This window comes from Enoplosus armatus, chromosome 8 (genome assembly GCF_043641665.1).
Source record: "Enoplosus armatus isolate fEnoArm2 chromosome 8, fEnoArm2.hap1, whole genome shotgun sequence".
NCBI classification, from domain to species: Eukaryota; Metazoa; Chordata; class Actinopteri; order Centrarchiformes; family Enoplosidae; genus Enoplosus; species Enoplosus armatus.
The window spans coordinates 7,379,189-7,443,727 of record NC_092187.1 but is presented as its reverse complement, the minus strand read 5'-3'; the positions used below and the strand labels follow the sequence as shown (position 1 = coordinate 7,443,727).

At 40.9% G+C, this 64,539-nt stretch overlaps 1 protein-coding gene across 3 annotated transcripts; it reads right to left on the bottom strand.

The window, feature by feature from the left end:
* Positions 1-9,531: 9,531 nt before the first annotated feature.
* LOC139289139 (paired box protein Pax-7-like) lies at positions 9,532-62,252 on the bottom strand. 3 transcript variants are annotated; one of them, XM_070910662.1, is made up of 9 exons: positions 62,168-62,252; positions 61,015-61,250; positions 60,592-60,736; positions 60,260-60,388; positions 38,026-38,225; positions 32,442-32,607; positions 30,453-30,652; positions 14,622-14,895; positions 9,532-9,647 (listed from the first exon to the last, which is right to left on the bottom strand). In XM_070910662.1, exons 1-9 carry the CDS (start codon positions 62,250-62,252, stop codon positions 9,532-9,534), a joined length of 1,551 nt encoding a protein of 516 aa, XP_070766763.1. The 3 variants fall into 3 exon arrangements, with proteins under 3 accessions (XP_070766763.1, XP_070766764.1, XP_070766765.1); XM_070910663.1 differs by having other exon boundaries at positions 14,628-14,895; XM_070910664.1 differs by having other exon boundaries at positions 14,628-14,895; positions 60,607-60,736.
* Between the last annotated feature and the right edge of the window lie 2,287 nt (positions 62,253-64,539).

Sequence of the window (64,539 nt, the reverse complement as noted above, 5' to 3'; positions counted from 1 at the left end):
TACGATCTGACCAGGAACAAAAGAACTGGTATATGTGAGCAGGTGACTGCAGGGCTGATGAGGGAAGTGAGAACAGCTGTGTGGATGATTGAGGACGTAGAATGGAAAAGTCTGAGGGCATCTGGTGGCCTGCTTGAGGATGGCAGGTATGGAGAGATGGAGGAAAGTACATGATCTGGGGAGAAGTTAGCAGGGGCTGAAGACAGGGACCGATAGAGAGAGTGTGGCTGCAGGAAGGGACTGAGAAGCAGCCTTTATGGTGCTAGAGTTGAGAATATTGCCTTTTCTCACAACCTTCTGAACTACTACTGTTAAAGAGTCTTTTAGTGACCTTGTCTCAACCACAGCTCACTACTAGATCTAGATGGGGGAAAGAAACACACAAGCTTGGCCATTACAGGATCCAACAGTTCCCCAGAGCTGAAGTTGCTACAGGTTCCAGCATAGGCACCACCTTCTGCTCTGCTCCTCCCTCGCAGCCCGCCCTGCCGTCAGTGCCCAGCTGCTGACCCGGGCCTGAGTGAAGCTCGTCTCAGCAGACACTTTCAGGCTGCTGCCTTTCAGGTTGTAAAACTCTTGTTGATGGAGACAACTCCAGCTCCTTCCACAGCTCAACATAGATCAGAAGGGTCATGGTCTTGTTCACCATTTTCATCATAATCACCATCATCATCACCTATGGCTTTCTCCTTTCTTCTTACAGATTTAATCCACCACCAAATATGAAACACGGAGAGCTTTGAAGACAGGACGGAGGCCATTAGAGCCAATGGCCTCCGTTGCTGTCAACAGTACACCATGGGAGACAAATGGCTTTCCCTTGATATTGGCTCAGAGGTCTTATTTGCAGTCTATAACTTTCTGTTAAATTGAATACATTCCATTTTTTAAATTCAATTTAATTTGGTTCTTTGGTTTCAGATTAAAAGATGAGGGCTCATAATCACAGCAGAGGAGCTGAAATATTTGAGATATTCGTAGGCTATGAAGTCACTACAAGTGAGCGTTAGGACCCGGTCAGACCAGTATTTATAACAGCCAAATTTTGATTCACTGAATCGTTGAGATTAGTGATTCACTCGCAGCTGAGATCACATAGTAGTAACATCTGTCCCATCACCACTGGTCCAACTCCTCCCAGTCATTCTGCTCACTGCCATCACATCGGTTTCCTGTCCTTTTTTTTTTTTTTAATCATGTGACTGCTTTTAACATCTTTTCTTCTCCTACAGATTCATAATTATGTATGAAAAGAAACTCCCTACTGTTAGAAGAGAATCATGGAAACGGTGACACTCAGATGATCATTCCTGAGATAAAGTGCTGTAATTTTTGTGGTTTGCAGAGATAACAGCGGGAGCTGCCAGGCTTTGTTTGTTTTTTTCTCCCTTTCTTTCTCCCCCTTGTCTGTTAAAGACAGTTTATCGCTCACTTTTTCTTTCTTTGCTTTTCACATCCCGTCCCCAGAAGGTGAATTCAAGCTTTCGACAACACAACGAGATATTTCAAATATGTATTTAATGATCATTATATATAGTTTCACGGCTTATGTGCTGTATTAAGGCAATGTAAGAATGCTGTTGTTTGAATAGAAATATAATATGATACGATGTGATATTATCTCTGATAAAATGCTCTCTGAGCATTTCTGTATGCCAGTACTTCATGCCTGTTAGGAGATCTCTTAAAAGGTTGCAGTTACAGTGTTTAATATATTAAATGGTTAATAGTGTGCCATCACCACATAATGGCCATTTACTGCTCTGAAATGGTAGCAATATTTATAGCAATTACAACAGTCAATAAGAAATGTTTATAAGCGATTTATCTGCATGTTTTTTTTTGCTTTGTGGAGCCTGTTGGGCATCAGCGAGTCATGTTGCCATTTAAAGCCCAGGTTTTCAGAGCGGCTGTCAGCTCAGACATGTTGACTCAGACAAACTGAAGGCTTTTTCCACAATGAGGCTGATTGAGGGCCTAATGTCGGAGCAGAGAGGTTAGTAAGACACCCGGCTTCCTCCCAGCTTAATTTCAAAGTGCTACTGGAGTGAGGAGATTAGAACGAGTGGGGTGCTGGGAGTGAGGGGGCAGGGTGTGGGAGCGGGGCGCCGAACAACAGAGGTTGCTACAGAGCTCAGTAATCGTACATTCAGGGGACTGCTGCGATAAGACATAAAAGACACCAGACTTAAGGAAAACCCTGACACTAAATGAAAGACGAGGAAGGTGATAGCAGCAGAAGCAGCAGTCGGTGGGGGGGTTGGCAGAAAGAGACTAAGTCTCACTCTCTTTTGTTGTCGGGGAAAATGAAATCTGCAAGGTAAATAAAAGATGGAACAGTGGGAACAGCGGCGGCCAACAGTAACAGTTGAGGAGGAGGGAGGGAGGGATCTAACAATTTATTTCCCATTTATTCTTCTGTCTGTTTCACACTGCTTAAGCACACTACTTACAAGCTGATATTATTAGCCAATCATAACAATCTGTCTCCTGTAAGCTGATTGTAGAAGGTGCAATCCCCTCACTGTGGTGATCAGACAGCTGGGGCCCAGGTACATAATGTATCCTGGAATAATTATGGGATTTAGGGAGATGTTAGGCTTTGTAAGTGCTTTCATTGTGAAAGTGTTGAGTGTTTGACACAGCGGTACTCCCAGTGCACAATACCCCTGGGCCTGCTGCGGTGGGGGGGTGAACTTCTACAGATATGTCCTTTAATCACTGCATTCCTTTCTGCTCTCAGTCGGAGTGATAACGTTCATGTTGACCGCAAACAACCATTACTGTGAAAGTCTTGCTGCTCCTGTGATCTTGCCGTTGAGGTTAATTGCTTATTAAATGTAATTATTTCCAAATATTTAACACTATTTGAATCTCTTCTATTTTACCTGAACAGGCTCAATATTTTTTTTTTGGTTAAATGTCTTTAAAGCTGATTCTATTTCATTAAAAAAAATATAATATTCTCTAATTCTGTTCATAGCACATCACATGGTTTTCTGGGCTGCTTCCAATTCAAATTGCTCCATGAAGAAGTGACTTTTTAGACCTTCTCCTCTCTCTCCACAAAAGTATAAAAGAGGATGCAGGTAATGCAGCTGCGTTGGGGCCTGCACACATGGCCGCCCTTTCGTCTCGGCACTATTACATCAAAACATCTTGTGCAGTATACACTTATACAAGCAAATAGTTTATTGACTCATACCTCTATTCTAAATTAAGTTTAAATAAGGTAAGTGAGAGACAAGCAGTGGAGTACAAACACAAAAGCAGGTTTCAGAAGCGAAAATTGAAAGAAGCAGCCGAGAAGGCAAAGCTTCCAAAAATAGGCAGTATCTTTAAAAAGAAAGACGAGCCTGCCTACTACACCAGCAAACGCTTTGTGGTCGTAAAAGTGGTGTTTGCTTTTATATTGGTCAAGGTGCACTCTCACCAGTTATTATCTGTTTTCCTAGTAATAATTTCACTTAGCTGGTCGTTTTAAAGCTGTGTGCTTTCACTTTATCGCCACTGACATTATGTTCTGACTGTGATGGCCAGCCCGATTTGACCATCTTGCCGCTGGATAGGTTTACCTCCACTGTGCTTTAACTCCACCATAAATTTGTTGTGAAAAAATGAAATCTGTGTAAGAGTAATGTTCAAATACCACTGGACAAACATAATATATCATATCATTACATGGCATACATATCATGTTCTTAACTAATGCCACAAACATTTTACACGTTGGAGAACTCTATAAAAACTATAATTTAATGTGATATAATCCATGACACATAGTGGACTAACATTAATGGCTTACTTCAGCGGCCCTTTGCCTAACATCAATCATGTGTTTCGCTTATTTAGCTGAGCATCAAAGGAGGTGAGACACCTCATTCCTGCCTGCAGACCCGGGATGCCCACAGGAGAGGTCTTCAGTTGGACCCTTCTCGATTTGAGGGCTACCCATAATACTGTGCCCTGCAAATAATAGCTTGGGGCTGTAAAGACACATTTAACCAATACTAACATAAGGAGAACAAAAGAAAAAGTCTGTCTACATCCTCTTTAATGGACACAGTGTCCTTCTAAGGAATCATATGAAGGTGGGCCTCAGTTTGCTTCAAATGAGATACTTTTCGACACTATCCAACATATCTACAGTGATTGGCCAGGTGTCATCACTTCCATCACTTCTCATGTGGACAGCCAAGTGCAACACCATGAGTGACTCAGAAGAGCCGGTCTGTGTGCTCTGTTGTCCCACTTCACATGACACAACAAAGACACACAAAAGACACAGAGTTCATGGAGAAAAATCAGGGAGGCTCTTCACCTTCCTGCAGAGTCGGTTGATAGTTCTCTGTGGGTTCATAATGATGTCTTTGAAGGCTAGTATGCTGAACCAACAAGGCAGTGAAGGTGCATGACAGCAGTATTCATCACTGGTTTTGACCTGAAGTTTCACAGTAATCCGACTAGATTTTCAAAATAAAATCTGCATTCACCAACCAAGATTCTGGGCAACCATCATCAATGAAATCTGTTTTTATTTCAGCTGTCTTTTAAAGCTTTACCCTCTGCTCCTGTTAGAGACCCTGAGTGGCATATTGCACCCTCCTAAAAATAGCCTGTTGTGGTCAGGTCTGGGTCACAGGCCCTCAGGCAGCAGCCAACACTGCTCCACTGTGGGCTTTTACAGCCTTCTTCATTAACAGGACTCCATTCATTCTGCTTAGCTTTTACAAAGGATTGCTACTATCTTCAATCACTGGAGCTGTCACCAAAGCTTTCAAAGCCTGGAGAGTCATAGATTATCAAACGGGGTGGGGGGGTGGGGGTTAGATCATGATTAGGGTTTATGTCATCAATGCAATAGGAAAATAACTTTGTCAGTGGATTATCGTCATAACATTGGGTTAGGGTTAGGCAGATGACCGCCCGCCCAAAGCCCGGTTCTGCTGTTAAAAGGGAGTTTTTCCTTGTCACTGTCGCCAAGTGCTTGCTCATGGTGGGAACTGTTGGGTCTCTGGGAATAATATTATAAAGAGTATGGTGTAGACCTGCTCTATGTGAAAAGTACCCTGAGATAACTTCTGTCATGATTTGGTGTATGAGAATTGTATATGCTCACAAAAGTAAAGAATAAACAGCACATATTGAACACTTCACCAGATTTGTCTTTGCAGTTTGCTGCAGCTCAGGCCTCCACCACACCAACACTAGCAGTGTAATGTTCTCATCCACAGCCCTTCTCACTGGACCTGTGCGAGCATCCAGCTGGTGGGACCACCTCAAACCTGCACAGGCTGCCTCCTCTGCTTGTTAAAAGCAGTCCACGCATCATGACTGTGGCCACCTCTAGACTCAAGTGGCTTTTCTAGTTGAACTGTTGGGATTTTGCATTGTGCATAGCAATCAATTTAGCCTTCTTGTACAACTGCATTACCATGCAATGATAGCTGAAGTTTTACAGAAATAAAATGTCTTGTGATGGGTGCATGTGCAGTGCAAGTAACAGCCTGCATTGTTTTGAAGACAATGCCTGTGAGTACAGTCAAATGAGTTTCCATTATTACTGTTTAGTTAGTTATATTTGGGTACATTTACATGCACACAATGTTGTCACTATTACAATAAAAAAAAAGCAGTTGTAGAAGCACAGCTGAGGACTCTCTGTAATAATAGCTGAGGCTCCACCCACCTTGATGCTAGCATGATAGCAAGCAGGAAAAAACAAGAAAATAGATATGCACATAAATATAGTGTACATGAGGCAGCTGTGACTCAAGAGGGTCATCCACCAATCACAGGGTTTGAGGTTCGATCCCCGGCTCCTGCTGTCCACAAAAAATGGCCTTGAGATTGCATTTGCCCTTTTGCTGGCATTGCACAAAACAGGGGGCCACAATACAGATTACCTGTTTCAAGCAACTCAACCGTCCGCAAGTTGATTTCCATACTGGAAAAATATAAAACACCACGGTATGTTGTGGAAAATGTTTGGCAGTAAAGTAATGTATACATGATTTGTAGTAAATGATACAAAATAATACAAAAACACCTGTATGCCCCTTCTGTGTTCCAGTTATGTTGTGGTCTTTATGAGGAACAAGGGTATGGATAGAAAACAGCCATGAAGTCAGTTGTTTTTACATTTTTAGAGAATGAGTCAGAGTGAATGAGTTTTTTCATAGCCACTACTGTTTACATGACCTGGGCTTATTTAACACTCTGCATTTTAATATTTAAGTTTACATAAATAATCACAAACCATTTAACATTACCATGGACTTGAACAACGAACACAACAATAGAATTACTGAATACTATTTTTTCTGTTATTGGTAACTTCTGCCTGTTAGTGGCAGAGCCTGATGAAAAACTCTGGTCCTGAATAAACACATGCAAGGAAAAACCTGAATAAATGGTGCTGTATAATTTGATTATAAAATCATCAATCAAACATGCTGAACTGAATCATTTTTCATTTTACTGCCCACAAACAACAACAACAACAACTTCAGTGTGTGTTAATGAAGAGCAGGAAACCAGCACAACCTTGTGGTCTTGGTCCAGTTGTAGAGCTTTAATGAACAGACAGTTACGCCAGTGTTACAGTTGACACACCAAGAGGCTGAGGGGAGTAAATGCCAATACAAATTTCTCACTAGTCTAATACTTCATACAGGTAGAATAAATTATACCATGGCAACATACACACATGCCAAACAGAAAGCAGAACAAAACAAGCAGAGAAAGGACCAAGAGGTAAACAGGAGGGGAGGGGAGGGGGGTGAATGAACATATCTGTACATTTGATCCTTAATATTCTCCTTGGTTTGCTGTCAGTGAAAAAATATATATACACAAGGTAGAAGTTTAACACAGCCGTCATCCAAAGAGTTTCCATGGCTCTTGTGGAGGTGCAGAGATATTATAAGCCTCTGTATGAGACAGTGATGATCGCCCTCACCAACGGTATACATGGACACCAGCGTCCAGTGGGAATGGAAATGAACTCATCAAACTTTGCTCAGTTTCACGAGTTGCGGACTAAACACTGAGTCTGTCTGGAATGGCATAAAATACAGAACGAAGAGTGAAAGAAAGAAAAAGAAGAAAACTTTAATAATGCAGAAGCATATTTTGACTGTTCAAGTACTTTTTACGAGGGGAATGATGCGAAATGATTCTCTGGTTGGTCTCCATTTATCCTCCAGCCCATTAATCAGGATGTGGTTTCCTCTGAAGAAGAGAACACAAAGCTCTAATTGTTGGCCTCCTCGCAGCATTGTTGTACCTCTCCTGAGCAGTGCAGTGGTTCCTGTGGAGAGCATGGAGGAGTTTTCCCTTTGGTCAGTCCAGCTGATTAGAGCGATCACATCTCTGACTGCACTACACATCCTCAATGCAACCCTTTATGGAGCTGCTGCAGTTTGTAGTTTGTACTAGGATTTATTTTTAAACATATTTTAAGTGTTAAATAATTTGAATCAGTTTTGGCTATCCAACACATAAACTCTATATACCATAAATTATCTCCATTGAAAGCCAGGTAAAAAAAAGAAAAGACTCACTAAGAGTTTCTATTGTTAAGACAAATAATCTAATTATTTCCAGTCTTTTTTCATCGCAATGTACAATTAAACTGAATTTATCAAACCAAGAAGCATACATGGAGGAAGTGTTGAGTTTGTATCAACAGCAAAATTAAAACAGGGGAGGCCTTTTTTTCTAAAATATTATCATATACTTATGGGGGCATTGCAAATAAAGGCTTGGTGCTCTCTGCATGTTTCAACACATCAACAGTAGTGTTGTCATGGGCAGATTATAATAAAGACAATGACAGTAAACATTTTGCAGTTCTGCTCAATATGAACAGTCTGTTTGATATGTTGGAGATAAACATAATCCACACATTTCCCCAAGGAATGATAGTATGAAAGAGTTACTGTAGGAATTACATTTGTTAACTGAACAACACTGTTAACTGGTCCCATTGTAATTGCAGCTATGACCCATGTCTTATCTAAAGGGTAATTATGGACAGCTGGCGTGCCATAGTACTTTCCAGTGCTTAAATACAAGGAGTGGACATGAAATGAACTAGAATCAAAAGAAATGAAAATAAGGAAAAGAACTGTAATGATCGGTACCAAGCTGCCTGGAGAAATGTCCGGCTCCAACCGGGTGGGGAGTGATCGTCGCACTGAATGTCAGCTGCTCCGTCAGGAACTTGTTTGACCTCCAGCTAATGCTGAAGCTCTTCAGGAGGTCTTGTTGTTGATAAGAGGGAATGCAGTGTCAGAGCAGAGACATCTCTTCAGGAAGGGCTGAATTTGTCCATCAGTTTATCTCCCTCACACACACACACACACACACACACACACACACACACACACACACACACAAACACACAAACACAAACACAAACACACGCACACGTGGGTTCCTGAAGGCTGACACTCTTTTTGTTTTGAAGCTGCCAATATTTTGTGCTGATATTCAGTTTCTTTTAAGGTGACCTCTTTCACACACACAAAAAAAGAAGTATTTAGTTTTGTCCCAGCATTTCTTCTTAAGATGAAAAACAAACGCTCTAAAATAGTTTAAAACACTAAAACTCAGCCAGGAGCAAAGTGTCTAGTTGGGTTGCAAAGACAGCAGCTGAAACTCTTGTTTTTGCTAACCTCCACTGGTGTCAATTCTCACCGCCCGTCTGTGATGCTGTGTGTGTGGTCAGAAGTACAACAACACACTTGAATCTGAGGTAGCATTGGTGAGCCGTAATCAAATCATAAAACATATGTCAATGAATGAAACACAACAGCAGGGGACTTAGCAGAGTGACCTCCTTAAGGGAGCTTTTGACGTGCATTTAATGTCAATTCAATGATACAGTGAATGCAAACAGATGTGAAGTTAAAAACTTCACAAAAAAAATGTGCTTGGCATTCAGGATGACTTTAATACATAATTTTGCTGTTTGCTGACCCACAGAAGGAGCCGTTTTTCTATCCTTTACCTGTTTCAGTGTGGACAGAGACATTTGTGTCATCCTCACATGTAAACATGTAAACAGCATTTCGAGATTTCTGCTATAATGAGGACATTATCACTTCATAATAAACATCAGTCCCAGGTTTTGTGAAATATATTATATCAATAGCAAATCACATGTTATACTCTGGGTTCACATAGTAATTCTTTATGTCACCAGTTCATAGTTATCCAGTAATGTTAAATACAAAATTTGGTGTGATGTGAACAACAAATAAAACAACAATATTCCTTACAGTGCAAATCCTTGTTGAGGATTTGTTTGGTCCCGTGGGGAATGTTTAAAGCTTGGAGAAATAGTAACATCAAATAAAGTATAGAAAAGCTAAATATCAGCCCCACGTATAGTCAATCTATAACACACACATACACACACACACACACACACACACGTTCTGGGAGATTTGTATGGATGGTAGCAGGAGGTGTGAATTGTGCTGGTGACCAGGTGTCATGTTGTTTAAATATGTTAAGTGAGCGCTAGTAGGCCTGGCCAGTCTCGACCTGCAGCAGTCCCAGTACGGCCGAGTGGTCGGCCAGCTTCATCCTGCGCTGACTGGACAGGCTGACGTTCTTCGCCAGGTAATCCACAGCAGCTGGAGGGGACAGGAGACAGGAGGGAGAGTTCATGAGGATCAGCTGGAATCACCCTCAGCACTGTGACACCTTAAACATCTCAAAACATTCAAGCTTCCATTTTGCACACAACATGTTTTTCTGGCTGCTTCATTGCATTTTTTGTATCTTCTGGTTGGACATTTTGGGATCTTCACAAGAATTTACTAAAAAAACTTCTGTGAGTGTGAACATAGCAAACATGTTGGTATTGATGCGTCTCACAGTAGGATGCAAGGTGAACAAAACATCTGATAAAAACAATGATACAGTGAACAGTTTGTCCCCCTCATATACTGTATTTCCTCCAATTGGGCCAATTTGTCACTTTCAGATTTCAAAATGCCAAAAACTGAGCATTGTTTTAATTTTTGTGAATAAGAAGCATCCAAGTGTATTGTGTGTGATAAAAATGTAATGAAGCACGGAGTTAATCCTTGCATTGAAAATTAAATAAGGAGCTATATGACGATGCTGAAATGGAGCAATGACATCTCTGAGTTATTGGCCTGTAAACACTGTGGAAACACCCAGAACGGATCACAGTTTGTAAAGCAGGCTGTCTGTTATAAATGTGTCATCTCTGAGCTGAGAAAAACCCTAATGACATCACTATGGCATCATCAGGGTTATTTTCATATTATACAACACAGGCTGAGTGGAGCTCACGATGATTAATGAACAGCAAAATCAGTGGATTTGCCCTTTTAAAGGTTCACACCTTTGTTCTTGCAGTTTCCACTGATTTCCATCCACAGTTCTGATCAGAGTCATTGTGGAAAGACGCTTTAGTGTTGTAGCCTGACATGAATAGTCCTTTTTATGGATGTCAACAGGTAGCAAAACACACAGGTATACAATAACATGCTATTTTGCATTCAATGTGAATATGATGTTAAATGATTGAATCCTCCTTCATACCAACAGATAATGTGTTAAAGGATAAGACTGTCTGACTTCCCTATCGTGCCTGTGGCATTCGTTCATACTGAAGACATCAATCTTTGAAAGTGGGTCACTAAATATAGTTTCATTCCAAAAAAAGTCTCATTCATATCCTAAAACAGCTAGAAATGTTACTCAGCAGGAGGAAATAGTGCATTAGTTGAGTTCTACTGTGTCCATACCAGTAAGGACATATTCTAAAATTAACATTAATTAACTTTGCACACCGACCATCAACCCCGGCAACCTCCCCTGTGTGGTACATGAACGCAGCACTTCCTGGATGGTAAAAATGTAGCCAGTGAACATAATCCAGGCAGCATTTATGTTTCCTCCAAATCTGGCAAAAACAAAGAAGTAGTACACAAACGTGATGTGTAAGAGGCCACGTTGTTTGGTGAGTATTTGGGGCAACAATGGAGCTCTATGGCACAGAGGAAGAAGATGTATCAGCCTGTGATACACGCACAATACTTGATACATTCACTGTTGCTTTGAGTCTGAACACGAGATTTATTGACTAGAAGACAAACATAGAATATCACCAGACTTACAATTTAACATTTATTATATTGTTGCAGAATTGTTTGTTGTATGTCCAATCATGCTGACTGACAAGAGGAAACTATGTCTGACAGACAGACAAAAGGAGCCACCAGCCAGAAAGACAGAGAGGCAGGTAGTCTCTAAAATAACTGTGGCTCTGCGAAAGCTGGCATTAATGCTCAGCATATTTTTCTCTTGGAGTGGTGGATGTTGCCCCTCCCTGGTTCAGCTGGTGATAACTTCTCTTTTATAGGGCAGGAGAGAGGAGGGCTGACAGCGGATGTGATGTGACATGGTGTGTTTGGGTGTGCATGAGTGTGTGTTGTGGCTATCTGGGGGAGATAAGTCAGGCTTGTCAGTTAGGATGCTAGCGTGCACAGAAAGGAAGCTGTCACTCTGTGCTGATGAATGAGAGAAAGAAGAGCACCTATGGGTGGGCAGGTCTGTCTGCCAAGATGCCAGTCACCCAGACAGCTAGTGGGGGAGCATCGTATGTGTGTGTGTGCATGTGTGTGTGTGTGTTTGTGTTTCACAAGGGTTTAGTGAGGCCCTCTAAAGGAAGCTGTTTTTCCTGTCAACCAGGTTTATACCTTAAATCCCTGTTGAGCAGTCACACTGAGAGTCCTCTGCCTCCCAGATAGAGCCTATCTGATAACACACACACATGCGCACATGCACAAACGCAGGTACACACACACACACACACATACACACACACACACACACACACACACACACACACACACACACACACACGCCTCAGCTATTTTGACAGTATGTACTTTAATCTGTCAGGAGCTTCCTGCAATAGAACAAGAGAAGAGTCAAATGTCTGAAGTAAACTGTTAAATCTGTCTGCAGGGGGGAGAGGTGGGGGTGGAGGCCCACAGCCAAACCACAAACTTCAAATCATAGAGGATCACAAGGAAAATCACAGCAATGATTTTGGTGAGTACAACGTTATCATAACTGATGGAAATGATGGACAAAACTAAAAGCCCACTTTGGAATAAATAAACCTGAATGATGTGTGGCAGCATCCTAGGAATTACGTCCATGTTGGACGATTCTGCGCCATTCAAGTAACATGCTCTTTATGTGGCTACACAGTGGATGGGCCTGCAGCACGTCTGACCGCCTTGCAGCAGAGTGGAGTTCACATCCTGTCACAGACCTGCAATCAACATTTGCCTTTTTATTAACTGTAGCCACCATCTTTCCCTAACCATAACCATACTGTAGTTGCGATGCAAGTGAGCGTTTGAAAAACTGGACATTTGTTTTACAGAAGCATTCTTGTCTGGTGATCGTGTTGAGCAGCCAGTAGGCTAACATAAAATGGGCGTATACAGCATAGTTTCCCTAATAATCACATTTATATTGGAGGAATCTGCAACGCTTATATCAATCTTTCCCAAACCAATCCCTGTTCACGTTGTAATAAACCTGAATTATGCTTTTACCATATTTTGTAAACCACATACTTGGAAATGAAATCCGAGGTTAACGTTACAGTTTATAATATATACTGGCCCTCATTCTTACTTCCAAAAAGGTGGCGGCAGTGGCCAAAGCTTAAATCACAAAAGAGAGCTTCATCTTGTGACGTTCTGCTACTGTGAATTCCAGGAGGAGGATTGTAGTGCAAAAGCATGCAAGTGTGGGAAAGCCAGGAAACGTTTTGGGCGTTTGTGCCCAATGAGCAAGTTTCATAGGAATGAATGGGGTGCCATCTTGGAACATGCTATCCAGTTCTATTAAGTTCCATCCAGGTATAATGGTCAAAACTCTGACAATAAGACACCGAATACCATTGGGCAAATGCGCGCTGTGGTTTTCATTGAGTTTGCAGCCGTAATGTGGGTGAATGCAGCAGCTGATTTACTAAGACAGCACCTCATTACACAGTCAGCCCCTGGACTGAACATGAAGGAGAGCTCATAGGTAAATAAATAATAATAACAATAAACTTTATTTATATAGCACCTTTCATACACAAAATGCAGCTCACAGTGCTCAGAAAATTAAAAAAGATAAGAGCAGGCAATTAAAGGAACTGTCGAAATATTAAAAAGAGGACGGAGGTAAAATAATAAACAAAATAAAGTAAAGATAAAGAATAAATTAAAGTAAAACTGTAATAATTAATATAAATGTATATATACCAGCAACAACAGCTATTAGCGTCACCATAACCACCATCATCATTTTAATAAGATTGAGCAGTCGTGAACATAATGAAGACATGGCAGCGGAGTAGTAACAATAGATTCTAGGTAAAAGCTAAAAAGGTTCATTTTTAACAGGAGCTTTGACTGATATTTCTGTCCTCGGATTCAGAGGCAGAGTTTGGCTCCAGAACTACAGAAAGCAGCTTCACCGAAAGTCTTTAAGATTCAAGTTTGATGAACGCAAACCACAACACATCATCCACTATTCATTTGCGATATTGTGTTCATTAACAACAGCCTAATTGCTTCATTGCTCTTTCTAATGATCAGTTTTTAGTTATATAAAAGCCTATATTTAATTCATGTTTATTTCCCCACTACAACCTGAGAATGACTACGTGACCTTAGTGAAGCCAGCAGAAAACATAATCAATCTCTGTTAACACGTCTCCCTTAAATGCAACGAGGAGAGCTATGCACACTGCAAACAACATGTAAACTGTGACTCCAGTCTGCTGCGTCTGTTTGATAAATACACCACGTGCGTTTGAGGCAGAATGTATCACATCTGTGCCTGAAAAACAGACACAAAGCTGTCTGTCCAGGACGGCTCTGCTTTTGTTAATCAAGAAGTGTGTTGTACCGAGGAGCTGCTGGCACACTTGGCATTTGGTATTTTTGAGCCACAGTACATGTTGGATGCACTTGCTGATACGGGGTGGGATTAGGTACAAGCATAGACTGTGTATAAAGATGGACGACATGATAGCTCCCCAAAAGTGAAGCCAAAACGTCTCGAGCGCCCCCTGGTGGCTGGCTGCAGTATAGGTCATAAACCCCGCCCCCTCCGTGTTAGCGGATGGGACATGGGCCAAACTACAATTTGGTTTTAATTAGTTATTTGATGCTATAAAAAGGGGGTGAGACTTCTTGGTTGACAGCTGTGATTGACTGTGGTGTGCTCATGATTGGGTCGGGCGGGTGTATGGGCGGGACCTCGATACCGCAGCTCCACTCACCGATCACCACTGCGCAGACTCTGGCTCCAAATGACATCACCAGCGCAAGATGGCGGCGGCCGTATCCGGGATATTTTGGCTTCATTTTTGTACAGTGGGAGGAGACGCGTCGTCCATCTTTACATACAGTCTGTGGGTACAACCCATTGTCCCATTGAATACATGAAATTCACCACTACAACATTTAACCCTGAGTCACTCACTAAATGATATATCAGTTAGGGACAGGGATCATAAAACAGACATGTGTTGTTGGTTAGTCTGAACTAGCAGCACTCACTCTGGCCGTACTGACTGTACTGGTATCCGGCGGCAGCCACAGCTGGGTCCATGCTGTAGCCGGTGGTGCTGTATGTGGGGGGGCAGTAGGACTGGGATGACGGAAGGCTGTCCACCGTCTTGATGGAGGCCTCGGCTGAACGCTGGCTGCAGCTGGCTGAGATGCCGTTGGATGGAGAGGAGTCCAAGGCGCTGTGGAGCGGTGAGATGGAGAAGTCGTGTTGTGGCTGTGAGGAAACGCCGCTGGGGTTACTCAGGATGCTCATCACCTGCAGGCAGAGGAGAAGATGCTGTCAGCAGGCTTCTTCTGTCCAACACTTTGGTACACAGCAAGACATCACAACATACTGCTCAGAATACTCATGACAATCATTTTAAATGATGCTGGTGATCACCTTTGGTGCCACCAAAGTATCAATGTTGCTCACAAAGATATCTCATTATCTAACAGGCAGATTGCCCTGAAATCTGATGATGACATACATTCTCCCCAGAGGACGAACCCTTTTGATTGTAATGACCACATGGCTTTTTCTCAAGTGCTACCTTCTGGGCAAACTTAAAATGTTAAAATGCCACACTTCCGGTGAGGCTTTAAGAATAATTAAGTGTTCATTATGTGTGGGCTTTGGTGATAATACCAGCCAATTTCTAAGATCAAGGAGTGGGACAAGACACAGAGATGTCACCTTTATAGAGAGACACCGTGTTCCCAGATCTCAGCAATTACTTTGTTGAGTACAAAGTTTTGATAAAAATGATGACAAAACTACAAAGATAACGCCCAAGAATCAACAAATGAGTTAAATTCGGCCTACAGGAGGAGTTGGGTTACAGGAGACCACCAAGACCAGCAAGTGAGCGGCTGGGGTAGTCAAGCTAGCATTACTGCTAATGAGTAATGAGCTAATGGGCTAGGAGAATCATTAAGCATCCCTACCACGCGGATAACGGCCCTTTCTCCCTGCTGCGGTCGGGAAGAAGCTACCGGATACACCAATCCAGCACTGAGAGGCTCAGGAAGAGCTTCTGCCCTCAGGCCAATGGGATCCTAAATGAAGTCACTGCATTGATTATTGATTATAGTGGCATTGAGTTGTGTCCTCTTCATTATCTCATTCTGAACTCAGTTGCTGACAGACACATTAAAGAAACTCTCAAAACATGCTGCAATGATACCATTTTAGTCAAGAAATTAGAAACTTAAGTATAAAAAGTGATCCTTGAATGTGGTTTTCATAATTAATAAGTTAACTAATTGATTAACTAGAAGTTACGCATGGATCTAATGTCATATTTAGGAGGTGAGATTGAATTGTTATGAGTCTATAGTTTGTTTCTCTCATGATCATCGTTTCTACATTTGAAGATTTCTACATTGTTTGAATCAGACAGGCTGCAGGTTGATGAAAAAGTGTTTGTGTTTTTTCCCCTTTATTGTATGGTTTTACTGGTCTTCTGAGGACAGTTGTGTTATGGGCGTCTTCACTGGAGCCTTGCTAATTGTTGGTAACTTGTAGTGGTCCGTTGAGAGTCTCCTGCTGCGTTAATAAATGCCTTAATCAAGCTACTAACTTCATCAGGATATTCACTGTTATTAAAGTTATTGTGTGTGTGTGTGTGTGTGTGTGTGTGTGTGTAAATATGACTTGCACAGATTGAAACATTTGTTTTACAAATTAAAATAGTTTGGTTATTTATTCAAATTAAGTTGTAGATTATAATTTGACATGTTGTCAGCCTTTTGTCAGTTTTCTTTGTTTTGAGACAGTGATTTCATTTCATTTTGAAGTGGGGCCTTGAAAACCTGGTGGGCCTGGTAGTGGTGGTTCAGCTTCAGAGAGAAAAGAGAGAGAGAGAGAGGAGAGAAAACGAGTGGCAGAGTGACATAGTTAGAGACGCAGAAAGGGGGTAAAGCCTCCAGGACCCTGGGAGATGTCAAAGCTTGACTTGGGCGAGGAGGTGAGGGGTTTCCAACAGCCTGACACATCTATTCAGGGCAACAAGGAGGTGGCCTGTCACTGCGGAGCGGCCCATTGTGGTGCTTGAAAGTGGAAATTATTCAAATCTTCATATTTAGCATAAACTCACTGACTTCAATTAAAGGCGCTTGGATTACGGGGTGAAATATTTGGGCAACCATAATACAAGAAAGCAGCAGGGTTCCTCCCAGCAGCAGAGAGGAGCTGGAACATCGAGAAACGGTTTGTTCTTCACACTCAGGCCTGTGCTGATATTAGCTGATATATTGTGTAAAAAGCTTTCAACTCAAAGTGTTTCTCTCTTTGTTTAACAGTAACATTATCCTCAGAGGTCATTAAAGCCAGTCACGATCTGTTGTAGCCTATGTACAGAAAAATGCTGCCAAACAAAGTGAAATAAGTGTTGGTCTAGTGAGTTGGATTTAGACTTTCAATGTCATGTATCTATATTGATTAGATCTCAGTGTCCGAACTGGAGAGCCAGTGACTCTCTGTGACCATCACATTGAAGTGGGCCGACTGGCCTCCAGAGAGAATGAATCATCTACACTTCTACACACTACACTAACCCTTTACAGTAGGCTTCTAGGCAGCTTACTGTTATAAAGTTTGATGCATGGAGAAGTGTTTAATTTTTTTCTCTGATAAATGATTGTTGCTGACTGACACACACAGTAGGTTCACACTTCCGCGTGAAACATCTCTGTACATTACAGTCAAATGTGTGTATTTTTTTTTGCTGCAAAACAGAAGTATTGTTTTCAATGAATTATGAAAACTAAAACAGGGATATCGGGATATTAGACGCCTGTCCAATTCTTTTTTTCTGGTCTGTGAGGGGGTCCAGAAAAATAAGGTAATCTCATGTCTGTGTGTTAGTACAGTGCTGGAATCAGGACGTGGTTAGCCTAGCTTAGCATAAACACTGGAAGCAGGAGGAAACAGCTAGCCTGGCTCTGTCCAAAGTTTATTAATACACCTACCAGCACCACTAAAGCTCACCGATAGCTAATGCTTGAAAAAGAATGTAAGACGTGTGGAAGTCTGCAGAAAAGCTGTCATTGATAGTCTTCAGGCAGGTGGAGAGCGTATGCATGACCTATGGCCTCAGATTTAAATATAATGGTCTCTTTGTACTGAGCCCTGGTCAGTAACATCACAACAGAAGAAGACACACAGAGGGATGCTGTGTGTCTTCTTCAGTTGTGATGTTACTGGAGGCGTCCTGAGAGCTGAGGTATCAGACAGGACAGACTCATATATATACGATTCATCTGGAAATCCATTCTTTCAACTTCTAAGAAGCAGCTCGTAGCAGTAAATGACGAAGTGTGAAGTGTAAGTGAATACAATATGCATCCTTTCAGATAAATAAACATTTCAGACAAAGAGTTTGCCTTTTATATAATTTGATTGTCCTCAGCTGTTCTAATGAAGCCTTGTTTTGTTTGCGCTCATGTCAGAGGAAACCCTCTTCTTTGTTGGTGTCTAAGCTCAGTCTGCTTCTGCAGCTGCAGCCCACTGATAGCAGTCCTACTTACAGATACTGTAGCCAGGAGCAAATGCAGGGCTTCTTAAACATTCCCAGGAAGCCTTTCACAGAGACAATATCCACAAGGTGTCCAGCACAGCAATATGAATAAGCACAGTGTGGCAGGGCAGAAATCCACACTGAAGAATAATTGAATTAATTTCAATTACAACCTGGGTAATATTTCTGTGCTTTTGGTCATCATACCTTTGGATATTATACTCATCTAGTTCATAACTGAAATCTGAGGACACTGCAACAGGTTTGAACAGTTTCAACAATATATTTAATCTGCACTGAATGAAGGTGAAGGTGAAAGACGATACAAGCTACTAACTCACACCATACTGCTGATATTAGATGTTTCAATTAATCACTGCTATCCCCTCCCACACAGACCCCACTAAACTGAAAATGTACAGTGATGTAGGATGGAGCAGTTATAAGGAAGTTCAAACATAGCTAACTTTGTACGCAGTTTTGTGGAATTACATTACAACTTAGTGCAACGTGTCGTCCAACCACATCTAAAGGTGGAAACACAATGAAGCTCACTTTTAGACCGTCTCTCCTCATCACATTCATGGTGTTGCACTTGGTTGTTTACGCATTAAGTGACAGTAGTAGTGAAGAATGAAAACTTGAGAAGTTCAAACTCAGCTTACTTTCTCACCTCCACACATTTGCACAATCCCTGCATGAAGTCTGTTGGATGTTTCAAAAAGTTACAATAACTGCTGGATGCAGCCCCACCAGTTCTGACATCTCAAAGTTGTGGGGCCACGGGGTTTCAGACACTGTTGAATAATTCAACAAGCACTTTGTTTGAATCATACCTTAAGATATAAGTTCAATTTTACACCTTCCAAAAGTAGGTATAAGTCATTGCTTATTAAAACTGTGGTAATATACAGTACAGTTTATAATACAATGATTATAACTGAGAAATAAATATGATGGGTTGTCAGATTGTTTGGTTTCCTCTTGCACCACATTGTTAAATGTGACTACAGGTGTTGTGCTTTGTGGTACTAATAGCCTTATAATCATATTGATGTATTTCCCAGATCTCTGAAATACTGTTGGGATGTAAATGACGATTGCCAAAGCTTAGAAAACAGTACATATGTAGTTCAGCTGTGGTGTGTGTCTGCCCCCCCCCCCCCATTCAGACAGATTTCCAATCACAACCGTTTATCTAATGATCATTTTATACGATGACTGACAGAGGAGCGCAGTTGAGGCATTTTGGTAAACAACCAAGATGGCTCCACTGATGCGAAACATTCCACTATCGCGTCAGTATTAAACGAACTGGACGCTAGTTCACGTACAAAAGGTAAGTGTTGGCATCTAAAACATGTCATGCCAAAGTGTATTATGTTGAACTAGAAGCCATATGAATTTGATGTTTAATCTAGCTACTTAGCCTAGCAGCCTACCGCTACGTCACACGTTTTGTTGCTCTGATTCTGATCCGTCTAAAACAAGACATGCCCCATTAGCAAACATGATGAATAGCCAACAGGAAACCTTAAGGCTGTCACACAAAGTAACCAGGGGAGTAAACAAATGAGGGTATGTATCCATATAAATAATTATACAATACATAATGTAGGTAGACCATCTCGTACTTATAGAACAAAGACATGGTATAATGTAATAAACACCATGTAAATAAAACATCTATGATAAACTCAGCGAATGACTCCTACACCAGCGCTTAGTCAGACATGATGATGTATGTGAGTCAAGGTCATCTCTCCACTCTAGAGATGAAATGTAGTGAAATATAACACTCACACAGAGATGGCGGATATGGTGATAAGCCTCCATCTCAAACAGTGTGAGGAGTCTTTAACAGATGAAGAGATGAGAGGAGAACAGAGGTGTGCAGATGTGCTATGGTTATCTCTGTGCCACACATTACCATCTCTCACTATGCTACTTTGAAACGCTATCACCCACACACATCTCATTTATCTTTGTATTCAGCTCGGCTGGGCGGTTAGTTCTGAGCTTAGTTTCAAAATAGTGGAAGATAATTTAGGGGTTTTAGGGCACTATAACAAAATCAGGTAGAGTATGTGAGCGACTGAAGGTGACTACAAACAAGATGCTTGTTGGATTATCAAACGCTACCTTCAAACCTGTGTGTCCGACGTCAGAATCATCGGGAAATGTGTCTGATCATTTTTGTAACTTTCCAGAGTCGACAATCTGACAATCACGCCCAGTGATTGGTCAGGTGTGTGGAGGTGTGAAAGTAGGCGGGGTTAAAACTTCTCCCTCAAGGTCTCCATCACTTTTTGTTTGTAACAAGTACAACACCATGAATGCCCTCGAGGAAAGACTGAAAGCTGCTGCCTCTCTCTATACCAGCAAGATTTTTGCCCGTGGCCGTTCAGGACAGACAGAAAAAGTTCATACTAATAGTTCATGGGTGAAATAATCAAGAAAATACATCTTACTACAGATATATATGCACACATGTCAGCCAATGAGAAACAAGAAATGTGCAGAAAAGTATGTTTATATATGAATATATGTTTGTCCACCAGAGAGCACTGACAAGTTGATTTTTACACTGTAAAGGTCTCAGTCACCACATCTCATGGTCTCTATGCATAATAAGAATTAGCAATAAGCAAATACAATGTCTGCCTTCCAGCTGCAGTCCATGATCATTGAGACCAGACTGCACCGCGGTGAGATGGTCGAGATAGAAAGAACAGCGTGCAACAATCGAGGATGAACCCGTTCTTGATGTTAACATTCACTGCGCTACATAACTGTATTAGATTTGCATTTAAAGCATATGTTGCTTCATTTTGATTTACCTCACAGTGTCAGACTGAAGCGTCTGTTGTGGGCGGATACAGCGACTGGGATTAAGGCGGATGTTGACACTTGCCGGTGTCAGAAGGGATCTATCACTATCTTCCATGGAATCGTAAGTCAGACAGTAATTGCAAAGCACGTTGAGCACATCATTGAATTGAATGCAGAATATCTGATGCAATCAGAGGTAATTATGCAATCAGCTTATGCTATTTTACTCTAAGCAGATGTGTTTTTTGTCAGAGGTCGTAATCCTGAAAATCCCAACTCCCCCATCAGTGATGAAAAAGAAATCAAATTCAATGTCATGAAGACGAAATATTAAAATATACAGAGCCGCGACAACAAACCGCTGCATTCAGACCCCGACTGAGCTGAAAGACAAACATCATCATCATTACCTTATCTGAGGAAATAAACTGAACCGAGAGACGAATGCCGGTGACTTTGGCGTGTGTCCTAGTGATAAAGTGGTAAACACCACCATGAAATACGGAGCGTTACTTCTAAAGTTCACATCAGACATTGAAATTGAACATTATTTCTGCAAGTAAACTTCAAATCATTCAAAGAACCTTAAATGATGTAGTTGACAAAACAATCTCCATTTTAGGTCGACTTACTCACATGTTACGGAGCTTTAAGTGTGTATGTGTGCATAACAAATGAACAATCTCAACTGCTGATGAAGACCATGTGATATGGTCGAAAGCACAGGAGATTTTTTCTTGTAAATTGCTGTTTACAAGGACAAGAATGAACCGTCAAGCTAGACAAAATGAAGTAATTGCTAAATTTGTCAAATCATAAATTGTTAGGTAGTGGTCTTTCATGAACCACAACTACACAAAGAACCAACATTTAAAACAGGCTTATATTGTGTTTCCACAGTGTCATGTCACACTCTCCACTCTCAACTGACAAATACATCTATTTGAAAAAGCTATTACAATATGATTAATTACATTTGTACTTGTGATGCATTTTAAAACTAAAGTAGTAAAATACTATTTAAAAAAGTTCAAGCCTGCTGTCTGGCCAATCAGATCTCCTGCTGCTGCTCTGTGGGTTGGACTTTAATCAACTTTTAGGCAGTTTGACAAAATGTTTCAAGCTGTCGGCTTTTATTAGACGTCTGTTTCAGACTATTATTTGAATATTACATTAACCTCTTTTCATAGTCTTTGTTTTGTGTTGTTTTTGAGTGGTTTTACTTTGGAGGAAATTGATCTCCAGAAATTCAGTTCTTAAAGTGAACAGACTCGACCGCTGCTGAAAAGGAAATCAGTTTCACTGCATGCCTCAAATGCAGTAACTGCACATACACAGTTTCCAGATAAACAACTTGTGCACCAGCACATCCACATTTGGGCTTTTTCCTCATCTGAAAACAGTGAGCAGCCCAATGTTCCCACTCTTGCTAAGCCTATTTATTTTCTCCCTCTCACCAAACTAACTGGTAACCTTTAATGGTTTCAGGCCAAGAGGCTCTTTATTGGAGCAGGCTGGGGTCGAGTCAGAGTGTGGAAGCTGTTTGCTCGAGCAGCGGGATGTTGGCTTATTGACGGATGTCAGGTCAAACAGCAGCTGACAGTGTTAATATCTGCTCCTCCTCGCCATAATGACATGTAAATAAACAGAGAGATGGCTCTCAGCTGGAGGCAGACAGGCAGAGCGCTGCTGCAAACAGCAGGCAGCTGGGTCCTGAATGCATCGCAGAGAGACAGACAGTGACATGTATACGGACAGACAGACAGACAGACAATAGAGATATCTGTTTGTTGTGTAGCGAATACTTGCTTTGCAATATGTTAAGGTATAATACAACAATAGTATTAGAGCTGTAAAATAGGCTTCGTGGTTCTGCGTCTGCACAGGAAACAGAGCCACTCATGTTACCAGGTTGGTTCAGTTTGGTGCACAATATTTTGTGGGCTCAGACTGAAGGGAGAGATATGTGGCTATTGGCTTCAATTACTTCACTTTTTTATCTTGATATTCTATGAACACCAATCTCCAAAGAATGATTCCTCATGATTTTGGTGACCTTTAGGTCAAAGTGTCTCCTACACTGACTCCCCACCTCTCGCCCAATGTCAGCTGGGATCAGTTCCAGCCCCCCGCGACCCTCTAAAGCAGGTATAGCTGATGGATGGATGGGTGGATGGAGAAATCCCTATGGTTTGACGTTCTTTCCCCATACATGACCTTTTGTCAAGTGCCGCCCCATCAATTAAGGTATCATTTTCCACCATACATTCCCCTTTGATTGTTTGTGTGTGTATTAAAGGCATTCTCTTTGTGAAAATGTTTTGTCTCCCTCAGAAACCGTTTTCTTGGTCAGCATTGCTTCCCTTTACTTCTCTTCAACAGTCTGAAAACTTTCACCTGAATTCTGTCTGAATCTGTGCAGCTGATTGCCGAACAGCTGTTTCATGTGAATGCATCATTGATTTTCAACGCTGAACGGGACACTACATCAGAGATGGGAAGGTATCTGGAAATAATGTGCACCCTCTGGCCAATCAGAATCAAGCATTGGCTGTGGTTAGGGTACAATCGTTTGTAAAAACTGATCACATAAATAAAACAGCGGATGTGAGTTTGAGGTTGTAGTTGTTCGTGTACTGCAGCCAGTCAACGCCTACATTTCATCCAAACCACAGGAACTAGAGGGGCTTAACACTTTTCTACCCACTCAGTCAGTCAGACAGCACCCTGGGCTCTGTTTAGTTTCCACGGAGGGAGGAGGAGAGGAGAACACTCACCGAGTGATAAATAAAGAAAAATATATCCTACAAACATTCCATCAGTGGGTATGATTTAAATTCCTCTGCTTTTCTGGCAGCTTTCTTGAGTAGGTCTTGTCTTTTATTTATTTATTTGCTATAAAGCTCTTTGCTTTGCTTCTTGCCAAACTGAAGCAGCATCTGTTTTTCAGGCGATTTCTAATTAACATCTACCCCCCCTGCCCCCACTCTATTCCTCATTATGGGAATGATGTAAATATATGTGCTCATCCTTTTTGATTTGTTGACATGGGAGCGTGCCAGTTGACAGCGTGCCCAGTCAAAGGGCTTAGTACGGCAAATTTTAATAGCAGCTGAGACTAATATTAGGCACCGCACTCATTGACATTCAGGTGCACACAGCCGTGTCAACACACTGTGAACTGGGGGCTGCAGGAGGACGGGCACAGGAATGGGGATGCTTTTATTTGTATTTTTTTAAGGGAGGGTGTGGGTGGTGGCGGGGGGGTTGGAGGTCCCCGTGTGCTCAGACTTCAACACATTTCCTCATTGATTTAAAAAAAAAAAAATAAGTTGTTGTTAATGTTAATGGAAGTGTATGTGGTGGCGGTGCAGTGTGCAGGGTTGGGGGGGGTGGGGGGGCGGGGTAGAAGAGGCCCCCCACATCCCCCCACCCCACCTCCTTATCTCAGGCCGACAGTTGTCAGGAATCACGAGCAGAGGCCTGAGTTAGCGAGGCAGGCAGGCAGGCCTGGGGATATGGATCAAAGAGACAGAGCTGGAGAACCAAAGCAGCTCTGATCCCCCAACACTGAAACCCACTCTATTCTATCCTTACTCGCCCGCTCTCTCTCTCTCTCCCTCTCCCTCTCTCTCTCTCCCTCTCTCTCTCTCTCTATCTCTCACCCCGACATCAAATAGCGAGCCAGAGAGCTCCACCATTCCAAAGCAGGCTAAATCTTCCTCTCACAACAAACCGGAGAGGAAATGAGAGCGCAAGAGGAGAAATGTGTTCCTCTTTACTCGTGTGATGTGTTGATGTGTTGGGGTCACTGTGGGAAGTAATAGTTTCATCTTCAGTGGCAGGTCACTAAGTTGTCTGACCTGACAAAAACGGATTAGTGGTCCAGCATCACTGACTGTCTGACTGAAGGAAAAAAAAAAAATCTTCACCACTCAGAGGGCTCGGAAGCAAAATAGATTTATGGGAATTTGTCAAAAAGTGTGGTTTAAAAAAAAAAGCTTTATTTTTGCAGGCTTTCTTAGGATGGGACGAGGAGGAGGAGGGGGGGGGGGGGGGGTTGTAACAACTGTGATGGTGGAGCTGTGAAAAGGGTTTCTATTTACACATGCAGTGCCATCACAGGGATGGCATTTCATACTGTCATTTTGTCTTTCTGTCAATAAGACTTGGAATTGGCTGCACACTCCATCTCCACATGAAAGTCAGCCTCTAATTCTTTCCCATTCAATTTGAGAGGAGGAGGCGCAGAAATGGCTTGTGTGAATTACATTCCAAATGCAATATAGCTGTTTCAAATTGAATTATTGCCTGTCAGACGTACAGCATATGGTCTTCCTGCAATTTTGAAGTGGGATCTTAGGAAATTCTCCCTACATTGTTATCTCATGTAAATGCCTGGGAACATGATGAAAGGGTCAACGGCAGTGAACCCATAATGGAAAAGCTTCAGCTGGTACTCGGAGCCATTCAGAAGAGACTGAGAGGACAATAAACACAGAACGCAGCAGCATTCACTGCAGATGCATTTCATGTCAGGAATGAATACTATTTCAATCAAATGAATTTACTGGAGCTGTTTTGATTTAAAATTGATGGGATTTCTTCCACAGTCGACTCACATGTTGGTGCTCAGTCCTAACACACAACAGTGGATGGTGAAAAAAAGCTTGTAAAGTCCTTAAGCTCGTAAAATATACCTGAAGGCTGTACAGGATGATGCAGCCATCTCAAATTCAGATTCTACCATTTAAAACGAAAAAGACAGCAGAAAATAAGAAGCTACATCATGTGATGAATGATAATGTTAAGATTTTATCTGTTCGCAGAAGGTAGCACAGAGCATTAGCCACATTTAGAGCAGCAACATTTTAATCTCTTCAAACCTCATTTTCCCTTTAAATAGCTTCAAACACTTTCCACCATCTTTATATATTTATATAGAATATATATATATTATATAAATATATAAACATATATAAATAAACTGTTGTGTGATTGTTCCACTGCCTAATTGAAGTTACTGTATATATAGATATATATATATATATAAATTACATTATATTGAACTGAAAGATAACATGTTATTAATGGATACACCAATCCATCAAATGTAAATATTGTGTTTTGAGTCATTTAAATCTGATAATAAGACTAAAATGCCATTTAATTTCACTTTCACTACTCAGCCTGACATTGTGACATGTTTGCATGTTGGCATTATTTTTTTTCAAGGAGTTTATTTTATTTTGTCTGTGGTTAATAATATGTCTGTGATGTATTGTATTTCCCCGTTAAAAGTTTTTTTTGTTTTTTTCCTCATCCGAATCGAGTGTCAAAGGACAGATTGTAAGGCCCCTTGAGGCAAATGTGTGATTTGTGATATTGGGATATACAGATACATTTAGAGAATACTGACATTTATTTATGATTAGAATTTATTATAATACTGTTTTTTGTTAAAACGTTTAATGTTGACACTTTTTTATTCCCCAAATATAGTATGTATACAAATGTGTATAAATACATATATTCCTTCAGTCTGGTAATCCCTAATGTAAACCAGTGCTGCATTTCTTCACAGAAAGGGATGGATGATTGTAGTAAACGAAGGCGGCCATGGCTCTTGATATTTATGCAGGTTTCTTTTGTAGCATTAAGCCTCAACACAACGATTAATAAACACGTGCTGTAGGAACGCCTCTGTTATCCCCAACTCTCCAGTACAACAGCAAATCTCTTTTTTGTCACCAAATCCTCACGTCGCTCCTCTTGTCAAAGAAACAGGAGGAAGGAAAGTCAAACCAACCAGCTCAGAAAAAAACAACTGTCAATAAAATGTGAAGAATAAGAGAGTCATTGCAGACAAATGTGGTGTTGAATTTGATTTTCCAACTCTTTGTAAACACCATTTCAATCTTATTTTCTGCCTGTTAGAGGGATCTTGTTGTTTGGGGTGGGCTGCACTGCCCAGTGTTTGTGACTAATTGCATCAAATTTCTTCTTCTTCAGCCAGTGATGTGTATTGATATGAGCCAGTCGTCTATTCTGCCACCGAGAACAATCCCTCCTGAGCGCACAAAGTCTCATTTGGAATGGTTATTGTTCAAGAGACCAAGGCAGGATAACACGGGGAATCCCTCCCTCCTCCCTGTTGGTGTGGACACACAAACACATTGACACAGAATTTCTGCTGCCAACTCTTTGTGAATGAGACAAGCTGTGTTAACATCTAGCAATGAGTGATTTAAAGTGAACATTCATGGCACTACAGTCTGATGCTGCTTGTCCACAGTGTTCAGACCAACATTATCACTGCATGAAAAACCAACCGTATCGCCAGACAAGAACATCAATATTGACTCTGTAAAAAGCCCTGGATTATTTTCAATGACAATGTTTTACTTATGTCCAAAAAGGATCACTGTCTAATATCCTTGCACAGCAACTCGGCCATGGTTAACGTTAGGGAAGGATTGTGGTTACAGTTAATAGAAAGACAAACATTGATTACAGGTTTTGTGACAGGGCATGAATCCCGGCATGGAGGTCAGATGTGATACATGTCAATCCACCACCCTGATGTTCACACCTCGCTACATAAAGGATACACGACACTGGCACCAAACGTCACGGACATAAATTGTAAGGTGTAGAATCATCCGATATCAATGTAATTCCTAGCGATACTGGGCTGGAAGAAACACAGCCCCCTCATTAATTTCGATGACACCACTGTGTTTCCACACTCGAGGTGCTGACGAAGAGCTAGCAAAAATCTGATCCTGGCTTGTTGCGAAGCAAAGCAAAGCAAACTTTATTTATATAGTGCATTTCATTCCTGTGGAGATTCAATGGGCTTCACATAAAAACATATGGTGTGTGTACCCATATACAGTACATATACTGTAAATATACCCATGTAAAACATACCTGTGTATAGACAAGATAGAAACACACAACTAGAGCAACACTTTCAACGCAATAAAGGAAAACTAATCAAATGCACAGAAGAACAGGTCTGCTTAATGTTGGATCACATCTCATACAATCTGGCAAATTATTCCAGCAGCTGGGACCACAAAAGCCAAAAAACGACTTCATCAACTTCCGATTTAACCCACGGGCAACAACTAGAAGGCCTGAGCCAGAGGACCTGCAGTCAGAGTCATCTGATAGGCTCATAACGAATATTAGGTCAGAGAGGTGCTGGTTAGCAAGACTGTTCAGGGCTTTATAGGAGAAACATTTTGTGATACTGGAACTAACTGGGAGCCAATGCAGAGATCTGAGAACAGATGTGATGTGATCAAATTTCTTGTTAGGATTCTGGCAGCAGCATTTGGGATAAGCTGTAGTCTGCCCACAGTCTTTTTAGGTAACGAGAAATAAATGCATGTTTATATTTTTTTCTGCATCTGCCTATTTCTGCATTTAAATGGCTGCATGCATGTATGTTAACCAAAGTGCTTTACAATTTGCCTCTCATTCACAGACACACTCACCCATCGATGGCAGTGTGCAACCATGGAAGGTGCTGGTCTGACCCTCCGCCCCATGATTGAAACAAGAAGCCTCTTACTCAGGTTGGCGTACAGATGTCACAGTTTTGAGGAAGTCATGCAGTCCTCAGATAGACTTCCACTAGCTGGACAATCAGCACTGGAGTGCTTGCTACACAAACGACAGCGCCTTACTCAACAGCATTGTGTCTGCTGTGGAAACCTTCAGGTGTCTGGGATCCACAATCTCCCAGGACCTAAAGTGGGCGTCCCACATAGACTCCATCATCACAAGAAGGCCCAGTAGAGGATGTACTTCCTGCACCAGCTCAGGAAGTTCAACCTGCCTCAGGAGCACATCCATCACTGCAAGCAGCAAGGTTCATTATTGTTAGTTGACTAACAGTCTTTGGCCCAAAGTGAAACAGGATTTCTCCCAATCCTCCTGATTACTGTTCCACCACTGCAAGAATTTACTGACTAAAATCTGTAAACTGATCCATTGTATACCAGTGGGAATGGAACACCACCAGAGCTTATGTAAAAATAACAGAAAGTTTTGTTCAAAGAGCTCTATGTAACCACCCAGGTTTATTTGGTTCAGTGAAAATCTAAACAGATATGACTCAATGAGTTTACCACTGGACTAAAAACCTGTTACTCTGTGTTCAGAGAGAACATATATAATAAAGTAATTTACACTAAACCAAATATCACACACAAACAGGGCTACAGAACTTGGATATCAGCTACAAGTCATCAGAGCAGCCTGCACTGACAGCAACATCTGTTAATTACAAAATGAGAAACGCTGCCTGAAATTAATGATCACAGTCATTAGTCAGTGAGATTATTTCTTTTCTACTTTTTCCCCTGAAGAGTGGATAGGATTTGTTCTCCAACTGAACATCTTTCTGGTTGAAAGTTCAAGCCAGAATCCATTATGAGCCATGGGGTCGAACAATGTGGTTAATTGCACAAACTCAGGGATGGGCGATAAAATGAATTGTTAAATGTTATTGTTCTAATTCACCCGTTAGCAAAGGGGTGTGTGCAGCTAAAGCTGCAGTAGGCAATATTATTTCATTATAATTTTGGTTGAAATAATTCATTTTGACCATTGCATGTCACTAAAAATATTTAATTGAAGGGCTCAGTCTGAATCAAACAGCCAATCAGGGTTAGCTAGCACGTAACTAGCCAATCACAGTTTAAAAAGATGATCTGATTGCGGTTTATTTCAATCTGGTGTATTCCCCATAAATGTGGCTATTGTGACTTGTGCCAACTTTGTACTTGCCCGCTCTATTGTAGAGGATTCATCAGGTATTGGTCTCTGACATCACTGATAAGTACAGTGACATTATGTCCAACAATGAAACTGGTGGACAAGTTGTGAGGATGGGGCAAATGTCCACATAGGCCTCTAGTGCACAATGATTCTCCAAGGTCACTAACTCCACTGTCATGAGGACCATCGTTGTGCCAGTTACTTGGAAAATGTAATTAATTACTTTTTGCCTATTACTCATCACCTAACCTCACTAATTAGTTAACAGTAGAAGTAACAACTTTTTTCATTACTTTCCGTTAATCAGTCTACGTCTGTCAAAGGTGACTCCCAACAAGGTTAATGTTAATGCTACATGTGTAGGAACATCATGATTTAATGAGCAACCAGCCATCACTTCATATACAGCAAGCTCGCACTCACCAGGAGTCCCCTCCTCAACTAAGTCACCAACTTCAAACTGAAAAAAAACTAAAATGTCTCTCCGCTGAACACACAAAGATGAAACTGATATGAATCCTATCCGACTCCCAGCAAGACAGACACAGAGCACTGCTGGAATCACAGTAATGCATTACAGCCCAACACTGATGAGGTTGACATTTAGTTTTATGTACTGGACTGCATTCATGGCTGAGTTAATGTCACCATGACTACATAAATGTAACAGTAGTCCAGCAGGTCTTACCTGTGGGGAGAGTCCGTTGCTGACAGGGTTGACGTGGTTGCTGGGTGCTGCAGAGCTGATGAAGGAGTCGGAGTAGCTGGAGAAGCCGTGGCGGTTGGAGGCTAGACCATAAGCAGAGCTGCTGTCGGTGCTGGACAGGCCGCTTTGGTGCATGGTGGACGGAGGTAACGGCTGCGGACGGTGAACTGTACCACCACCGTCTGAAGAGCAAAAGACAACAGCACATGACTGAGCACCATCTCACTGTACCCCAGTCTGATGTTGTGTGCATTAACACAGATCTATTTCTTTAATTAATTGCTAGCCCAGCCCCTCTCCTAAAGAGGGGCTGGGCTAGCAGTTTCGACCTGCTACCAGTCTGTGTGCTGAACTGGATACATATCTATGAACAGTGGTAGCAGTGGTGGCAGGTGAGAGCAGAGCTTTCAGGTGAGCAGTGTGGCAGCAGGCATGGCAGCAAAAGAGTGAGCAGAGCACTGACAGCTGAAGTACACCACCATGATGAAAAGGGTGGTTTGGATAGAAAGGTTTGTCATGTGAGTGTAACAGCAGACTTGGATTGACTGCCTGAACTAGATCACAGGCTTCACTTCATTTAGGGTGCGTTCACACCTAATCTGTTTGGTTCAAAACAAACTTAGTGCAGTTCATTTGGGCTGGTGTGAAAGCAGTTAAACCTGTGGTAGGCTGTGTTTGTGCTCCATATACTTTGGCAGTCCGTTAAGTCCATTGAAAAATGTGTGACACAGTGAGACCACAGTAATAACCCCCGAAAATATTACTGTGCATGACGCCTCCTTTTCGTCCTGCCTGTATAACTTGTTTATAGCTCTTGGTTCATTGGTAAAAAGTCAGTGTGAGCACAAACCGGACCAGAGCTAAAAGACAAGGCACGTCCTCAGTTGAATCTAAGTATCGGTAACCCTAACTCTGCCAAAGACCATTTGTGAGGGAAGAAGCTCCACTCTGTAACAATCGCGAGTAGATTTGAGTGTTTCAGTAGTTCCAACAGCTTCAGCAGAGTGAGGCGTCTTCTCTCTAGCATCAATTTTCAGAGTCTGAACCACCCGGATAAACTTTCATTCATATGAGATGGATAATTTAAGCTGATCAGTCTAATAGTTTTGAACCAGAATCTTTCAGTGTGCCAGATACAAACCAACATTGCATAGCCTATCTTCTGCTGCTACGTGTCAGATTGGACTCTGTATACCCAATATTAAAGGACTCAGATCGGGATTGGGGGCAAAAACACTTAATCAGGACATCCCTAACGTTTTCCCTTGGACCAGACCAATGAACAGAACTACAGGTGTGAAAGCACCCTTAGTTAAAGCTTCATGAATCCATTTTTGGCCCCTAGGGGGAAGAAGAAGACCAAAACAAGCTAGTCTCCACCAACTCCTGAGGAAATTATATGGCTCTTTAGCAGCTAGATGTTTGACTTGCAACTTGATTTGCAAGTTGCTCATGAAGACTTGTCCTCCAACTTAAGATGAAAATGACACCTGACAAACTCAATCCAAGTTTTTCAATAGCAGGTCTCTGATGGGGGACAAATGAAGGGAAACAACTGAATAAATGAGTGTAGAAACATACTGAATGCAGACGCTTCAAACGGGACACGAGGGCTCAGTGAAGTTTGATGAGGATGAAACTGATGTGAATCATATGCTATGACCTTCACAGTCACCAGACCTCAACCCACCTGAACACCTATGGGAGATTTTGGAGGCACATGTTAAGACAGTGCGCTCCACCACCATCATCATCAAAACACCAAATATGTTTTGGAAGAATGCCGTTCATCTGTCTAGTAGAGTTCCACACACCTGGAGAATCTATAATCTATAACAGACTATAATCTGTTCTGGAGGCACCTCACTAACACTTTGCATGTTGGAGTTTATATTTGTCACCCATCTGTATATATATATCTATATATATATAGATATATATATATATTATCAGTGTAAAAGTGTTATCTACCTTGGGGCAAAGTGTTGGTTGGGTAGCCGGACTCTGGCAGCTGGTACGTAGGAAGTGTTGGCATCCCTGTGGGAGGAAATCCACCTGGCAACAGGTGGTTGAATGCTGCTAGCTGATTGGCTCCTGCTTGTTTTCGCCACCTGGCCCGTCGATTGCTGAACCACACCTGAAAAACAAAAGCATCAGTTCCATTAGTACTTCAACTTTTTCTCAGAGTCAGAGGGGGCTTTCCCTGTTTCATTTGAATAAATTACACATTAGCTGGCAGCTTAGGTTGTGTCACATGCTGTCAGTGTCACAGTGAAAACTGCTTCTTTGGGACAGATTTGTATAATAAAATTTTGACTTAAGGTTTGTACACAGTTTGTACCGACACACCCTGAAAGACACTTTTACATCACTGCAATAACTTCAACCACTGGAGGTCCCACACAAAGAGATTTTTAGCTGTGTTTAAGTTGCTATAATCATCATATTTGTTTCAGTCTTACTACATCAGAAGAGCTCCAGATAAGGAAACTTTAATATGTTAACAAATTGTGAAAACAAAAAAAGAGGTGACTGATCTTTGGCATGGAAGAGAAAGTAAATGGTGTGTCAATGAAGTGTGTGTGCACTTTATTATGCGTAAATGGAGTGAGTGTGTTTGCTTAATCATGCGCTGTTCCTCATTGACTTGAGGCGGCTGAACGCAGATTCAATGGGATGAATAGAGGCCAAAGAGGAGGCGTCAAAATCCCACAGCTAAACGCTTCACACATGACTGATCAAAGCAGCTACCACACTTACAACCTTTTAGTTTTTACACTTGGCATAGAGGCCTCCAGATCAATTTCATCTAAGAGATCTCACTTTACAAAAGCACGCAAGAAAATACAACAGGTTTCAATAAGCCAAATAAAAGGTTTTTAAGACCCCTTCAAAACTACCTCTTGATAAAATTTAAGCCAGCAACACAATTGCTGAGATTTTGCAGCCACGGTATGAATCCCATTAATATTGTTTTATTTTCCAGCACATAATTCATGTCCAATGCCAGCCTTTAGTATCAATTAAATTTTAAGACTTCAAAGGTCTGTCAGGTTGGGTCCAACAAGCTCCACCAATTACCTGGGGAGGGCAAGCATATATGCAGCCTGAGAGGCAAAACCCTGGGCAAACAGGTCCACAACCAAGCATGGCTGCTGCTTCCGTTGCTGCTGTGAGGGCACGGTAACAACTGAAGTGCATATAGATGTAATACAAACTAAAGTAGGGCCAGCTGTGAAGAGTGACGTAGCACTGTGTGGTTTTACAGAGGTGAGTGAATTACTTGGTCACATGACTTCCTGTCTAAAATCACTGATGACCAGCTGCATGATGCACAAAAATCACATAAAAAGACCCAAAACATTTGCTAGAGTGCAGGTCTCAAGTGACTTTAAGGTAATGGACATATGCAGTATCATCAGTTGTCTAGAGGTGAAGTGTAATTTTTGAAGGGTTTAAAAAGAAAACATGAGAATAGGTCAAACACACACACACACACACACACACACACACACACACACACACCTACTCCCTAGTCCAGTAAAATGAGCCAAAGCAGGCAGATTGTGAAACGACAAGAGGGTGTGTATTGCCAAAAGCTAAACTGTCCTCTTTTTCAACTCAGCATGGAACTAATTTCCAAGTTCTTAATTAAAGCCAAGTAAAAGACAGAAGCTCAGAACAAGTATCAGCCTGTCGCTGTGCAGAAAACACACTCACTGATTCTGTCTCTGCTCCACCGTCTTATGCACACACACTGTCCCACATTAGGACACATATGTAACTGCATTTTTATCATTTGCATCGTTTGAATCAAACCATACAATACCACTCACATGAGTTAATACAAGCACACACACGCAGACACACACATGCACACACCACACATCTAGAGCCGCAGCAGGAATCTATGTATTGCCTCCAGCTTTCCACCCGCCCACTTTCTCCAGGAATCCTCCTTTTTCATTTGGAGCAAATGAAAACATGCCTTTCAAGTGGAGAAGATCATTTGGACTCCTATTTCTGTAGAGGAGGCTCAAATAATTAGAACAGGTGTTGGAGCCCCGAGGTACTACTGCAAGAGAAGTAGAGTCTGACTGTTCAACTCAAGAGTCCAACTCACTCTGCAGAGCAAAGACATAAGAGACCATGAAGAGAAACAGAATATTACCTCCTCCTGATCAGAGCTGCACAAAACAGTTGACAATCCCTGACATGATATTTAATTTGTTTATTTCATTGTTCAGTTGCTTATTTATAAAAGCAGAATGTATAACTGTAGGTATGAATTTATGGTAAAATTGTGCCAGCAGGTGTTAAATTAAATAAATCAGAAAGCGTATTTCATGTTTTCAAAAACAAGGCTGATATTTAAGGCTGAAATTTGACACAAAATGGCTTTAACTGAATTTGATTAAACTCAGACCATATTCCATACTCTGAATTTGAAAGTTATGGTTTAGAAGACTTGACTGATCTTAAATCTGAATTTCAAGACTGAATTGCCAGACAACCAGCTGAGACCCTATTTGGCACATAACCTCTGTAAAACAGCAAATTGTGTTTTTTTGTTTTGTTTTTGTTAATCAGTGAGCTTTAAAATTGCTGGTAGGTGGATTTTGTAACAAAATGTTATTAGTAAATCACCTTGGGAAATGGTGATGGGCATTCTTCACTATTTTCTGACATTTATGCAATAAAGAACAAACAGATTAATCAGAAACTAGATTGTAAGTGCTGTTCATGTAACCAAAGCACACTTTACATACAGAAAACAAGGAAAAAACTATGTTAATGATATAACTGTAGGTGCAGCCCTTGTCTCTGGGTGACTGGTGAAGTAAATGGTAAACGGACTTCACTTACATATTTCAAAGCGCTTTACAGATTGGTCTCATTCACACACACAGCGACAGTTCAGCGTCTTGCCCAGGGATCGAACCACCAACCCAGAGGAGACGACCCGCTCTACCCCCCATGAGACAGTGCTAACCACTGCACCAACATGCCGCCCCAAGTAGTGACACTCCAATATGTGGTAGTGTCTGTGCATGGTGTGTGTAGTAAAGCTGCTAGTACACCGGTGTGGCCCAGAATCACTGAAGGAACTGTGTGTGCACATCAAACACATTTTTGTGCAGTAGTGTGTGTGTGTGTGCATGCATGCATGTGCATGTGTGTGTGGGTTAGTATGTGTGTGTGTGTTGACAGTGTGCTGATGCCCAGGATGAGCAGTAAAACCTGGATAACCTGATTGAATTTCACAGCAGTGAAGTCCAACAGAACAGAGACTGAGAGCCATGAAGAGGTTTGACATCAATCTCACACTAACTCTCTCTATATAAACTACACACTCACGCTCACACACGTTTCTTTTGATCAACATATCTCTTTCTGTTTACAATGTGCTTCTTAGTGAAACTTCATACTAAAACCTAAATGCTTTCCTCAGTAAAAGCCTCCCTCCAAACCCTCTATTTAACAATTTCTACAGAATCATTTTGCCTCCATTTTCGTGCCTCTCCGTTGCTACCACACCTGCCATTAGGTATCTTGACAGGGGAGCAACATCCCTCTAATATCTGCATTTCATAGAGGAGGCGACTGTCTCACTGGACATACCTCCAGCTGAAATACATGCCTACATACATACCTCCACTAACATCAGCACCATACATCATAACAACTCTACCATCACCACCGACACATCATCAAAATCTTACATCAACCCTGCTATCTGCCTTCAGACTGTTGCATTGTAAACACCACTTGACAATCAGAAGTGTTGTCTGTCAAACAAGTGAACTGAGTTTTATTAAAGCTGCCAGATATATGACGGAGAATTAAAAATACAACATTTGCCAACTGAATCTAATGAAAGTAAAAATGTACATCAAACCTCAAATTCACTTTGTGAAATCTACACTCCATATTGCCATATTTTTCCCTGACCACAACCACATATCACACTCTACTCTTGGAAGCAGCAGTTGACAAAACTGGTCACAGTCCACTTATTCCTTCCTCTGGAGCTTTCCACCAAATCAGTCCTCATCAGTAGATTGAGTTGTCATGTTCGAACCTTATGATTCTAAGCAATGACAAGTCAACATGGATGCAGACCATGTGACAAGGTTGAAAGCTCCAGAACAAGTGAGAAAGTGGACCTAGGGTTTAGATTGTTTTGTCAACAGTACATGAACAGATGACAAGTCGAGGTATTTAGATGATTCTGGTCTGCAGGTAGAAGTGGCAGAGTGTGGATTGGTTTCCATGCCATGCTGGTTTCTCACTCTCTCGGTTTTCCTGGGTCTTGATTGATCCACGTTGCTGTTGTGGATTAAAGCTCCCGTGAGACAGCCCAGACCCTTCTATGATCTGCTGTGAATTTTACAATGAGTGGTGGGCTTGAAAGTGGTGGGAAAAACAGATTCCAGCCAAGATGTTGGGGAGTGAGACATACATGAGGAATGTTGCCCCCACCCCACTGCTGAACACCTAACAGCTGTTGTTAGAGCTCTACAGTATTTTCTCCAGCACTACTGGGACTCTGTGGAGCTGAACAGACACCAAAGACAGGTTCCTTAGCTGAGATGTGAACAGCTGGCAGAGTCTCAAGCATTATACTGTATGTTATGTGTTCATATTAGTAGAGCTCAGTGAAGACATTTTGTACAAGATTACAAATAGATCCAATCACACAGGTCAACCAAAAAGCTTGAGAAGTGTTGTGTGTATGCTTGTCGAAGCAGAAAAGACAGAAGTAAAAAGGAAAACCAATGCGTCTCCTAATTGCTTAACACCTGAAAACAAAGATGAAGAGGTAAGCATGTGACTGTTGACCAGCACCTTGCTCAGCATGTAGTATAATGGCTTGAAATGTTGTCCAAATGGATCTGTGGCTCCAACTAAGTGAGACAAAGAAATCTGACAGGTCTTTGATAGAAAGCTGCGTCAATAAAAACTTGATTTTCTTAACTCTGGAAATTATTTCATCCTCCGTCTCAACAATGCCGAGGTCAACAGTAGAAATATGCCGTTCACATTACAAAGTAATCTACCAGGAATGCACGCTTGCATGTATTTGTTTACGCGTGTTTGCTTTGGTGGATGACGTCGCACTTCTGTTGGAACAAAAGTTGAGCCACATTCATCATTTTGCCAAACGACCCTGTCATTCACCCACTGTGCCAAGGCAGGGGTTTCAGTGAAATGAATGAAGGAGCTTCATTTTTTCAAGCTGCACTAACGTTGGTCTGAACATAGCCTCAAATTCCAATTGACCTTTAACAAGCAGAAAAAGAACAAATGCTTCTTAGTGGGTGGACAAAGAAACAGAGCAAGAGAGAGAGAGAGAGCATGGCTGGATGGATGGACAGGATGGATGGCCTGATAAATAGATGACTAGATAGATAGATGGATGGTTGGATGGATAGATATGTGGATAGATAAATGGAAGGATGTACAGACCGATGGATGGCTGCATGTACAGATGGATGGACATATATATAAAAATGGATGGACAGGTAAATGAATGGACATGTCAGGGCATTACCTGGACCCTGGCCTCAGTGAGTTTGGTCCTCTGGGCCAGCTCCTCCCTGGTGTAGATGTCGGGGTAGTGGGTTCTCTCGAAAGCCTTCTCCAGTTCCTCCAGCTGCTCCGCTGTGAACGTGGTCCGACTCCTGCGCTGCTTCCTCTTCAGGGGAAGGTCAGGCTCCGACTCCACGTCTGACACTTCATCCATCCGACTGCCTGGACAAACACATGGAGGGGACACACGAGGGGTCAACATGTTTCATACTGTGAATGTGTAAAAATGTAACGAATAAAAGACTGAGATGTACAATCTAACTGTCCCAAATCAACTCCATGGTTGGTGGGAGATGGAATACTATGGTCTCCTGATTCAAAGTCAACATTTTGCACATTTGCAGTAGCATAACAGCATCACGCTACTTGCCATAAAAGGAATGATGAATGATGAATTGTTAACTTTTTAGATGAGCTTAACAGTTCATAGTTGACCTTGGAAACAGCAGTTGGTATCGTATGGTAAATGGACTGCATTTAAATAGCGCTTTCCTAACTTAACGGACAAAGATGGTGGCGGAGCTGCCATGGAAGGTGCTCCAATGGGAGCAATTCGGGAGCCCATCACTGTCTTGCTCATGGACACTGTGACACATGGACACGAGGAGCCAGGGGTCAAACCGCCAACCCTGGGATTAATGGACGACCCACTCTCACAGCTGCCCCAAAGTTTGGCAAAACAATCTCAACTCAAGGTGCATTTACCTGCTTGTTGTAGTGGCATGACAACAGAGCAAACTCAATTTGACTTAGTGAACACAATCCAGGCAGTAGTTACAATGCCTCATGAACATATTTGTCAAAGTAAATTAGTAGTATGCAAACACATTTGGTAGGGACATTGTCCACCACAAATTGACAGATGGTAGACCACCAGGATTCTTGACGACTGTGGAACTCAGGGCAGACCTAATGATGGGGCAATAAAGTGTCCTTTCCAAGAGAGATACTATCCAAATCCATACCTTACTCCCCTTGCCCTCAGAGCCACCATCGCTTCTTCTGAACATCCAAGAATCCAAACCAGGCCACCACATATTCAGTGGTTCAAAGCCAAATTACATCATGTGGCAATGATGAACACTTAATGCAGCAATAGGCATGTTCACAACTTCCTACAAATACACAAAGAGGGATGCATAGCAAGGAGGGACAAATGATGCTTCAAATAGCACAGCCTCCAAAGATTTCTCTGTGTGGTTATTTATATGACAACACAATTTTCTTGTGCTTGGTAAGTACAATTCTATATCAAAACCTGCATATCCCAGCATCCCCCAGGGCACAGTGCTGAGACTTGGAGTGGAATAAGGGGTGCTAATCTCTCCAGACCACCTTGGTGATGTGTGTAGCACCATTCTTTCACTGTGGGCCTCGGGGCAGCCCAGACAAACACACTGGCAGGCTGAAAATAGTCCCAAAAATATTTATTGTGCAGCTGATTTCACTCACACAATGTGTCCATGCTGCTGTTCAGAAGGAGCCGTGGAAGATTATCTGATGCATGCAGATATCCATTTCAAATGAGGCAGCCTACTGCTTACCAGGATTGGAGAGTAGTTATAATGAGATATAATGCTCTACTGTATGTTAGTGTGGACTACGGTGTGACATCGTGGTCCAAAATGGTAAAATAAATGGCTTTTTAAACTTCCACAACATATGAAAGAAACTTAAAATCTGAGCACAATAGTCAGGTTGACTATTGATGGTTAAACCAATCACCCTTCACAGTGCTAACAAATAACACACTTCTGAAAATAGGGATCAGAAAAAATGAGTGAAATGATGTGGTAATGTATCACCTGCTGAAAAGCTTAGTGAAATGTTTTTTGCATCGACAGGAGAGCATGAAAATTGACACCAAAACGTTTATTATTATTATTATTATTATTATTAGTAGTAGTAGTAGTATTTTAGGTTAATTCAAGGCATCCTGGTACACATACCAAGGTGCTGCAATAATGCATTCAGTTTGGGAATTTTAGTCCCATGCAGTTCCTCTGCCTTTTTGCTTGAAGGAAAGGAGACAAATTCAAAAACACTGATGAATAAATGAATATGCAATAATAAAAGCATGCTGCTCAAAAGCAAATGTATTAACAGAATAGCAACAGGCTCAATACTGTGGCAAATTTGCCAAAATTCAAGCAAGTAATAAACTATAAATTTGTGTATTGTGTATCCAAACTGCCAATGTTGGAGCTTCCCATGACTCTGCCTGTAATAATGAAAAGTGCTTCATAAAGGGAAAGGCAGTTACCGAATGCAAATACAATGAAAGACTATGTTGCGGGGAAAAAAACTGCTAGCTGTATATAGTATAAAAATGAAAATCAAAAGTTTATAAAGGGTGTACACTGGGTTTTGCTCCTAGATCTCACTGTGAGGCCTGATTTAATACTATGGAGACTAAAAACAGCCTATGTCTGTGTCACAAAGACCAAAATCCCACAAAATATGGCATGAAAGGACACAACACTGCAATTTTTGAAAAAAAAAAAAAAAAACATGATGGAAATGAAATGAAAAAGCTTTATGCATGTAAATATCAGCTCTATGACTTTTTCAGATGGATGGTGTGATGACAACATTGTTTTTTATTTACATTGTAAGTTTAGTTTAGAATCCGTAAGGAGGTCCTCAGTGGAGCAGGTCTACATTTGATTTAAATATTTGTCAATAAATGTATTGTGGGCAGTGAATTCTGGGTATTGACTGTGGAGAGTGGAGGGCAGACGTGGGTATTTCTTCCACAGTTTATTGATTTGTTTGTAAGAGTGCATTCATTGTGTGCAGAAGTTGGTCATGTCTTGCGAAGTAAGAAAGAAAAGGCCCATCAAACTGGTTTAGACAACTACAGGGTCGGCTCTGTAGTTTAATTAAACAAGGAATTATGGGATTAGTGCGAGACTCCCATTACAGGCCACTGGAAGAGTCTCAGGGAGAATATCTTTTTGTGTTCCCCCCTAGCTGCCCCCCTTGAAAGCTCCCGCTAGAGAATTCTCAACGGATTACATGTGGCCGCAGGACATGCTGCTGCATTAATTAAATCAATTCTTTCACCATTTAGTCCCTGCAAAGATTTGTTTTCCTAAAAACCAAGGTAAAAAAACTCCATATATATTTATACACATACACATCATTAAAGAAAGCCTCCATGTACAGTATATGTCCTGTTTGCTGGTAGGTTGGTGGAGGGTTGTGATGGGAGTGGGGGTGCGGGGGTTGCTGCAAAGCAATTTGGCACTAACTCAGCGTGACAACACTTGAGGCCGCTGCAGTGGGCTGGGATCACTTTCCAAAAAGCACCTCCGAGTCCTCGGGGTGCTGCTGCGACGGGATGGACTCTATTTGTTTTCCCTCCACATGCTGCTGGATTTAGGGGAGGAGAGGGGCAGAGGTGGGAGAGAGGGAGGGATGTGAGAGAAAATGAGGCTTCCTCGCCTCGCAGTATTTTCTGTCTCTGACTCTTCCTCTCTGTCTCTTTCAGCCGGAGAAAAACGGCCGTAAGGGTTGTTATTTTATGTTTGCCTTTTTTTAAAAATTCTTTTGAATCGGCTTCCTTCACCAGAAGGTAAACAGTGTATATACCCAACACAAGTCTGGAGCAGGTGCAGAATTTTATTTGCTCTCAAGTATATGTTGATGCAATATTCCCACCAGCATACTATATATCTATACAGTAGATACACTAAGGAAATTGCACTTGTATTTGATCTGTTTTATATATCTGAATATCTCATTTTGTTTTTTTTCCCCATTTAGGATTCTTGTTGCGGGTGTGTCCTAGCTGAGTGTTGTATGTTGATGTGGACATCTAAAATAAAATCTGTTTTTGATAAAAGAACTTGCAACTCAGCCTTCGTCTGGATGATCATGATACAAAAAATGCATCAGTAATTGTGTGCACTCCCTTTTTCAGCTGTATGTCTGTTTTGATGTCCTCCTGAAAATGATACCTACAGTATTTACTCGTCATATGTTCCCTGTTTTTGTGCTGTGAGGCTTCGTGGGATACGATGAAAATGTCTGTGCCAAATAAAGATTTTGAGACGTAGTATTTTTATGTCAACGGACCAGGTACATACACATGCACATCAAAACATATTTATTCGCAGACAGATCTAGGTTTCACTGATGTCATAAAAGCTAAATATTAGGGTAAGGTTCAATACAAAAACAAAATATTCTCCTTCCTCTTGTGGTATCTGTCCATACAGATGGTTTTGGTTTTCTTTCTTGTGGAGATATCTCCACCCACATACGATGGAGCAGGATGTGTCTGAACAGAGACAGTGACCTCGTTATTCTAATCCAAAGACCTCACTGTGAACATCTTTTTATCGCAACTTCTTTCAATGCAAAACAATAATAATAATGACACTAATAAAACAATATATAATCCTACTGAATTTCAGACACATATATCTCATAACCTGAGCACATGAAACACACACTGTCTGCATGGCTAGACACCACTAGTAAGGGAGAACATGTTGTATATTGTATCACCATTATTTCTGACTGGTTCACAGGTGTCCATTAAAGTGTATATGGAGACATCTCAAAATACAGTCAGCTGTTTGACCACCATTAATAATTAGGTAACATGTGATCATAGAATAAGAGACTGCATTCAGTGCTCATTACACACAATTCAGTCAACAAACAGCACTACAATTAGCGTGAGGAACCCTGTATGTTGTGTATTTTCTGGCAATAACATTTCATTTGCACTTGAATATGTGTTTCGCCTTTACGTTTGTCTTGCCAGAGTAGAGACTTTATGAAAACTGGGTCACCTGAGAGCGGATTTGAAAAGCAGAGCTGAGAACGAAGCTCACAGTGATTGGACATGTAAATGAACGCGCACGTCATGGCACGGCGTCGCCCGCCGGTGCCCGTGCGGCCGCACTGACAACCTGAACAGCACTGGTGGTTTTGGTTTGCTCCACGCTCGCTTTGGACAGCAGCACAATAAGGATCCCCAGGATGGAGGAGAATAAAGTTTGACAGGCCTGTGGATCAGGAGGGTCAGCTCCTCTCTCCAGCTGATAATGGAAAGCAGAGATTATGCTAATGAGACAGACGCCTAGAGCCGATAGAGGGGCTAAACCTGGACTTCATCTTTGTCTCCACCAGATCCCTCAATTGGCATGCTATGTCTTATCAGGAAAATGGGAGCACGGTGGAGCTCCTCACACACACATGCACACACACACACACACACACACACACACACACACACACTGGGTTTGCAAATGTGCTGCAGTATAAATAACAAACTGTACACTTTGGTTTCACACAACAGCCTGGTTTTGTTACAGAGTGAATACGATTAGTGTAGAAACACATCCATGCTTTTATTTTTTATCAGATCACTGGCATTGTGTGCAGCAACACTCACTCACACACGCACACGCACACACACACACACACACACTCCAAAAAAAAACTAAATCTAATTAAACAATTATGGTCCAATTCCATCCAAAGCCAGTTATTCATTGTTGGAGTAAAATGGGACATTGTGATGACTTAATAATGATAGCTGTAATTCCATTTCCCTGTTCTGTGGAGAGTCATTTATCATCAAATTAATACCCAATTATGTTTTTCATAATGTGCACAAAGATCAGAGTGCGTGTCCCTCTGAGTCCACAGCTTTCAAATGTTGCTTTTATTTGACTTTCCCTGAACTGAAGTATCAATCGCAAATCAACTAGAAGAAAGTATTTTTGTTTGATTGTGATTGAATAAGTCTCTTAGTAGTGAGAGCGACGCCTCCCAGTGGGATCATTCTGACACAAGACACATGCACACAGTGTAAATCAGTAATGCAGAATAATTAATAATAATTAGTAGATGTGTTTATTGTGTTGCTTACAGCTTGGAGACAGGGCTGTAGCCGCCGAGAACATTTACAACAGACACCGGGAATGACGGCTCTAAGTTTGCTTTTTAATATGTATTTTATTTATTTTGTTAATTATTAATTTGCTGTATATATTTTCTGTGTATTTTATTTCCCATCATGAAGGTCTAACATCTTCACACTGCCTGCAATTCAGTGCTGGTGATGAAACGCTGAATCTGAATTTTTTTGAAAATTACATATATTGAGTCTATAAATTGTGTGTTCTAGCAGCTCATTGGTGTTTTCTATCAGTGGAGGCATTAATAGTTGTTATTGTGCTGGTGTGTTTCCTTAATAACAGATTAGATATAGTATTGTTTACGTTGATATCTATGTAGTTTTTATGGTCTTCACCCTGATGAAGACCCTTTGAGGTTGGTGTTTTAAAATATGAATATGCCCAACTAAGCGAAGGGTTTTAATATATTCTCTTAATAATATATTATTTGATAATAATTTAATATCCTTTTGTTTTCCTTGTTGTGCCTCAATAACTTTTCTTTTCTATCCTCTGGAGCCCCTCGAGGGTCCTTGGACTCACTAAATGTGGGACTGTCTTTCATGTGTTTGCAGGAGCATACAAGACTGTCTGTATTATCTTAGAGCAGACAGGACAGAGACCCTAAAACCTTTTTTATCAAACGGCTCAATAGACTGACTGACGGTCAGTAAGACTGCAGTGTGTAAACAGTGAATACTGACAATACTGTTCCCCACTTTGACCAAGACATGGGGACAAAGACTGACAGAGCTCTGGAGAGCTGCATGAAACTAATTATGGGTCATTTTGAAAATCATATTAGTTCCAGTATAATTACACTCAGGATCTGCTTTCAGTTCAGCTCCATAGGCTCTGACCAGTCGAACAGACTTCATTGGCTCAACAATTGATGAATTTATTAGTGCAAAACCATGTCTTTCTCACAAAACGGCCTGTTGAAGCTTTAGTTTTGTCCACAGCTGTTGTGTTTGTGTGCGTGAGAGATGAAAGAAGGAGAAAGTCTTTTCTAGTGTGCTGTCTTAGATAAGGATCTCTTTCTCTACTATCAGCTCAGCCTGAGGGCAGGATTTAACCCGCCTGCCTGCTTTCCTCACTGCAGACACTGTACCTTTTCACACCATGACTAGCTGCTACACACTTCCCTTCAACTTCACTGTCAAGTCAAGTCATTCTTATTTACATTTCCCAGAATCACAGACGTGATCAACATCAACCCCATACACCAGATAAAAAAAAAAAAAAGCTTCTGATGGTGTAAGATTTCAAATTCTGTATCAAAATAAAAACTGTAGAACTGATTCTGGTAGTCCTGCCTTCTCGTGGCCAGCAGAGGAAATGTGTCTGTTTTCCTGACAATCCCGAGTTAGATGAGAAGATGGATATCAGTTTTATCTCTGCATGTCCACGACACAGATGGACCAGGACATGTTTAGCCTAGCTTAGCACGAAGGACAGAAGTAGCAACCCTCTATTCTGGTGGTGGTGGAAAATAAACAAAAAAATCAACAACTTATTGCAGACATTTAGGAGGACATGCGATTGCTGCTTGGATTATGTTCACTAGCATCAAAGTTTTATACGTGCAGCACACATAGGTTTCAGGGAGGAGTTAAGAGTGTATTCCTGTTCAGTATTTACCAAGACCTGCATTAAGTGTTGTAATATGTTCACAGTGAACATGTTGTGTATTTGAATTTAAAGCAGACGGGTTGAAAGCACAGGAAAACTGTACACTCATTGTAACATTGTACTGTACATAGTGTACACGCGCACATGTCCTCATGCATGTGTGCAGCTCATGAATACTCACATGCTTTTATAATGTGTATGGACAAATTCATAGTTTCAGAGAACCAAAAACTACCTGACGGGAGAGATACCACTAGAGGAAGGTTACCATTCTGCCAGATGAACAGAGAGCAGTGGGACTATCTGGGCTCTTGTCTGTCCTCAGCAGCTGGAGGCGTGTGAATAGATGTGGACAGAGTGGAGTACAGAGGTGCTGCCTGTGGCTCTTTTAGCTGTCTTGAAATCTCTTTGGACGCCTCTTTCTGGTCAGCTGCCTCAGTGACAAAGTGGGCTCACCTTAAACAACGGAGGCCCAGGAGCCTCCCAGGGCCTTTCAGGGCCAATAGAGGCAGCACCTCAGGGGGCCGCTGGCCATGAAAGACCACGAGCAGCCCCGCTGCACTCTGCAGGACTTCAGTAAACACTTCCAGACTGAGTCACTAAAGCCGAGCAGCCGAGCAAAGTGCCGCCTGCATATTTAAGAATTAAAGAGGTCAAATGGTGCCGAGGCATGACATGGAGCAGATAGATGGGGGAGGATGTCGGAACACGAACCAGTTTTTTTTTATTTCGATATCGCTGCATTTTAACATAATAAAATTTCACATTTCTGACCAACAGCATTTATCAGCAAGATTAATAATACAGATTCTAAATGAAGCCCAGAATGAAAATAGTCATCTTTCAGCAAATTGCAGCTAATACATTAATACACTTCTCCAAATGTATTTGTGTTTATTAGTATAAATACACTGTGTGTCTGCCAATTCAAATCACCCATTTAAGAACATTTATGTCACCTACTGAAATGGGAATTTAACTAAATTTATACCAACTCTACAAAATGTTTTCTATAGATAATCAGCTCTCAGTTGCTCCTGAAGGTTTTTATTCAATAAATATGTATTTTGCAACACAGCTTACTGTAATATCAGGTTCATTTCATTTCTGCTGCAATGGCATATTTTCATTTTACTTGCAGATTTTTATGCCTGCATCAACAATACAGAGCCTTGAATTGAAGGTCTGAACACTCGACTAATTGAGGCCAAAGCCAAAGTTTTAAAAATTATTCAAAGAAAACAAAAGAAAGTAAAATAAAATCTGCCAGTTGGCACCAGGAGCCGCTCCGTCAACAAAGGCCTCAAATTCAAGCCCAAGTGGGCAAAACTGAGCTGAAGCCGAGACCAGCGCTGCATCGCCGCCGCTGCCTCTGCACACGCTCCCATTCACACAGTTCAGCATTGTTCCTGCCTTTGTTCCATTACAGCTCCAACACAATGGTATTTAGTCACAACAAATGCAGCAAAAGTGTATAGTAAGCAGCAGGAGTGGAGTGTGTGCAACGTAGGCAGTTTTACAATGATGAGTAAAATATTTGCCAAAAGATTTAGGAACTCCGCACACTCTCTCTCTCACTGCTGAAAAAAAAAAAATCCCAACTTTTGTTGTTTCACTATGAAAAAATACTTGACTGCAGCTACAAACATACGGTCTCACAGAAAGCTATAGGAGCTGTTACAGGCGAGCCGTGTGCTCTCAGTAAACGCTACATAGAACTGGCACTGAACTCAATCCAGCCCACACAAAGATGCTGGCTTTATCGGGGCATTATGTCTTAGCAAACTGCTATTAATGCAAAGTCTTTATCTTCTTTCCTCCCCAGGCACTGGCATGCATGTGTCTTTATTTAGTAGATAAAAAATAGCCATAAACAAAAATTGCCGACTGTCAATATAAACACTGATAAAGATTAGAGCTGGGAGCAAATATAATAATAAGAGGCACTCTTAAGATATACTCGACACAGCAAAGCCCTCAGTGGACAGCTGCAGGCTTAAAGAAAGCAATTGCAGAAAGTTTTAAAGAGCAAAAGAATAATCTTATTTTGGAAGAAAGTAGATTAACAATCAGAGCAGCGCAAAGAAAATGAAGTGATTTGTGCTTGTTGACTCTCTTTACAGATTCTGGTTAAAAAGCTTTGAAATGCACTCTGATATGTTTGTAAGAGATGGAGGATAGGTGAGCTTTTCATCCGCCGCTTGTCACTCCAGAGGGGGAAAAAAAATCTTTCTGCTGATGCTTTTCATGGCCCGAGCCTTTTCATATATATGTCGTACACTCTGCATTGTATGGTCATAAACCAGTCTAAATCACCTATGTAAAGGCACGAGAGGGAACTGTAACTCGCTGGTTATTTCAAATGATTCTCATTGACAATGGATATCCATACATTCATACATGAGCAGCAGCTGAAACATGTTGCAAAATCAGAAGAAGGAAATCTCAATGACTTATTAGTATCACATCACAAATATATAGTTTCATGTTTAAAAAGGATCAGTGAATGTCCTCAAACAGCTGCTCACTGTAGTTTTTATCAAACAAACAGGAGGAACGAGTGCATTTGTTGGGTACTATTTTCAGCTGAAGGTGAATCCACATTTGGTGCTCTAGTGAGTATTTGGGGCAGCAGTGTGGCACATTGATGTGTTTTAATGTTTTAATGGAGCTCCATGACACAGAGGAAGAAGATATATCATGCTGAGATACACACAATACTTGTTAGTAGATACATTCATTGTTGCTTTGAGTGTGTGCATTAGAAACATATAGAATATCACCAAATTATCATTTAAATTGTGGTTTGCTGATCACAAATGTCTGCAGGTTCAGTAACAGTAGTGGCATTTCTAAGGTTGAATTAACTCATTTTAAAAAAAGAATACAAAGCATTTAAGCGAAGCAACCACTTTAACGTAATTTCTCCACAACAATTGGTTTTCAGTTTTAAAACTGTACAGCTGTGATGGCATGTAGTGGAAGAACAGCTGGTCCAAGCTGTAACCTATAAAAAGGGCAGTTTGGGATTTGACTGTGTGTTCCTCAGCACTCAGACAAAATACATGTGGTGGGACTGACTACAGTGACTTCTAGCAGCATATTAGTATTTAATCTTGTAGTTAGGAATGTGTTTTTCAGATTGCTGTGTGGAGTTGAGGGGGGGGGGGGGGGGTGTAGTAACCTGGAGCCAGTGGATACTTAAACCAGCGCAGTAGTTTCCAGTGTAAGACAGACCCTGCTGTTTGAAGCTGAGCGCTACCTCTCGCAGCTGGCTGCCCCAAAATGGCTGCACTCAGTGCTGGCCATCACTCTCACAGTTGGTGGAGGGGGGGGGCAAATTTCTGATTTGCAACACTCTGAGAACATGTTTATTGCCTTTGAGTATGAGAGCAAAGAAACACAAATAAGGCAGTGAGAAATATCCCAGGATAAAGGGGCTAAAGAGCAGAAAATGGGAGATGTTATGGCCATAAGTGGCATGGGCTGGTGGTGGTTTGTAGGTTTGTAGTAACTACTAATTAGGCTTGAAATGCAGACATCACTGTTTCATGTCACACCCACCCACCATGACGTAGAAGCTGTCCGAAATGAAGGCTGTTCACTTTCTATATTTAGGTCCAGCCAAAGTGGTTGAAACTCGAACTTTTGATATGTGAATCTTTGATTAAAACAAACATTTGTTTACATAGTTTTTTTTCTTTCAGTATGGGCTGAAAGTCCAAATATATCAAGGATCAAGGCCAACTGTCCATATATATACAAATATATTAGATTGTTGGGGCAAATACAAGAAAATCATTGACCAAAGGCCAAACATGGTGGGCTTACTGGACATGCAGAAGGGTGTGTGAGATTATTAAGACAAATATAATGAATATCTAAATATCTAAATATATAAATATCTTTTTACGTCAGTTTTTTTGCCATAATTTCTATATAAGCAGTCTGGAGCTCCCGAAATGGAAAAAGAATGACAGCTTGCACAAGTTGTTACTAAAATGCAACCTGAAACCATAACAGCATGTACAGTTGTTGGAGCAAAAGTGAAATGTGAGTCATGAGGATTTTATGATATAAAAGTGGGCTCACAGTGTACATCAGACTGAGAAACCTTTTTCTCCTGTATGAACCAAACTCTCCTGATGCTGCTTGACTCAAAAAAAGGACAACAACACCCGACATGATCCAACACTTTCACTGTCAGACATTTCTGCTTTCAACTACTTTACTACTGCTTATCTCTGCCTACACTATACCAATAAACACTATACCAGTATGAACTATATCAATAAACACTATACCAGTATAAACTATACCAATAAACACTATACCAGTATAAACTATATAAAGGTCACTTTGATAACTGACATATATCCCATAATGCAAAAGTTTGTATTCAATGTACTGGACACGTTCATGGTCCCCAGACAATAAAGCCTTTTGAGTTGAATGATCACATGACCTTCCCTGCTGTGTCACCTTTGGGTGGAGATGCTGATTTCAATTAGCAATGTCTTTCAAATATATGTGCCCATGAGGAGTTTCCCAGAAACCCTTTGATTCTTTGTCAATCACATCTCGACCTCAGCAGACCACAGACATTGACAGAACATCAAGAAAATAATATTATTTAAAAAAAAATGACCACAGCAACTGCCTCTTCAGCCAATCAACTGAACATGATAAGCTTCAAAAGGCGAGTATTCACTGCAGGGTTATTGCATCGACCAGGCTCAGTGACTTCACGGAGACGAGACAACGGGTGAACGCTGCTCCCAACTAAGAAATAGTCTGGCTCGTAAAACTGCAAGCTGTCAGGTTTAGGAAACGCTTTGTGTTCAGATTAAACTAATGAGGTATAACATGTTAATCAGTGAGCTGTAGAGGAGCTGGTAGGTGGATTTTATTACCTTTGGACCGAGCCAGGCTAGCTGTTTCCCTCTACTTCCAGCCCTTATGCTAAGCTAAGCTAACAGGCTGTAGCTTCACATTTAACGTACAGATATGAGAGTGGCATCAATCTGAACATCTAACTCTCTGCAAGAAAGTAAATAAGCTTATCTCTTAAAATGTCAAACATTCTCATTTTTTTAATCAAATGAACCAAACTGATGCTGCTTTCAAAGAGCAAAACACCTATTGACATAAATGTCACTTTAAACTAAACTTTAATCCTTTCAGCACTTCAGTTTTAACTGCCACTTCCACTTATTTCACTGCTTCATCTTCGTGTACGACTGCATTTCGAAAGCTGAAGACTCAACATGATAACAACATGAATTTACCTTTTGAGTTCATCTGTTTCATGGACAAACCTTTTCAGCATTAGTAAAAATGATGCTACACTCCACCACTACAGAAGTAATAGTATGTTTCCTTTACTTGTCTTTTCTGTTAGCATATTTAAAGACACCTGCTGCTTGGAGTGGCTGTAGGAAGCACAAACAGCAGTAAAGAAGTGAGCGGACCACAGTAAACCCTCCCACTGCAGATGTACATTCATTCAAAGCAGGAGCATTAGAAATGCCGATCAGCTCGGCGGCGCAGAGGAGAAGCTTTCCTTTCAGCGTTTTGCTGTTGTCTAGCTCAATCGTGTCACTTTGAGGGAGTCTATTCAGAGGTATTCATGCATCTGCCTTCAGGCCACAATGGCCGCCACTTTATAAACTGTCAGCCTGCTTGCCTCAAGCCTTTGGTTCGTATTGTTTCCTTTTCTTTAATAAACTTGGAGGAGTTCATCAACTCCTTCAATGGCAAATGCAGGCACCAAATAACAGACAGGCCTCCTCCATTTTAGATTTTTTTTCTACTTTTTTTCTTGTTAGCAACTGTTTATGTGTCAGCAGAGCATGTCTGAAAGAAGACATACGGGTTGTTCTCTGTCCACATGCTCATCATCTGCAGCTGCCTGGACAGGGATACAAATACTACACGCTGCTGACTTTAAGGAAAGCGTTTGTGAAAAGACTCATTTCTTATTTTCAGTTTTCAAACGTGAACCTCTCTCAGTGTGATCACAGTAATGCCTCTCGTCCAGAGACACATCACACATGATAACCACGAGACATCACATTAATCAGTTTGGTCAATTAAATAAATTTGAAGGTTTTTCTGGCAATTATGAATTAATTGAAAATCAACACATTATTTGTTCACATCTCATCTAGCAGAACTTTAGAAAAATTGATTTCATTTGGAAACATATGGCGTTGTAATATTCAAAACATCCAGTTTTGTACATTGTCTCACACAGCTCCATTTACATTAGTGAGACAGTGACTGGCTGTGGTTATTTATAAAACTATATCTACTACATTTATCTGCACCAAAGATATTAAGTCTGTAACAAGGATCAGTGAAAGAAGTGTCACTGTCTAAAATCAAGACTATGTCTGATTGTATACTGGACACTGATTGCACCTTGTTGAGTGTGATGTTGATGGATTCTGCTGTCCCACAATGCAATGCACAGACAGAAGTGGAGGACTGTGGTGTGAAGGCTCCGATTACAGCTCAGAATAAATTAGGAGTCTGCATTATGGATAAAATCCTTTATTAGAGTGTATTTTTATATTTTGGAATATTGTTTTCTGGAAAATGGTGTAAGAAACTGTTTATTGATATAATGACAGGACCGGTCTGTCTGTTGTGGGCTTATCCAGTGAATTAAAAGCCTGAAAAATAATAATAAATAAAATAAAATAAGATAAAACCTGTAAATCCAATATTTCCATTAACCAGTTCTTCTCACTGATTTGCAACATTGCTCCTAATAATCGAATTCAACCGGAAACAGAATTTTGATAAATGTGTTTGTAGTTTAGTTTTAGTTGAATTATATATTTCTTACAGTACATATTATGATTTTACCCTAAAAGAAATAAAGTAACAAACAGTTTGAAAACAGTTTTGCTTGTTTTTTTGTAATGTTTCCAAATTTGAAATTGTTATCTCTGGTTTTGATAAGTGCTACATAAATAAACTTTAGTAGTAGTATGATTATTATACAGGTCATATGTATAATAATAATGTCATGCTGTGAGACTGCCAAAGTACTTTACAAGGACAAAATGACAAAGAAACACGTTACATATGAATTTCACACGTAAATAAACCCAAATTGAATAAGCTTATATTTCCAGAAGCAATTGAGGTTTAGTCTTGACATGAGAAGTGCTTACAGGTTCCTGACTGCCTCGAGTTTGTTTTCCTGCTCTTAAAGACGGCATTACACTTCAGAGTGTATCTTATTAGGCTGCGATTAGTACTGTGTGCTTATTAGACGAGGTGAGTGAAATGAATGTCTTTACCTTATTACTCGTGATTACATGATTAATGACTGTCTTTGTCAAAATGCTCAGAATCACCTGACCTGGTCTCTCCCCAGATTACAGTGCCCCCATCCAGAGGACACGAGGTGTTTTGTACAGGTGTGTTCAGACCAAACACATTAGTTGCTCGAATATGGCCGCTGGAGAATCTCGCTAACAGCCAATGGGAGTACTCCTTCCGGAAAGGAGGAGTGGCTTACCTCCACGTTCATTTGTAAGCACTATTGCTGCCTTGTACCTGCGGTGGACGTCCCAGATACACTGGGTTCATATCATCCGGGTGGCGCACACAGCTCGATGACATTCACAGCCTTCTCCGGGAACTGGTCTGTTTCTGGTCTTTCTGATTCTTGGTGACGGCTTTCACGACTCGTGTTCGCATCTATTCGCGTCGCCTGGTGCATATTCACGTCTTTGCATTGACTTTGTATGTACAAATTTGCTTTGTGTTTAATCTGGACACACCTCATCACACACACCTGGAGTATCTATAATCTATAATAATCTGTATCTATAATCTATAAACAGCACTGAAGCAACAACACCTCACCAACACTCTGCATGTTGGAGTTTACTCTCATTTGTCACCCATCTGTAAATTGATATCAGAGTATTTGCTCATCCATTCATATTTAATTCTGTCTAATTAAACATGCATTTCTCTCTGGAAGAACTAATTCATAATAAGGTTTCGACTGTACAGTGTGTGGTCCCTGATCTGTGTGAACAACGTTCAGTTCCCATCATGGCCTGAGAGTGTGTTAAATATGTGGCTCAAATGATTTTAATGCAGTGACAGAGAAATGGCCATTAATCCACTTTCATACCTTTCAGCAGCGTGAACGTTTACTCTGCACCCCCCCTCAAAAAATGCCGGGCCTTTATGCCCCAGTAATCTCTGTATATTTAAGGTCATTTTCTAGCCAATTACACTGGATGGTTGCGTTTGGTGAATGTGATTTCCTCCATGGATTGATGGAGAAAACCATGAATAAGCCATCTAATAGATCACACAGACCTTTGTATGGAAATTTCAAACAGGATTTTAGAAATGCATTTAGTTCCTCACTAAAATAATTTCCCCAGCACAGAAATCTTTGCATTCGCTGCTAATATGAATAATCAGTTATACACACTTCAGTTTTAGTTTCACACTGTCTCTGTGCTCATATTTGGCCAATTCTTTTTTTTTTTTAAATGAAACAAAAAATAACAAACTGCTAATGATAGGATTTAAAAAATATATACAATTTCCAATCATTTTTTTTCTAAATGAAAGTATTATAATAATGTCAACAACTGATTTAATACTAAATGAAAGCTTATTATTTCTATATTTATCTATATCTATATTCTATCTATATCTATCAGGTCCATAGTTATGACTGCGGACACTGAGCTTTAAGGCCGTAGCTTGACAGACTAAATATTGTATAATATTGTATATTTAGCTTTGCAACAAAACAAGGGACTTGACCTCAGTGTTTCTATAATCCAGCCTACGGCCCTGATATTCATTTTACAGTTTCCTTTTTTTTTTTACATTCTGAATTTCATCTTCTGTATTTACGAGGATCAAAGGCTGCATTGTGTTGTCTTATTGAAGTGACAGCAAGATCATGCAAATCAACATGTAATCGACTGTAGATGTTAACAACAGGCAGATGATCTGATCCGGTGTTTAATTCACGAGACAGATACTCGTATAAGAATAAAGTCAGTTGTAGATGAGAGAATAAAGCTAACAGACAGCGCAGAATGAGAGCTGTGTGTTTAAAGCCACCGTGTTTGATCTGCAGGGAGCTCAGAGGAAGAGACCTTTCTGTCTCTGGCTGCAGGACAAATGAGTTGCATTAATCCTGACACAAGATATCAAGTTCACCCCTTAATCCCTTCATTTTTTACTTTAAACTTCTTCTTGCATTTTTAAAAATGCAAAATGAAAAAATATTAAAAGCCCAGCTCCATTCCATCAAATAGAAGCATTCATAGTTATTTCTGGACATGTTTGAACAAAGCTTCATTAAAAAGTTCATTAAAAACGTGTCTAAATATAATATCTATGTAATATAAGTGTAGAATAACATATTCAACGTGAGATTGGAGCTGTACAACTGCAGCACATTGTCTTCACCGAGGGCTAAATTAAAGACCAACCAAAGTGTGGACATTTGATTAATTTGTTGATGCCATATTGTTTGTGCCATGTGTTGTGATGTTTGCTATTGTCCTGCGTGTATCCTTTGCAAATGGGCTGTTAATGGGATGCCCAAGGCCTCTGACTGCCCTCAACCCCATTTTGCCTGTTTGCTCTTTGTGCACTGCTCCTCTTTTGTTGGCTGATCAGCTTCCCATTGGGTCGCCAGACAAGATTCTTGGCATTTGTCGGCGAAATGAAAGGAGGATTAAGGGATGGCTACTGAACACTCCATGGCAAAGAAGTGGGCTGCTATTCTCCCATTCAAAGCCCCCTCCCAGTTCAGCAGCTCCCCTTTATTTGTTTTCTCAAAGACATCACTGAGAAGTCCAAAGTGTTACAAGAAATAAAGGAAAATCAACAAGTAGGTCAGAGCCGACAAAAATGCTAATGGCTGTTAAAAAAGAGAAGAAGCCGAACAATTAGCTGCTTTTTTCTAATTCCAACAATTATAACTGTGACGTAAAGCTTTGAAATAAGACTTTATATGGGGCTGCAATTAAGGATTATTTCATTACATGAATTTAACAATTACTTTACTGATTGATTGATCATATATATGTATCAATATATATACTGTATATAGCAAATAAAAACTATAGTTGATTATGCAAACAGGCCAATTTATTTTGAATGTATATTTTGAAGAAAGATGTTTCTACTGTTGTTGGGTTGAAGCCACATTATTATTATTATTATCATTCTTATCATTTTTATCATTATTATTATTATTATTATTATTATTTCACATGTGAGATTTCTGGAAACCACATGTGCTGATAGATCTGAGCGTTAACTCAGCACGTCATATATTTTGATGTTAGCATGTAATTGTTCTATTTAGTTTCTGTTTAGGAGAAAACTTACTACATAAAAACTACATAAGTTTTGCTGAATATGAAGAGTTTGGTCTCATGTGATACGTGACACCAGCATGCACCAAAACATCCTTATTAAAAATTATGATACATGTGTTTTAATGTCTGTATAATTAAGAAGATATATTTCACGTGCAAAGTCCGAGAAACACATGAGAGGGAAACACAATGTGAATTTATCACATGTGAAATTACAAATGAGAATCGGGATCATGTGAAATGCTCATATGTGAAATGTTTGTGTACGTGATAAACATGTGGAATGTGTCACTCATTGAAATCTGATTTAACCTAAAACCCTCATACTTTCTGTTACTGACTGATTAACTGATGGTCTTATTAACTGTGTCATTATTATATTGCTGCTGTTTTTCTACGCTGAAATTCATTTTATTACATATATGACAGAATAACACGTTCTAGCTCACATGATGTGGAGTCTCTTTATCCTCTGTGCTGCCACAGTGACCCAGTTTCCCCACAGGGATCATGGTGATCTTCCTCAACAGCCAGATCCAAACATTAACCCCTTCATTTTACAGAAGGAGAGGGAGACCTTCACCTCACTAAAGTGAAGAAATACTCAAAACAATCTTAATGTGCGGTATGAAGTGAAAAACATGATGTGTTCTCATGCCGCCCGTCTGAACGGAAACACAGCAGCGGTGTTGGGGGGCACGGAGGCCCAGACAGGTCCTGTCTCATGCAGCAAATGGGCTTTAATTAATAGACAGGCAAGCCTGAAAGCAGCGCTGGCACCAGCTAATATGATGAACTCTCATTGTGGAAGTGTCGCGGCAAATGTTTCTGATAAGCAAAAGCAGCAGAGGATCAAAGCCTCTAAGCTGCTCACTTTGCTCCAGCAGCTTCCTCACTCCCTCACCTACGTCTTCTTCTTCCTCGGCTCTAAAAGTCTGAAACACAGTCTTGGATCCTGTCCCCAGGTCTGTCCCCAGGTCTGTCCCCAGGTCTGTCCTCAGGTCTGCACACCACCACAGCTGCTGCAGTCAACCTCAGCATGAATATTAAGAGAGTGTTCATCATGCTCACTACTTCCATACGCTCCAATGACAACACACTTCTGTCCATGTGTGGATTCCATCAGTTCGTCACTGCTTTTTTATTTACACAGTATTTGGAGGCAGAATCTGCTGATATCCACCACATGTCTGCCTGATGACCTATTTATGACAAATGCTGATATCAACTGGATATTATAAATATTATTTGGACACACTGTTGTGAGATGAGATGGGGTAGAGAAGGTATTTAGTGGGTGTGACAATTTTATGATGACAGACCTGACAACAAATGATTATTTTGTCATCCTGAAAAATGATTAGTTGTAAGAACATGATGAATGGTAACTAGATTAATAAAAACCTTCAGCTTCACAAACATTTAGGGGTGTGCTATGTGAGATGAGGTATCTATGCCTTTATCCCACCAGACCAAGATTATGGCTGCAGATCCAGATTACAGTAAATCCAGATTCATCATCATATGTTTGAACTATTTGTTCGTTTTTTTTGTTTAATTTCAAAGACAAACATCCATCTGCACGTTTGTCTGTTCGTGTTAAAGAGAGAAACGCAGCACAAAATGGAATCAGGAAACATTTGGGATTTTCACTTGATCAATGACTTGATAATCATAAGAGATGATGATCATTATTACTGTTGATAGCACTCCTCTACGTTGCATGTTGGCTTCCAGCCCCCTTGTCTTGTTTTTTTCTTTTTTTTAATATGTCCCTTAAAAATGTGAATTTTTGGTGCAAGGCAGCGGGGGAGAAAGGGGAGGTTAATCCCAGTTTAATACACTGATGCTCAGCCCAGGACCGAGGCTGTGATGATTGTGTTATCTCCAGCCAACATTTGGGTCTCCCTCAATTTCAACCCGGCAAAATAGCTGCGAGAAAGTGCAGATGGAGTGGAGTAAGTGCGGCTGCCCGGGGAAAAGTGTTATTAATAGCTGCAATAGAACTTCCCACAGCCTGCAAAGCTGCTTCTCGTCACTTCCACTGGATTTGTTTGAAGTGCGCTCTCCATCCTCACTGTCCACGTCTTTTTTTCTTTCCACCAGGCTTATTCTTATTTTCCTACAGTAGGTTATGAATCTGTTTGGGAGCAATATTGCATATTGATGAAATGCTGCAGATGAAAAGACTGCATCAGTCATTGTTTATGGAAAACTCATCGCAGACTGTAAATGGCTTGACCCACAGCAGACAGTCTAATAACTGTGGCCGCAGAGGTGACCTGCCCCGTTCATTACACCTGTTCTATGAAATCAATGGTGGAGGCAGGCCCAATACATTAACTAATATTTCATGATATGTTTACATTCTATTCTGGAAAATGTCAGACATTATTACAATGCAGTAATCTGCAGAATATGATCATGATTGTGCAGCTTTTCATATCTATTTTTTCAAAACATTAACATCTATCATAACTGAATATAATTAAAATAAGAGCTACTGTCATATTTTGTCACACAGCCTCATGTTGAAGAGATATAATTATATAAAGTATAGACGTGCTGTAAAAAATACATGTATGTGGAATCAAAAGTTAGTAATGTAAGAGAAGAGAACAGAAAAGCTGTAGCTAATTATAAAGATTGAATTATAAATCTCTTATAATGTGTTTTCTTGTATTGTTCTTTATGTGAATCTGTAAAACATTTTGTGCCTGGTTTTAACGGTTGTACAGAAATAAAGTAATTTGCATGCAGTATGCAGCCTGCATCACTACTGTATATTAGTGCGAGCACTTCTTCTCTGATGGAAAATGACAGTAAATAGTACTCATCCATGTGTTTGTCTCAGTCACACCTCTTTCATTCAGACTAAATACACTCTGGCTCTGCCTGAGATTCTGCCAACATGCCACCAAAAACAATCCCATAAAAGGCAAATGAAATGAATATTTCAAAATACAATCTAAACAACACGAGAGGAAACCTTAAAATCTCATGAATTTGCGCCGCGGGCTCCACACCAAGAAGTGAGCCGCTGAAAGATGAAAGTGAAAAGAAATAAAAGGCTCAATTTAATCTGCTTTAAAACCCTTCAACAGAATGCATGTGCCTGGAACTGTGAGAGTGAGGGCTGATAGGGGATAAATATATTTCTTACCATGCCTTCCAGCTATTACACCCCTCTCCAACACAGACGCCTATTCAACAGACACCGGTTTCATTACCAGCTGTAATAGGCTAAGTCTTCCAATGATTAAATGCCAGGCGCAGATGACAGAAAGACACTAGCAACGCTGATCTTTGGAGGAACATGAAAAGGAGGACAGATGATATAGCGTTTGAAAAAAAGAATGTCACCAGTGGAAGCAGTGGTCAGGAAACACTGGGATCTACAGGCCTTAAGTCTAATGAACAAACAGCTGATTCTCCAAAATACTCCAATCAAACAGGCCAACAAGACCAACAACAGTGTCATCAATCTGCAGCAGCTCCGAACACTGAGCCAGTTTGACAAAACAAACACGAAATAATAAGAGTTGCATTCACTGTGGGAGGCATCTATAAAAATAATAAAACTGCTAAATGCTGAAATATGTCTCCATTTTATAGTCAGAGAGACAAGTACCTTAAATTCCCTCAATGTTAAGAAATATTTAGAGAATCCTGGAAGGCCGATTACAGATCAAACTGAATCATTTTGCTCCTTAAAATGATTTATTTATCAATATTTTAAGTTCTAAGTTTTAATTCAATTTAATACATATATATTATAAATTTTAATATTGTCACGTTCCAAATCGTTTTGTCTGTTTGTTTCAAATCAAATATTTTTGGACTGAATTCAGAAGATGATTTTTTTTTTTTCTTTTTCGGGTGAACTTGAGTCCAGATCGCAGCTCCTAAACAGGCCGCTGTGAACCCGGCTCCTGGGCTCCGGCTCCTGGGCTCCGGCTCCTGCACGGGCCCGGGCTCCTGTCCCTGTCATGCGGCCTGTAATTGATATTGACTGGCACATCGGAGCGTTTAAACAGCGCCACAGGAGCGCGATCCACTCCAGCGGCCCCATCATAAATAATTAAGCGGCTCCTGTGTCTGCTGGGAGACCAGCTTAAAGGAGCAAAACCCGAAGCGACAAAACGCCCATTTAGGCCCAATTTGTAGACAATTCATCGGCAGACAGTCGTCCAACCAGCAGCTGTCCACGCGGTCTGTCCCCGCGCTGACGGGCCGGGCTGCGTGTCCTCTGGCCTACCTTTGTCTCCGAGGATCCCGTCGATGCTGTGTTTGGTTTTCTTCTCTCCGTCTTCGTCCTTTTTGTCACACTCCTCCTCATCGTCTTTCTTTCCAAATCGAGCTCGAAGAACACGGCTGATGGAGCTCACTGCGAACATAAATGCAGCTTCAGTTATCATCATCATCATAATAATAATAATAATAATAATAATAATAATAATAGGCTAATAATAATGACCTTCGTTCCCCTTCTAGTGACAACCTTGCCTTAATGTTCAACACTGTTTTTTTTTAAATCATTTGAATGGGACAGTAGCGGAGAATGAAGAAATGTAATTAAAAGCGGCTTACCGGAGGAGGCCTCACCTGAAGGGACTGTGCTTCTGTCACACACCCCGTCCTTCAGCAGCTTGTCCCGGATCTCCCAGCTGAACATGCCGGGGTTGTCCCGCTTGTACTCCTCTATCCGCTTCTCCACGTCCGGCGTGGCTACCTGCTGCAGGTGGGACACAATGTGATGAGCTCAGGCTGCTGATAATAATAATAAAAATAATAATAACAACAACAACAACAACAATAATAATAATAGTAGTAATAATAATAATAATAATGATGATAATAATAATAATAATCAAACAACATTAAATATAGGCTGTAAATAAATACACTGGCCTAATTACAATTCTCATTTAGGCTACATCATTTATTATTATTTTATCATTATTATTATTATTATTATTATTTTGTATTATCATTATACCCGGTTCTTCTCACCCTGGGCTTGCTGCCTCCTATCGCTCCGGGCCGGATGGACCCGGTCTCCTGGTAGCGGCAGAGGATCTTGGAGACGCAGCCGTGGGAGACCCGCAGCTGTCGGGAGATGACGCAGGGCCGGATCCCGTGGTGGGCCATCTCTACTATCTTGTGTCGGATGTGGTTGGGCAGCGGCCGGCCGTTAATGAAGACCCCTCCGAGCTGGTTGACTCGTCCCTGACCCAGAGGAGTGGACACTGTGGACGACACAAGGTCACACTCAGGGAGGAAAATGCTCCCGTGGGAAATGCTGTTGCTGTTTCCTGCGCGTGTCATTTCAGTGAACTGTAAACATGTTAATGATCTGTAAACATGTTAATAAAGGCCGAAACATGTTAACGAACTGTAAACATAGTCTATTCTAGGCCGAAACATATGAATGTAGATCGAAACATGTTAATGAGACGTGAACATAATAATGAACTGTCAACATATTAATGACCTGTAAATATAGGATTAATGTAGACCGAAACATATTGATGTAAGCCGACACATATGAATGTAGACCTCCATATTATCGGTTATTGGCTAATAAAACGGAGGACGTCTAAATTGTAGAAAGAAATGAAAATGTTGGTTGACAGATTTCCAAGGACGGACTTCACATTTCCATCCCGAAGAGGAGGCGCAGAGCTCCGTCTGTCCGTCTTCATTATTCACCATCACGCTGTCCAGACACGCTGTAATCCTCTGCCTCTCCTGGCTTTTTTTTTTTTGGGGGGGGGGGGGGGGTTTGATTTGAGTTTCCAGGCGCAGGACACTTGAAGAAATCCCACGTGTGTGCTTTTTACTCTCTGCTAGGTTTTTCTTTGGATGATTAACAAGTGGAGTGCACGTGAGCCGAGGACCTTTAATATTTAGCCTTTTAGGTTAATATTATAAAGCGTGCTATTATTATAATCTTAGTGAGATAACAAAAGCATTTTTCTCTTTAATACGAGTCCGTCATGGAAAGAAAAAAAGTTACAGTGTTAAAGTTGTGCGTAAAGGCCTCGGCTATTTTAGCTTAGCATATTTTCATTATCAAAACGGAGCTGTCAAGTTTTCAGTCTCCTCACAAACTCTGCTGTCTGGAAGTGTCGAGGCCCGGGGCAGGCTGCAGACTGAAGCCTACCTTCCAGGGGGAATCCGGTGCGGGGGTAGTTCTGTCCGGGAGCCGGGCGCATCATCCGCGGGACCGTTCCTGGCAAAGAGGACATTGTACCATTAAAAAAAAAAAAAAAGAAGAAAACAAAAAAACAAACAAAAGCAAAGCCAACAAAAAAAAAAAAAAAAAAAAGACGGACACGTTTCTAGATGTCCAGCTCAAGTGGAGACTTGTTGGTCTCAAGTGTTTGAAGGAGGGAATGTCTGACAGGAGGCTCAGTGTCGATGTGAGATGCTGCTGGTTGAGCAGGTTGAGAGCTGCAGGGAGTCCTTACACTGTTCATGTGTTCACAACGTACAACTGCTCGGGCTCCCACATGAGCTTATTTAACCGCTGTGAAGGCTGGACTACTTCAGCGGGCTCCCGGACAAGTCTGGACCAGGCGGGCTCGAGAAAGGGGGGGACGGGTCGCGAGCACCGATAGGTTCTTGGAGCTTTCTCTTATTCGAGAGGGAAAAGCTCCAACAAGTTTCGGCAGCCAATGGGAGCGAAGGGATGAAGCTGCGCGCACACACACACACACACACAGACACACAGACACAACACACATGCTGAAACTCCATCATAGGTCCATAAAACACAAATTACACCTTCCGCGGGGTGGACACAAAAACAGAAACACCTGTCAAATATAACGCAATCCACAGAAATAAGTGTGCAGTAAACAGCTACAGGCTGTGGATCAGTGTTTGTTGAGACTGAGCTGCTGCTATAATGTCATATAATATAATGTTATCTACAGCTGGAGACAAACAAAAACACCTTCCAATAATGCAACATCACACAACAGCAAACATGGATAAAGTGAAATCTAATATTGACACTATCAGAAACACATCAGCGTCCAGCTTTCTAAATCAACATGAAAGAATAAAAGAGTACGTTTTTAAAAGTTCCTCCAGTTCTCTGTCTGTCTCTTAAACAGACTGTACCATCCCTCCCGTTGGTGGAGCTACAAGAGAAAACATACACAGGCTTAAAGTGTAATATGATATAGAAAAATTCACAGACATCAAAAGATATATTTTAAAGAGCAAATGAAAATAAAATAAAATAAAAACAAAGAGCAAAAGCAAAATCCAGGAAATGGTAAAATTTAAGTAAGAGGATATGAAGTATGGAGCTCCTGTATGTGGGGCATGCCATTACACAACCAACTGTCAATATGGAAAATGTAAATTATAAAAATATAGAAAATGTAATGTTAAGTAGGTCAGAGAATATACGATTTTACAACAGCACAATAATACACCAGTGGTGGACATTATTCAGGGAATGTAGGCGCACACAGGCATTAGAGAAAGATCTGCAGACACTACTCTGCAAAAACTACTTCACCACCTCTGCAGGCTTGGAATAAATCGGCTCACAGTCAAGGTCAAGAGGCAAATATAACGTCATCTATCATGAAGCATAAGGACCAAGTGCATTTCAACTGTTTACACAGAATATCTAATTTGTTTGTTATATTGACATAAATGTATGTAAAATGCAGCATTGTGTTTGTTTGTTTGGTTTAAGAAATACATCTTTTGTGTAACTTTGCTTTGCGTAGATGAATTCTCATGTAATGAAATGTTTGAAGTTGTTTCTCTCTGTTGTTTCTATCCCTAGTCTTCCTAAAATGCTCAAATAAGATTGTTTGATTGATCTGTCTTTATTTTGGTTCAAATCAATAAAAACTGAAAATAGAAATGTACCCCAGTGATGAAGTAGCCATAAAATAATGGATCAATGTCAGAAGAGATTATAAAGATGAAAATATACTCATGTACTGTCTCACTCCTAAATCTTCATTAACATGGCAACATTTTGACTTAAAATGGTTTTCCTCAAGTAAATTGCATTAAAGGTGTGAGCACACCTGAATATAGAGATCATCTGTGACGACACGCCACACAGCGTCTGTGAATTGTGTAATTGATTATATACATGTGATGACAATCTGCCAAATGATTCAGTTAGTGGGAATGATCACATTATCCCCATGTGAAACAGCAACTTGCATTAAAAGTACAACAATTAAATGCTGACGCACAAGAAAAAAATCAAGAATATTCTTAGGATGATGTCCTTTTATTCATAAGCATATGAAAAAACTATAATTTTAATTATTTTAATTTTAATAAGCTCCATCCACTAGTGCTTCCTGGGGGATTGTGAGGTGTTCCTCGGTCAGATGGGGTATGGAGTCCTTCTAACATATGTTGGCTTTGCTTCAATAATTCAACAATATAATGTACTATAATAATATACTTCAACATAATGTGTAACATGGAAACAGACTGGGAGCTGCTGAAAACAAAAATGGCTCTGTCTCCCACACTTTTCTCTCTACA

What these genes read in the sequence shown, in the direction of transcription:
- LOC139289139 (XM_070910662.1), bottom strand. Translation starts at nt 62,252, where the DNA reads ATGTCCTCTTTGCCAGGAACGGTCCCGCGGATGATGCGCCCGGCTCCC. An exon ending in TAGGAGGCAGCAAGCCCAGG is followed by an intron (nt 60,737 to 61,014) that starts GTGAGAAGAACC and finishes TCCCACCTGCAG; the next exon opens with CAGGTAGCCACGCCGGACGT. An exon ending in TCAGTACGGCCAGAGTGAGT is followed by an intron (nt 9,648 to 14,621) that starts GCTGCTAGTTCA and finishes TGTCCCCTCCAG; the next exon opens with CTGCTGTGGATTACCTGGCG.